General features: G+C 36.4%; 5 protein-coding genes and 1 long non-coding RNA gene across 7 annotated transcripts in view; 4 read left to right on the plus strand and 2 right to left on the minus strand.

The window, feature by feature from the left end:
- Window positions 1-7,693: 7,693 nt before the first annotated feature.
- On the plus strand, window positions 7,694-8,916 carry LOC141631218 (uncharacterized). The gene is made up of 4 exons (XR_012537604.1): window positions 7,694-7,867; window positions 8,005-8,060; window positions 8,163-8,436; window positions 8,668-8,916. It is a non-coding gene; the product is annotated as an uncharacterized LOC141631218 (long non-coding RNA).
- Window positions 8,917-18,707: 9,791 nt separating this feature from the next.
- On the plus strand, window positions 18,708-26,107 carry LOC141631221 (uncharacterized). Its single transcript, XM_074443925.1, has 4 exons — window positions 18,708-18,839; window positions 19,591-19,677; window positions 25,412-25,531; window positions 25,624-26,107. Exons 2-4 carry the CDS (start codon window positions 19,612-19,614, stop codon window positions 25,744-25,746), a joined length of 309 nt encoding a protein of 102 aa, XP_074300026.1. The 5' UTR covers window positions 18,708-18,839; window positions 19,591-19,611; the 3' UTR covers window positions 25,747-26,107.
- A 1,383-nt stretch (window positions 26,108-27,490) lies between these two features.
- Window positions 27,491-30,493, minus strand: LOC141643392 (iron-sulfur assembly protein IscA, chloroplastic-like). The gene is made up of 3 exons (XM_074452545.1): window positions 30,251-30,493; window positions 28,821-29,042; window positions 27,491-27,961 (listed from the first exon to the last, which is right to left on the minus strand). Exons 1-3 carry the CDS (start codon window positions 30,405-30,407, stop codon window positions 27,825-27,827), a joined length of 516 nt encoding a protein of 171 aa, XP_074308646.1. The 5' UTR covers window positions 30,408-30,493; the 3' UTR covers window positions 27,491-27,824.
- Window positions 30,494-31,576: 1,083 nt separating this feature from the next.
- Window positions 31,577-35,528, plus strand: LOC141641653 (uncharacterized). Its single transcript, XM_074450308.1, has 4 exons — window positions 31,577-31,586; window positions 32,933-34,082; window positions 34,304-34,730; window positions 34,791-35,528. The coding sequence occupies exons 1-4, from the start codon at window positions 31,577-31,579 to the stop codon at window positions 35,526-35,528; spliced, it is 2,325 nt and encodes a 774-aa protein (XP_074306409.1).
- A 12,754-nt stretch (window positions 35,529-48,282) lies between these two features.
- On the minus strand, window positions 48,283-50,113 carry LOC141631228 (ras-related protein Rab7-like). Its single transcript, XM_074443928.1, has 7 exons — window positions 49,895-50,113; window positions 49,763-49,789; window positions 49,460-49,559; window positions 49,209-49,355; window positions 48,910-48,990; window positions 48,674-48,831; window positions 48,283-48,453 (listed from the first exon to the last, which is right to left on the minus strand). The coding sequence occupies exons 1-7, from the start codon at window positions 49,951-49,953 to the stop codon at window positions 48,384-48,386; spliced, it is 642 nt and encodes a 213-aa protein (XP_074300029.1). The 5' UTR covers window positions 49,954-50,113; the 3' UTR covers window positions 48,283-48,383.
- Window positions 50,114-70,375: 20,262 nt separating this feature from the next.
- LOC141643393 (small GTPase LIP1) overlaps window positions 70,376-72,089 on the plus strand; it is a 5,240-nt gene continuing 3,526 nt past the window's right edge. The window contains exon 1 of one of the 2 annotated variants that reach the window (XM_074452546.1): window positions 70,376-71,016. In XM_074452546.1, the coding sequence (XP_074308647.1) occupies window positions 70,917-71,016 (100 nt within the window). In that variant the 5' untranslated portion in view covers window positions 70,376-70,916. Of the gene's footprint in view, window positions 71,017-71,081; window positions 71,171-72,089 lie in introns of those variants that run through there. The other variant, XM_074452547.1, reaches the window with a different exon arrangement.

Here is a 72,089-nt window from a genome sequence, read left to right on the forward strand (position 1 = left end):
GAAAAACATAAAACTTACGAAGGAGATAGATAAATCCAAGAAGTAGGATCGATCTAAGCACGAAAGATGATGGAAGGAGGAGGAAGAGGCGCGGCACGAAACCCTAGGAATGGTGGAGGCACACGGCACAAAGGACGAAGGAGGAGGAGAGAAATTAGGTTTAGGGTTTTGTGAGAAAAGAGAAGCAAGGGTTTGATTTCCCTTCTTATTTATAGAGAAGCTCATGGGTTTATTCTAGGTTTAGGCCCAAAACTTACCCATCTACACCAAAATCACGTGAAACCCAAGGGAGGAGCGGGTCTTCATCGTTTTTCGAGCCCAACGAGCCCAAAAGATAAAAGACGGATATTTTCCCGGAAAAATAAAATATAAAATATGGGAAAATAAAATTATAAAATTATATTATGGAAATTAGGGGTTATACAAGTCCCCCTCCTCTTTCCTTGATCTTTGTGCCAAAACTAAAAGATAACAATTGATCGGCATGGTGAGAGTATAAAATACAAACAACGGAATACATTTTTTCATAATATGATTTTTATATAGTTATATTTATTATGAAAGTATAAATTTCACAAAGAGTTATTTTAAATCGTGTTATACTCCCTTCCATCCACTCCAAAGGTAACATGGACCCACTTTTTGTGAGAGAAAAAGTGGGACCCACTTTTTGTGAGAGAAAAAGTGGGTCCATGTTACCTTTGGAGTGGATGGGAGGGAGTAATATATAAGCTGAAAAAACGATAATCAAAATAAGTCTAAAAAACTATGTATAAAAGTACTCCGTAAAGGAAATATGTAAAAAGGAAGGAGTAGTAAGACCATGTCCAAACAAGGTCACCAACCGGGTTGTGACCTTGTTGACTCATGCTAATAACGTAATTAGCGAGTAAATTGATGTTACTGGTGACCTTGAGTTAGTAAGGCCAATTGGTGTCCTTGAATTGAGAAGACGTTGAAGGTTGGTGACCTTCCACATGTCGCATTTCTACTGGCTTACAACAAATGAAAGGACAACCCATAAAAGAGATATAATAATATCGTATATTTAGTATATCGTCAAATATGTAATAATATTACAAATACGTTCGTTAATAGAATCAATATATCGTAACATTTAGACTTAATATTTTAAATAAAACCGTCAATTTTAATTCGATTTTTTTTTTTAAAAATGTACACTTTCCAAAATTAATTTAATTAACATATTTGAGTAGTTTTTATTTTATTAAAATGACAAAAATAACTTAATTATAGTACTTCCTCCGTTCTAAAATAATTTACGTTTTCAATTTACGAGGTGAGCCTTTGAATTCAATTTATACAAAAATATATTGGTCGAAAAATTATAAAAATTACACCATAAAATTCCTTATGAATAGAGCTTTAATATGAGTATACATTTCAACATATTTAGTCATATATTTTGAGAGATATTGAAGAGAGAAGTGAATGTCTCGAAAAGTGAGAATGACAATTAAAAAAAACAGAGGGAGTAAATAATAATTGTAAAATTAAGGGGAAAAATGATTGTAAAAATAAGAGAGAGGTTTTGGTCGGTAATGAATGTGGTAAATGATTGTAAATGTTGGAAAGTGGAAAAATGATTGGGTTAGTGATCTAAGTCGTGACCTTCTGCTTGAGAGGGTGAAAATAGATCGAAATTAATAAGGTGTGGTTAAGAGAAAAATTTTTAATGACCCAATTAATGTCACCTTTTATTTGGGGATGGTCCAAGAATACAATTGGTCTCCCTTGTGACGGGTCACCATTTGTGGCGGATATTTTGTGAGTACAAATGGTAACATAATGGGTTAGTGGAGAAAGAGGACCACATGAATAGTGTTGCAGAGAGAGAAAAAGTGGGTACTTTGTGAGGTAAAATGGTATCCGTCACTCTAGAGTGACGGATATGTCATGTCTTCAATGAGAATTTGTGCCAAGAATAACTTGCTATTTTGATATAAGTTGTGGATTTTGGTTATGACCTTTGAGAGTCCAAACTCCAAACTCCCCCTTTCCCAAAAAATATTTGTTTTGATACTATATAATATTGCTATCAGCCTATCATAGTCGTAGTAGACATTTACTGTGTGTGTGGTGTGGGGATGTCAATTGTGAGCCCTCAAGTTTGCTAGTAAGTTTGAGTGAAGACGGTGTATCCGTCTTAAATTTTAATACGGGTTAAATATTATTATATAAGGCTAATATAACAAAACTTTTGGTATTTTTTATACACAAAATCTTATTGAAGACGGCGATATCCGTCATAAGCTTGTGACGGATACCGTTCCCTCTCACAAAATACCCATGAAAGGTGAGTGGGGAAGCACATGGAGGTGCCCCACCTTATCCTCTCTCCCTTTTTGTGAGATATTTTCAGCTAGCAAGATGCTTTGTTTTTTATATAACTTAACATGGAATTTGGTATATAATGATCGGTCTTAAATTTGAGACGGATATTTTAAATGAGTACTAGTTTTAAACCCGTGTAAAATTACACGGGTTTGTATTAAGGACGGTATGAATGTTTTGTAATTATCCAACAAGCGTTTTTGGATAAGGTTGGAAGTAGCGATATTTGGTCGGATTGCGAGGAGAAAGATATTGATGCAACGTGGGATAAATTGGAGCATGTTGTAAAGGATTTGGCGAGGGAGGTATTAGGGGAATCTAAAGGGAATAGACCGTCAAGTAAGGACACATCTTGGTGGAACGATGTGGTGAGACAAGCGATAAAGACTAAACGTGAATGCTATAAGGTTCTGGGGAAATGCATGAGTGATGAGAACTTTGAAAAGTACAAGGAGGCTAGACGAGCCGCTAAAAAGGCCGTACGGGATGCGAGGGCAAAAGTTAACCAAGAAGTGTATGCCAGGTTGGACACGAGGGAAGGAGAGAAGGATATCTATAAACTGGCTCGCATAAGAGACCGAAAGACGAGAGATATTGGGAGAGTTAGGTGTGTGAAAGATATGGTCGACAAGGTTCTGGTTCAGGATAACGAGATAAAGGCTAGATGGAGTTCTTACTTTGATAATTTATTCAATGGACATCAGGAACAAGGTTTTGGGGATGTAGAGGTAACACCAAGCATGGTTAATCGGGAATTTGTGCGTAGAATACAAAAGAGTGAAGTTAGAAAGGCGTTAAGGAAGATGGGGTCAAAGAAAGCAGAGGGACCGGATGGTATACCCATAGAAGTTTGGAGGTGCTTCGGGGAGAAAGGGATTGAATGGGTAACCATGCTCTTCAACAAGATTTGGAGGAGCAACAAGATGCCATCGGCTTGGAGGAAAAGCACTCTTGTCCCTTTGTACAAGAACAAAGGTGATGTCCAAGAGTGTTCCAATTATCGGGGAATTAAACTCATGAGCCATACAATGAAGTTATGGGAGCGGGTCATCGAGCAAAGGCTTAGGAGATATGTAGACATCTCGGAAAACCAATTTGGATTTATGCCCGGGAGATCGACTATGGATGCGATTTTTATCATGAGACAGTTGATGGAATACCATCGAGACAAGAAGAAGGATTTGCATATGGTTTTTATTGACTTGGAAAAGGCATATGATAGGGTACCAAGAGAAGTATTTCGGTGGGCTTTGGCGAGAAAGGGTGTGTCACGAAAATATATTGACCTCATAAAGGACATGTATGAGGGGGCTAGTGCAAGTGTTCGCACTAATGTTGGGAGAACGGAAGAATTTTCTATTACCATCGGGGTGCATCAAGGTTCCGCACTTAGTCCTTTTCTCTTTGCTATAGTTATGGATGAGTTGACAAGGGATATTCAGGATGACATCCCTTGGTGTATGATGTTTGCTGATGATATTGTGTTGATTGATGAGACAAAAGAGGGGGTGGAGAGAAAGTTGGAATTGTGGAGGCGGACTTTAGAGACTCGTGGGTTCAGGTGAGAGGGGAGTAAGACCGAGTATTTGAGGTGTCAGTTCACTAAGGTGGCGGGGTTGAGATCGACAGAGGCGGGGAGTATAATTTTCGATGGGAATGTTGTTGAGGGTTCGGATTTCTTCAGATATCTAGGATCTATGGTTGAAATGGAAGAGTGCTTCAGGGTTTCTATGCGATAAAAATATGCCCCAAAGATTAAAGGGAAAATTCTATCGCACGGCAATTAGGCCTGCCCTACTTTACGGCTCCGAGTGTTGGGCCGTGAAACATTGTCACATTCAAAAGATGAGTGTGGCGGAGATGCGCATGTTGAGGTGGATGTGCGGACATACAAGGAAAGATCGGTTAAGGAATGAGGTGATTAGGGAAAAGGTAAAAGTGGCGCCAATAGAGGACAAGATGATGGAAAACCGACTAAGATGGTTTGGCCATGTGAGAAGGAGACCTATGGACGCCTTTGATTAGGAGGCCGGAGACTTGGAGAACAGAAAAGGTCCCTAGAGGCAGAGGAAGACCGAGACAGACATGGTTGAGGGTGATAGAGCATGATATGAGAGTTCTGTGGCTTGAGGAGAGTATGGTGACGGAGAGGGCACAATGGAGGGAAAGGATACATGTGGATTTTTAGTATTTGATGTTTTTTTGACAGATTTAGTGTTTTTTATTTATTTAATTTAAAGAACTTAATTTATTTGTTTTTCTCTCCTTTATTACACACTTTTTCGACAACCACTTTCTTATAGATTTTACCTGATTCATTCCGGATCCTTAACTCTATTTCGCTTTTTAAAAATCGTTTTAACCCTTTCTCTCGATTTAAATTTTAAGTTTTTATAAAAGAAAGACGGAATTCGATTTTAAAACCCCTAAGTTCAGCTTAACTTTACATTACATTTTCGTTCTCCCTTTTGTTTTTTATCTTCCCTTTTTTATTCGCTTTTTGAGGCGTGCGTTCACCCATGGTCGGTTCGAAAGGATGATTCATGTCAGCCGACCCCAAATCATTTTGGGATTAAGGCTCTGATGTTGTTGTATTGTAATTATCTAATAGTTTTATATCAGTGATCTACATGTTTAATGTAGATCGGTGATCTAACTCGAAATGAACATTCTCCACGTAAATAGAATGCGTTAAAACCACAACTACCGGGTGAATATTCATTTCCAGCTACAGACGGATTAACATCAGTAAGAGTTTCACCATATTCGGCACATAGATCTCTCACTAAGCGCTCAACAACATCGTACTATCTAGTTTTAAAAATTATTTAAGTTATTTAATTTATTCGCATTGTTTGTAATAATTAATTTCTGTAATATATTCCCATTATATGTAATTTATTCCCGTAATTAAATGTAATTTATTCTCGTAATTATGTAATTTTATTATTAATTATGTAATTCATTCCGATTATATGTAATTTATTTCATTTATTCCGATTTGTAATTCATTATGATTATATGCAATTAATTTCATTTATTCCGATTATATGTAATTATTTCATAAATTTTTTCAAGACATAAATTGTCGCATGGTTGTATTGGCAGACGATTTGAAGAAATAAATTCTTTGCACACTAACGGGACCCACCATAACCTGAATTTAAAAAAAAGGTTGTGCAAATGACGTGGTACATTCTCCATTCAGCATTGTCTTCTGAATTAATAAAGATAAGATTTGGGCTCTGCGTGAGTGTACAACTGACAAAAAAGGTCGGATTTCCAAATTTCAATGTTTGGATGAAAAAGGAAAGTTGAATTTTGTTATTTTAGCAGAAGACACGATTCATTTGGTGGAGCTTTCAATCGTTATTTTGGGCCCATCTACATTAATAATAGTACAAGTACTTCGTATTTCCTCAACTTTGTCCATTTCTAAGCTAGGGTTTTTTTAGCAATTTGAGACGTTCTCGTTAATTCGGAGAGTTAAGACACAAGGATATTTGATACTCCATTTATCCCGGCTAATTATTATCTATTGTTCTTGACACAAAGATTAAGAAAAGATATAAATAAATTTGGACCATATAAATCTCATAGCCCTACATGTGAAATGTGATCCACAAAAAGTTGTCAAAAATAAAAACAAATAACAATTCAATAATCGGGACGGAGAGAATATTAGGTTCGAGTTTGAATTCCCTCGTCGCCTTATACATAGGTGTAAAGAGTATTAGCAATGACACAAATTCTTGTTTTGTACCGTCTTAGGTTAAGATAACACTCATAATCGATTTAAATAATGTTAAATGGAAAAGGAGTTGTGAGATCCTAAGATGTCTTAAATTAAGACAGTCTAAGTAAGACTAATTGTAATCATGTTCCGTTGTATGCAATAATAATAATATTATTATATTATTATTATTATAATACTATTTTTTATATATATAATTTTAGTTGTTTTTTATCCGAGTTGACTATGACAAGTGTGTTATTTTTTGAATTAGTCATGTACGTTTTTCGTTTATACAAGTGATTGGCAATATGTGTTAAACTTAAAATAAAGGAAATTTCTTACTTGTATTTCTCTAGTATGAATTAATCCCACTTATATTCTTGTCTTTTAGAAAATCCCAATTGTATCCTTCAATTTACTTATAGTTCTTCTCATTTATTCCCTTCAAGTATTCAACCAAATACAGAGTGTCGTTTAAGCTGAGTTTTATTGGATCTTATACAAAGCAAATCAACCCAAGATGACTCAAAGTCTCAAATCAATTGAAATGTGATCAAAATCATCGTAAATCGAATTATATTCAAATCAAATTAAATATCTTCAAGTAGAACTGATTTGATTTTAACCCAATCAAAAATCCAACTGAATAACATGCTTATTATGTTGACGACATATTTCGTTTTTTGAATACAATACTTACCATGATAGAAGATGTGTTAATATATGGGCCTACAGAGTCTCGCCATCTCAAGGACACACAAGTTTTTTGTTATATTCACCAAGTATGAAATTCATACGTTACAAATTTACGGCATCATTCAAAGTGGTATAAAATCCAAAAAAATTATGTAAATCTTCCTTGACCACTTTGGTTCCTATGGTATACTTGTTGATTACATCTATAAAATACTATTAAAAGGCATCCTAAAAATGCCAACTAGACAAAGCCACGTAGGATGTGGAAAAGCCACATTAACATTCACATTGCCACATTGGTTAAGATTAACACACGCCTACCCAACCATTCTCCACGCAGACATCTATACTATATAGTTAAAATGCTACTTATACCATTTAATTTTATTCCACATGTCATTTTAGATTGGTTAATATTAATTAATTTTACTTTATATTGCTTGATTAATGACAATTGACAACATAACATTAACTTATAAAATTAACATTTTAATTGAATGTTTTGTAATAAAACATGTTAATGGATTTATTAAAGTTTTTCATAGTTTTTTTTTTAAATTTATTTTCATATGATGAAATATTGGTTGAAAATGTTGTAAATTTTTTTTTGGTAAAAAGTTAAACTTAACTTTCCTGAAATTGTACCACTTAAAATTTACACCTACATCTATTTATTTAAGATCGTTATACAATTCCTTTTAAGTTTTAATTAAAACTAAAATCATCTATACAATAATATTAAAAGGGTAAATTGAGTAGATCTTGCAATGCCACGAGGAGACATATATACCTACTTTAACAAGTGTTTAGGAGTATTATTAGTTGTTTAGCCGCGGAAAAAAAGAATAAAAAAATAATAGTCCGTATTAACTAACCCTTCGTATTATTATCGTCATAATGTCAGATGTTGTTGAACAACAGAAACTCAAGAGTCAGCTCTCTTCATCTCCCTATTGACATTAGATACTCAATTAATATTTTGTCAGTTACATAAAATAAGTGAGTATTTATGCAGATTATGACCACTCTTCGTTTTGATCTCCAATCTCCATTTAGTTTCTAAAACAAGCCCTCATTCAGGTAAAATTTTGTACACCAATTTCATTGCTACTGTAATTTTACGGAGTAGTTTTGGTAATTATAAGTTAAAGTAATACCGTATATTTCTCTATTAAGAGGCTTCTCTTGATTTTTATACTGTTTGAATTGTTGTTTAGAGGTTGATGTATGGAAGGTGCTCGATGAAATTCCCCAAAGGAAACTAAAGTACAAGGTGATTTCTAATTTTCTAATATCTATATGAAATTATGCTTCGTATATTTTTGTGACTTGGTTGTAGTTTCTTTTTATTGATATGTTTGTTGGATTTTCTCAGTATTTATGGAGAGGCAGAAAAATGAGCAAGGCGGCAACAACAACAACAAAGGACGAAGGAAATAATTTCAGAGATTGAAGTTGCTACTCATCACTACATGAGACAACCAGAATTCGATGATGAAAATTAAAAGCGGAAATATTTCAAGAGGCCTGATCTTCCATCAAATCTATTCTTCCGTCTTCACGTTACACTCAATCGTTAAAGTCTGCCTTCTCTTTAGTACCTGACTTCTTATCTCTAGCGGCTATCAAAACATTCTTCGGAGATACAGGTATACTAATTCATAAACCCTCTACTCTATAATGTGCAACTTTTAAGTCTTTAATTTTCGTTCCATCAATTTCTATGATTTTTAGTACTCCTGTTTGACTTCTGTTCTACAGTATTACTTTTCAATATTAGCTTTTTCAGTCAGACATTCTGATCACTCATAGTCTCATAGATTAATTCCATCTTTGTAATTCTGCATGTTTGTATAAATTGTTTTATGTGCTTATTTAAGGTACAAAGGGAAGGACAAATGCAAAGGGGTAGCATAGGAGAAGAATAAAAGGGACAAGAGATGAACACGAAATGGAAAAGAAGTAATGAGTCATCGGGCTCGATCCTAGAGTCACTAAATCTTCAACAAAGACATAGGCAGAGTTGTCCAAGTTCATGATACCGCCATCAAAATATGAAACGGTCATAATGTATAGGTGTTCAGTCTCCCTTTATGAACGACTGTCCTCTATTTAGTCTTGAATCAATTAAATTGATACGCCTCATTATGATTAATTCGATCTGAGAGTTTGTGGACTTCGTACAATTGTGTAAATTGTACAATGCCTTGAATCTTTTATCATCCGTACCTGTCTTCATGGTTTAAAAACATGATGACTCATTACGATTTGGTAACTCTTTTAAACCTTTTAAATCGTAGAAGTTTTACCTTCATAGGTTAGTAACACGATAGACATATTGTGTTTGTGGGAATGAAGTAACACTCGAGAGATAAACGGAGGAAGTCTTATACCCAATAAACCTATTTTTTTTTTGTGCTAGACTACTGCTTAAGTTTGTTTAGGATATGATTATGCAGACGGAAAAACTATCTAAAACTTACATAACTTTGACGCCAAACTGATAGGGTAACGATGGCCATGCACAATGCAAGTCGTCAACTAGAAAAGTTTTCATTTCTTCGTCTTTTGTCATTTGCCAATAGCTACTCTAGATGTAAATAAATCTCAATTATACGCGTAATAAACTGAAATTCTCCTCCTTTGGTTTATGGAGTCATTTTGCACATAGAATTGTTTGCTTAGAGTAAATTTTCTAGACTCATCAACTTAAAATAAGTTGTAGTTTGCTTAATTTTTGGTACTCCCTAAAAGTTATAGTAGTCATATTTGCATTTTCTAATATTTGCCCTTAAGGTAACATTAAGAAGCTAATTAGAGAAATATTTACAAGGAAAAATACACGATTATTTTCTTAATTATGGTAAATATTAGTTTGAACATCGATTTCTAATGATATATTCTCTAATTAATTTCTTATCGTGTGCCCTTCGTTAGAAAAACCATTTCCTTATATGATATTACGATTTAGGAAGGCTAATTTTTGTCCAAATTGTTAGAGCTCGGAGACTATCATTTTCTTGCGGAAAGCTGGTTTTAACTTTTTACCATTGTCCTTTTCACATTTAGTACTTCATATATCTTACGACTTATTTTATTCTTATGAGAAATATTTTATTTAAAGGTAAACAAATAATTAAGACGAACAATGCCTTATTTCTTAATATTTTATTTTTAATTTCTTTCATGGCAACACTATCAAAGCGCAAAGGAAAATGAGATAAAGCTTAAAGTGGAGCGTCAACATGACTTGAGATTCTGAAAGAATTTGGGATGGGATTATATCCCTTGGGGTGTAAGGGACAACCCTGAATCAAATTAATGAGACATTAGGCAGATTTCGTTGTACTCACCATACAAGGTAATTAGTGTACTATATGAGAGATTCTTGGGTCCTTCGAAAGAACTGTACTAATTCTAAATGAATACAATTCCTTTATATAATTAACAACATTACCAAATAATTATTTTAGATAAATAAAAAATGATGATTAGAAAAGCCCCGTGATTTTCACGGGTTACAGAACTAGTTGCGAAGTTTAATAATATTCTTAAAAGTAAAGGTATGACATTTTATTTCAACCACTATTTAAGATCAGTAATAATAATAGTAATTTTCATTAACATTTTTTCCTATTTGTTTTACCTCTTGAGCTTCTCACTAATGAATTATCTTATTTAATAATACTCATAACTCAAAAATAAATGAAAAGGCAAATTAAAAGATGGGAAGCAATAGTTTATAATGGCTATAAAACATACAATAGTTTTCATTCACTAATTCTCCATTTAATAACTATTACTCATGAACTTCCAAATTACAAACTATATTTCATGGTTGAATTAAAAAATTCCAAAAAAAAATATGTAACTTACCAAAATTCACATCAAAATTTCTTAATTTACAACTAAAATTCCCATTTTACAATAAAAAGAAATGTTAGTGAATTGATTAAAATTTTTCAATGTAATATAGCTCATAAAAGTTATACATTTATTTATTTATTTAAAATTACACAAACTTGAAAAGAAAAAGAAATAAGTAGTTTAATAATATTCTTAAACGTAAAATTATGGCATTTTATATTCAACCATTATTTAAGTTCAACCCACGATAATTTTCACATAAGTCCAATGATTTTCTTAAAGGCATCGTCGAATTTTCTCACAAGTCTCTTCTAATTCCCTACCCTAGCCTAACCGTTACTCCATTTAACTCTCATACTAATTTTGCAATAATTCCTACCACCATAAAGATTGTATAAAGCAACCCACTATATACAACCCTTTGAATGCTTTTGTATTTTTCCTAATTAATATTTATGTCGTTTAAAGGTTGTGAACACTAATTTTAGTGTACATTATTTAACTTCCAAATTAGCATTATTTAGCCTCTTCTATTTAAGAACGTCTCATTTGTTTTCCTCAAAAACAATCATTTGTGGGTGGTAAAAATTTGCAGTATTTTCTTTAACTTGAATTTGGAATGACGAAATACTAATTTGTGTATTATTTTTTGTTGTACTTTTGTTTTGTAGGCAATACGAAAGGAAGTCCTTGTGGTGAAGTCGTATGGTTAGCGGCTAACTCTTGTTGTCATGCTCATGCATACTCCACAGGTATATTTACTTTTTATACAACTAACAATTTCAATATTTCAATTTGGTTTTAAAGTTTCTAATTCGTAAATAATCAAATTCTAAAATTTATGAATCTTTATTAGTTGATGATCAAAATTAAAGAATGGGCATATGATCAATAATGAAATAAATTTCGATTTCATTTGATATTCACCAAAAAATCAACTATCTAAATTTTTAATTTTTCTAGAGATAACCCGTGATTTTCACGGGTAACAAAATTAGTTTTACCTAAAAAAGATAATAAAAAAAGTAAAAGAAAAAACATGAAAAGACAAAGTAGCAATTAATATACTCCCTCCATTATTTTATATATGACGTTTTCGTTTTACGAGGTAAGCCTTTGACTTTTTTTATGAAAAAATACTCTAGAAAAAATTATAAAAATCATATCGTTAGATTCGTCATGAAATTTGCTTTCATAAAAGTATACATTTCATATTATTAGCTCATATATTTTGAGAGATATTGAAGAGACAAGTGACTGTCTCGAAATATGAGAATGACATATACTCCCTCTTATTCCAGATAACCGTCCCATTGTGAATATGGCACGAGAATTAAGAAAGTGAGTTTAGACTACACAAAATGGATAATGGGACAGTTATGTGAATAGACGAAAATGAAATTGAATTTGGACCACACAACATTTACCAAAAATGAACAATGGGACATTATTGTGAATAGACGGAAATGAACAATGGGACGGTTATCTGGAATAGGAGGGAGTATAAAATAATGGAGGGAGTACTAATTATCCACATTATGTAAACCATCATCTTCCACGCATTACTTCACTTCATAACCACAATATCTCTACTTAATGCCAAACTTTTCATATTCTATAATTATGAGATCAATTCAATAAAATTTTGCCTAAAAAGATGATCAATTGATAAGAACTCTAACACATTCCTAGAAAAAAAAATGACATAAAAGGTTGTCTATTTTCACCTATATATTTTATTTTGGTTTGATTTTTCAAAAAAAAAATCATATTTTTGCTTTGTGGTGAGTTGGAATCAAATTAATGGATGAGAAATTAAGAGATAAAAGGGAATTAGAATAAGAAAAAGAACAACATGACACGTATTTGTATTATATAATTCCCTATTGCCGTTATCGAATGTTGTTGAAGATACTTGAGATCGTCGATAATCAAATATAATCATCCATTATGCCGAATGGAGGTCCAACTTTGTTGAATAAAACTCTAACTTGATCAAATTGTATAATTTTTTTTAGTCTCACATTTTTAATAGTAATGGAATGTTTTGGGATATTTTTAATATATTCGTAACTGTAAATGTGTATTTAATTTATTGAGAATGATATTAACAACATATTACAAATGTATCAACCAAAGCAAATTTAGTGTAAATATAGTATTCTTTATGTTTTTTATCAAGTGACTTAAAAATAAATTTATACTTTCTTTGTAGAAATAGTATACCTTTTAATTTTAATGTAAGAAGGTTGCATGAGTATTGATGTTGCTTTGTCTATTACACCCTTCTCATTTAAATTGTTTTTACTTGATTAAACATTACAACGGTTAATAGAAAATGAGGGAAAATAATAATTTACTTTATAAAATATCATTGTTATTTCCAAACGTACAGAAAAAAATAAAAATAAGTATATACCTATGATTAACACTTCTTATTATCATTTTGATAGAGTTTGACTAAGAAAAATATAATTCAGTCATCGAGCAAAATTTATATAATTTCGTAACAAAAGCAAAAATAAGAATAAAAGAATAATAGGTTACAATAACACACACAAAAAAATTCAACATAATTATGTGAATATCAAGCCATTACAAAAGTAGTAAAAAATAATTTACGTGAAAATCACGAGAAATTAAACTAATACTCCCTTTTTTTTTAATTGTCATTCTCACTTTTCGAGACACTGATTTCTCTCTTCAATATCTCTCAAAATATATGACTAAATATGTTGAAATGTATACTTATATTAAAGCTCTATTCATAAGGAATTTTATAGTGTAATTTTTATAATTTTTCGACCAATATATTTTTGTATAAATTGAATTCAAAGGCTCACCTCGTAAATTGAAAACGTCAATTATTTTATAAAGGAGGAAGTATATACTAAAAAAAAAGGCATGATAAAGCATCACATTCCCTTGGACAGAATTTTTGCAAACCACATCGTTATGCATTTATTTTATTTTATTTTAGCAAAAAAAAGATAAATTGTTGTAAGAGTTTGTAGGATTAAACACAATCATTAAAATTGGCTTTTCATTTTCAAAGTAAATTAAACAATCGTTAAACATCAAAATAAATACTAAATAAATTTTGAAATTTTATTGTTAGAATAAATTTTACGGATAAAATAATATTTATTCTTTCAACGTTTATAATCCGCACCATATTCTTTCAACACAATGTTGACCGATTAATCTACCTTGAATTATACTCTCTCCTATTCACTATGATGTTTCACATTGTTTTTTAACTAGTTTTTAAGATAATTGAGATTTGTGGTGGAAAATGGAGGAAATGGAAAGTAATAGAGAAAATATGGAGTCACAACTCACAAGTCTTAAGAATCACAAATTATAGACTAATAAGGAAAGTGGAAGATCTTAGTAAATTGGTCGTTGTAGAAAATATGAAAGATGTTAGAGAATATGAGAGAGTAGTTCGCAAATAAAAATATAAAACTTTCTATTTTGAAAAATTATTTTTGGTTGAATTAATTACGTAGCTCAACTGTTTTTAATGAAAGAACAATAAAATAAAACAAATGACTGGAATGGAGGGAGTTTAATAAAAAAAAAGACTTAAAAAAAATCAAAGACAACAACAACAATAATAACAATAATCGTGACAAAACACTAATAAATGTAGCAATATTAGTGGCATTATACAAATATACGTATTAATTAATAGACTTTTTTTTCTTACAATGCCTTTTTGTCCTCAGTATTCAGTGCGATCGCAAACATGACTTGCATAACACATTAACAATCTAACGCCCCAACATAGCTAGACCCGTGAATTTCACGGGGTAATAAAACTAGTTATTTTTGATAAAGTAAGTAAAAATTAAAGGGTATAACTGGAAATAATTAGGAAACTGGAGGGTATAAGTGGACTTTTCTAAAGAACAAGGGTACAAATGGAATTGGAATTAGGGAAAATTTCCATAAAATGAATTTTCATTTCGCCCTTGTACACAAATGGAATTAGCATAGAAGGGTACAAATGTAATTAACATTACAAGGAAATTGGTTGGAACAAAAGAAGTAGGGCCCGCGTTGTCCTATTTAATCAAACCACCATCTTCTTCTTCCCAACTCAATTTTCATCTAAAGCTTTTCACTGTTGCTCCTGTCTGTCTCTTTTTTTTTTAGTCTCCATTTTACGACCGGAGCAAGCTGTTCTCCTTACCTTCCATTCACTCAGTTTTTTAACTCGTTAATCTTACACTATTGCCAAAATATGTCTAAAAACAAAATTATTACTAGTATTTTAGGTTGTCTTCGGCCTGTTTGTTCCGCCACTTCCTTCGTCCCTTTTCTACTATTAACACCATCACTACTACTACTTCTTCTAATACTCTTCCTTCTCATACTCTATCCTCTTCTTTTTTTTCATTTCGCCTTTCGTGTTCGACTTTTTGTACGCCCTAGTCCTTACTACCCTTCTCGTATCGTGCTTTATGCGAAAGTGAATGGAAAGCTAAACGTGGAGGTGGAGGCGGAGGTGAAGGGAAAGCTAAACGTGGAGGCGGAGGCGGAGGTGAAGGAAAAGATAAACGTGGAGGTGGAGGCGGAGGCGGAGGTGAAGGGAAAGATAAACGTGGAGTTGGAGGTGGAGGAAAAGGTAAACGTGGAGGTGGAGGTGGAGGTGAAGAAAAAGGTAAACATGGAGGTGAAAGTGGTCGTGGAGGTGGAGGTGGAGGTGGAGGTGGAAAAGGGGATGGGGATGGGGATTGGGATGGGGATGACGATGGAGATGAGAGTGTAGAAAAAGGTAATTATACTTATTCATTTAAATTTTGATCACGTTACTCATTCGTCATGTTATTCTAACTAATTTATTTCATTAATTGTTGTAGTATTGTACTATAATGTAGATACTCTTGGGGGGACGAGTGGTCAGAAATACATTGCCTTTATAGAAAACCTTGCAGATGCAGTTATTGGTAGTGAAAATAGTGTTTATGGCATTAGGATACTCCCAGAAAATCCCCAAAAGAAATGGGTAGAACTAGTGTTACAAACAAAGATGGGAGATGACATAAAATGGGTGAAGTTGAGGATTAGGAGGAGGGATTGTTACTGTAATGACATTAAACGAGAGGAAGATAAGAGTTGGATTTCATTTAAAGATAAAAAAGGGAATGATGCGGCTTCATATGGGCCTGAACTTAATGATATTAAGTTAGTAGGTGGGGTTATTCTACGAGAGTGTGTGAGAAATTTACATGACAAAGGGGATAAGAGATCGCTGATGAGGATTGTTGTTTATATTATTGAGTGAAGAAACCCAATTTGATTAAGCTAGTGTTGATGATGCCTTAAGACAAATTAATCTCATTTGTTATTTAATTGTGTGCCTCTTAAGTTTAACCATGTAGCATGAAGCTCCAATTGTCAATTCAAGGTTATCAAGAATGTCATCATGAAGATCAAAGATGAAGATTGTCATTAGTGCTAAAGTCATGTGTTGTAAGGTGATCGTTTAACACGAATTTACGTTTAGGCGCAAAAGCAACAATTGAGTCAACAGTTAATTAAGGCTCGTCTTTGAAAGAAATATTTCGAAAATATTTGAATCTTTGTTAAAATGCTTTCATGTTCACAAATGTTTTCTGAAAATATTTTGAAGTCTTTTAAAGAATATAGAGCTTTCAATGACTTGCTAAGGAGTTTGTTTGCACAATAAGACACTTACTATAAATGGGTTGTTTGCTTTTACATTTATGAAAATGTTTATGGTTCCCATAAACACAACCATATATGCTTGTTTCTTGCTGAAAAACCCAACCCTTATTTGTGTGTGTGCACAATCTGATTTCTTGCAATCTTAGGCACCGATTTCTTGAGGAAGAATACTCGGTTGCTTGTAGAGAAATTCGGATGGCTTGTGCATGTTGCCCAAGCAAACTACTTACATTATTTTAATCACTTGTGCTTATGAGTGTAAGATATTTTAATGTAAAGTATACTACTTGAACATTATAAATAGCTTGCTTAATTCATTTTTACAAGTGCGCAACAAACGAGTTTTAAACTGAAAAAGACTTAAGCTTTCAATCGAGTAAATTAACTTTGCAAAACCGTTTTTTATTTCAAAATCTTTGAATCTTTTGCAAGTTTGTTTATTTATCTTTTGAGTCTTTTACTTGAGTTTGTTGTTGCACCCAGTCGTTTTAGCCGTGTTCAAGGATCCTGTGTTTTGTACTTAAACTTTATCTCCTTCGTTCAATTGAGTGAACAACATTGAGATAAGTGGTCTTGTAACAAACGGGTAGAACCAAAAAGTCTTAGGATAGAGTTATCCTTAAGCATGAAGTCTTCGATCGTTTTAGCCGTGTTCAAGGATCCTGTGTTTTGTACTTAAACTTTATCTCCTTCGTTCAATTGAGTGAACAACATTGAGATAAGTGGTCTTGTAACAAACGGGTAGAACCAAAAAGTCTTAGGATAGAGTTATCCTTAAGCATGAAGTCTTCGAATCGGAGTAGCTTTTGAGCATGAAGTCTTTCGGCGGAGTAGCCCAAAGCAAAAGTCTTATTGCGGAGTAGCTTTAAGCAAGGAGTCTTTCGGCGGAGTAGCCCAAAGCAAAAGTCTTGGAAGCGGAGTAGCTTTTAAGCATTAGCAACCGGAGTAGGTTGGGGAGTTGTTTTATTATTCGGGGTGGTCTTAGTTTGTATGAGTTTACTTCTGAGACGTTTAATAAAATAGCGCTGGACGTAGGTCGCGGAGTAGTGACCGAACCAGTTTTTAAAAACATCGTTAGTCGTGTCTATTTCCGCTGCACACTCTACTCACGTTTTTATCTACAGAATCAACTGTTGAGTACACTGTAACTTCTGCTTGTTGAATCGTTGTTGAATACTTCTAACTCTCTAGTTCTAAGTATCGACTTCTCCTTTCATCTAAGCATTGTTAATTGTTAAAAGTGTTTAAGAGTTTTAAAAGAAGCTTTCATTAAGTTTAAATTTTTAAATAGACACCTAATTCACCTCATCCCCTCTTAGGTGCCCTCGTCCGTGACTCTTCAATTGAGGCAGTGCGATTTGTTGAGATTAGAGAAAAGATTGCCAGTACCATGGATGACAAGTGTGAGCCTATTCCCCTATCACCTGAAGACAAAAATTTGATTTTAAGTTGGGGAAAACTGTCTAAGGCTCTATGTGATGCTTATAATCTAAAAACACAGCAGCTTGAGAAGGAAGAGTATAAAGGGGCGGGTTATGGGTCCCCATAAATTCACGGGGTAAAGGTACTGAGACACGCAATTTATTTGCATTTGGACTAAACAAGTGGGCCCCACAATATCAGATTAAAGCTGGCAAAAGGGCTCTTTGAGGGTATCTTTGTCATGTACACCAAAATTTCGTATCCCCGTAGTTTTACCCAGTGTATTTAGGGCTACCCTGGGTTATTCCTTACAAGAGGCGATAAGGAAGTTAGGAATTACTCCATCCCATCCAGACCAAAGGTTACAGTTGCTTTTTGGCACTATTCATGGTCGTAGGGAATCTTTGATATTATTCTTAATCTATAAGATAAAATATAGTCATGTAAGATCTTGTTTGATTTATCGTCATGAATGCTACTCTCTCCGTACCACACTAAAGGTAACACTTACTATAAACGGGCGTACCACACCAAAGGTAACATTCCTTATTTGTCCCACAACATTACCAAATTATCCTTATACCCATTTGATATTTACACAAAATGTCATTACATACCCCACTTACCAACCCACAATTAAACACACAATTACATACCCCACCTATTTTTTCCCTCTTTACCCTTACTTTTTCCACCTTTTCTTAAATACTCCATTTTTCCCTACGTTACCTTTGGTGTGGTACGGAGGGAGTATAAGAATATCAAATTTTTATAATTTTTAATAATGTGTAACTAAAGATATGCACGTTACAAAATGTGCCTAGACAAGTATGATAAAGCAACTGTAACCTTTGGTCTGGATGGGAGGGAGTATTAACAGTCAACCTGCTTAACCTGAAAAAAAAAAAAAAAAAAAAAAAAAAAGATGAGGGTGGATTAAGAATTTGGAGATGAATAAAGTGGGGAAGTTGGTTCACTTAAAAGCGAAGCTGAGAAGTTCATCAATGGGATAAATGCAAGGCTTGATGGAGTCTTTGATGCTAGCTACTGCTTCTGATTAATCAAGGTTAGTTGTCTTATTTGAGTTATTGAATCCTTATCAAGACGAGGAACATGAACTGATGACTCGTCTGACTGAAATAGATAACTCAAAGTTGAGAAATACTATCATTAGGTATCCAACTCAATAAGTTTACAAAATTGAAACCATTTACTGCGGCAGATGAAAGTAGTGTCAAGGAGGCAAGCTTGTAGCTCACAGATGTTGTGCTGCCAACATTTATACAGGATCTATGCAAACTTACTTGCAAACTTACTTGAAGTATCACCAATAGATGGTCAGACATTAACTGATGAACAACTTCATACTAATGGGATTAATGTCAGATATATTGGAAAAGTAAGCGCATTTGCTGACATGATACTAGTTAAGTTTAAAATTTCTAGGTGTTAAAACTAAGTAACTGATAAGTTTTGCTGAATGCTTTGAGAAATGCATTACATTCAGCAGAGAGTTCTTGTGTTTGTAAATTTTTAAGGGTAGCTGAGGAATTGTGTTTTACTGTGCCGATGTTGCTCCTTTATTTAATGGTGTAATAAAAGAGTTGATATGATAGGTTTAAGTTCACTTGAAGCTTTAGTGGAAATACACTACTACGTATTTCCCTAGTGAACTATGAATCAGTAGTTGTTCTTCTATTTTTGTTCAAGATCCCCCGTCTAGAAATTTTTTGAGGTTTTCCTGGTCCTTGTATTACTGTAACATCAGTTAAAGAGTTAAGTAATTTACTTTTATCATTTTGTGATTCTTTGATCAGGTAGCTCAAGGGACAAAACATATGCCTCATCTTTGGTTACTCTTTGTTAACGAGATTGCAGTTAGGTCTGCAAAGCACTTGCTGAAGGTAATATTTCTTGCTTATGTTTTATGCTACCTTTGTCTTGAAGCGCAAATTTAAGTCATGAGGTTACTGATTCACAATTCGATATTTCCATAAAAGGGCAAGTGCTATGGAAAAACATATGAAATGGAAATTTATTATCTCAGATTTTCATGGTCTATTTTGTACTCTTTACAATTTTGGAATTACCAAGTTACGTAGAACATCTTCTGCAATGAAACAAATATAAATGTCAACCACTTCATATACCATGAATGATAGGGAGTATGTTTCTAGTGTTAATTCTATGGTATTTTAGGATGTCCTGAGAGATACAGAGGAACATGAAGTTGGTCCTGCTATATCACAAATCTCCAATTGTTTCTTTGGAGATGTTCAAACTGTTCCCGAAAAAACCAACAGCAACGTGTTGCAGCACCGATCTCACAAGAAGGTGTGTTGAATATAACGTATAAGAGTGATTGAGAGAATGAAGTTGTATCTTATTGATTTAGTAGTAGGATATATATAAGAATACAATGACATAATTCTAGGAATAAGATCAAGTCAAATCATATCCTTAGCTAATTTGTTACTATAACAGACGGAGCATAATATGCTCCTATAATCATGCCTAATACCCCCCTCAAACTGGAGCATGGAGATCAAGAATGCCCAGTTTGCGGAGAAGATAGTGAAACTGACGAGCTCCTAAGGGCTTTGTAAAAATATCAGCTAGTTGTTCATCCGTAGAAACATGAACTGGTGTAATCAGGCCCTCCATAATAGCGTCACGAACAAAGTGGCAATCAATCTCGATATGTTTTGTGCGTTCGTGAAAGACGGGATTTTGAGACAAGTGAATAGCCGATTGACTATCACAAAACAGACGCATAGGCAGAGGAGAAGCCACGTCCAAACTTGTAAGAAGACCTTTTAACCATTTCATCTCACACACAATCGCAACCATGGACCTATATTCAGCTTCGGTAGATGATAGCGACACGGTGGGTTGTTTTTTCGTCTTCCACGAAATGGGAGAATCGCCTAAGAAAACAAACCAGCCCGTCACGGACCGTCGAGACAAAGGGCACTTTCCCCAATCTGAATCACACCAACCAGAAATCGTAAGACGGCTATCAGAGCGAAGTAAAATGCCTTGCCCCGGGCTGCCTTTGAGATAACGAACAACACGCAAAGCTGCTGACATATGAGCTTCACGCGGTTGTTGAAGAAATTGAGACAAGGTATGCACGGCAAAGGACAAATCTGGTCGAGTGACGGCAAGGTATGCCAGGCGCCCAACTAAGCGCCGATATCGTTCTGGGTCGGCTAAGAAAGAGCTTTGATCAAGACCCAGCTGTTGATTAGACTCCATGGGCGTAGTAGAAGGTTTAGCACCTAAGAGGCCGGTTTCAGTGATAATGTCAAGAGTATACTTACGTTGATTAAGATAAATGCCTTCCTTGCTTCGGGCCACTTCAAGACCCAGGAAATATTTCAAGGTACCCAAGTCCTTCATTTTAAAGCATCGATGCAAGTAATCTTTGAAAACAGAAATGGCCGAGGAGTTATTACCTGCTATAACAAGATCATCGACGTAAATCAAGACAAATAGGCGGACATCATGATCCGAGTAAGTGAAGAGGGAGTAATCAGAATAAGATTGACAAAACCCATATTCACGGAGAGCACCAGCCAGCTTAGAGAACCAACAACGAGGAGCTTGACGTAACCCATAAAGAGACTTCTTAAGACGACAAACTTTCCCATCATGACCATGACTAAAACCGGGAGGAAGCTTCCTATATACTTCTTCATCCAAATCCCCATGAAGAAAGGCGTTATGGACATCCATCTGATGCAATGCCCACCCTTTGACAGCGGCAACAGCAAGAAATGTTCGGATGGTGACCATTTTGACAACTGGGGCAAATGTCTCACCATAGTCGATTCCCTCAACCTGATGGTTACCAAAAACAACTAGACGGGCCTTTAACCGTTCAATAGATCCATCGGATTTGTATTTAATTTTATAGACCCAACGACAACCAAGAGCTTTCTTATCAGGAGGAAGATCGGAAAGCTCCCAAGTGCCATTTGATTCAAGCGCAGAAATTTCGTCTTGCATAGCACGACACCATCCTTCATCTTGAATGGCAACTTTGAAAGACGGAGGCTCAACCCCTGTAGTTATAGCTGCTAAAAAAACATTGTGTCTATTTGAAAATTTATGACAATTAATGTAATTTGCTAGAGCGTAAGAAGTACCTGAAGGCGATGAAGGAGAAGTCGGTGAGCTCGGTGAGGATGGACTGTTAGTAGTATCAAGGACATACCCCCGTAATCGAGTATTTGGAATTTTTATACGATGTCCTCTACCCATATCATGTGACTCGGAAACTTGGGCATCGGTATGATTGGGTTGGGCTGGCTCGTCAATGGGGGGCTCGGTATTGGGCACGGGTTCCTCCTCCGGGTTCGACTCACAAGACTCGGTAGTATCCGACCTGGGACCATTGGGTACGGGCTCAGAAGTGGAGGGTTCAAAGTTTGGGTCATCATTTGACGGGAATATTAAAGGAGGTGCATCAGGAGTGGAGGAATTAGAAGTATGGAATGGGAATATATCCTCATAAAAAGAGACATCCCGAGACGCACTAATAATTTTGGTTTCCAAATCATAAATTTTCCACCCCTTTTTATTATGAGGGTACCCGACAAAAATACATTTGCGACTCCGTGGTTCGAATTTGTCACCTTGTGTTTTTTGATTATGAGCAAAGCAAAGACACCCAAAGACCCGGAGATTGGTATAAGACGGAGGAATACCGAACAAAATTTCATATGGAGATTTTTTGCCTAGGAGGGAGGAGGGTGTTCTATTGATCAAATATGCCGCAGTAAGAACGCACTCACCCCAAAACCGCTTAGGTAAATTACCTTGAAATAACAAAGCACGCGCCACATTGAGAATATGACGATGCTTTCTCTCTACCCTCCCATTTTGTTGGGGCGTACCGACACAAGAAGTTTGGAATTGGATGCCTTGCTGCAAAAAATATGCAGCCATGGCATTAAACTCGTTACCATTATCACTCCGAACGACTTTGACTGTTTTGGAGAATTGGGTTTGAACCATGGCTAAGAAATTCATGAACATGGATGTGACTTCAGTTTTATCGAGAAGTAAATAAACCCACACAGCCCTGGATTTATCATCCACAATGGTTAGGAAATATTTAGCCCCACAAGTAGAAGGGGTACGGTACGGACCCCAAAGGTCACAATGTATTAATTGAAAAATGTCTGCAGCAATATTATCACTTAAATCAAAACTAGTACGAGTTTGTTTGGCAAGGTGACACACATCACACACCGAGCTATTATTAAAATTAATAGGACGAGCTAAAGAAATAAATTTAACTGCTTTATCACCCGGATGACCAAGCCGACGGTGCCACAGGTCGTATGACTCCCCTATTCCCACCGAATTGACCGAGCAAGAGTTGGCCTCCGGATCAAGCAAATACGGTCCATCCCGTAGCTCACCTACTCCAATCATCGTCCTCGAGGAACGGTCCTGAATAACGCAAGAAGTATTAGCAAATTGCAAAATATAATCATTATTTGTTAATTGAGACACGGAAATTAAATTGCATTGGAAACGAGGGACAAGCAAAACCCGACGAAGCGTGATCATGCCATTTATACATACAGTGCCCATTTGAGATGCTATAAGACGTTGACCATTAAGCAACCCCACGGCCCGAGGAGGGATGTCAACCGTTTCGACAAACAATGAAATATCGCCTGTGACATGGTTAGACGCTTTTGATATCGATTATCCAGAAATATGCGTACTGCAGAGCCGGTCCGAGGAAGCAAGAGAAGCGGTGGTATGAGCTATGTTGGCATGAACCACTGGTGGAGTGTCGGAAGTAGTAGCAGTAGGACCCTTGCGACGCCGTAATTCAGCCAAGGTACGGGGCCTACTTCCCCACCAATGAGGAAATTTATTTAGCTTTATAAAACAAGACTTGACATCATGACCAAAAATTTCACAGTGAGTACAATAGTGAGTACGGCGTTGAATTTTTTGGCAAATTGGTGTTTATAAGCAAAATAATTAGAGAATTGGGGTTGGTTTGAAACTATTTAGACTTATGGTGTCCACGTCATCAGTTTCATTTTTTTTCCAATTTTTAGGCAAAGCCGCTAAGTTTCTTAGCGGCTTTGTCTCTTTGTCATTTTTTAGATAATAAATGTCATAAGCTTATGAAAAATAGGGAAATAGGGAAGCCGCTAACTTTCTTAGCGGCTTTGGTGGTTATTCATTTCTAGAATAGGCTGTCATCAGTGTTAGAAGGTGACGGTTTTTGAAAAAAAAAAATGAATAGTAAAGCCGCTAGGGTTCTTAGCGGCTTTACTATTCACTTTTTTTTTTTTTTTTCAAAAAAAAAAAAAAAAAAAAAAAATTAAAAAAAAAAAAAAAATAGTAAGCCGCTAAGAAACTTAGCGGCTTACCATAAAAACTGGAAAAAAAAAAACTGATGACGTGGACACCATAAATCAAAATAGTTTCAAACCAACTCCAACTCCCTAATTATTTTGCTAATAAACACCAATTTGCCAAAAAATTCTACGGCGTTCGGCTTTTTTGCGTCGAGATTTGAGAGACATCCGCATCGAACGACTCCGGTCTTCATAATTGGAACTAATTACCATAACGTTCGAGATTTTGATGCCAGGGACATCATTCGATCCAAGGTAATATGGAGATAAAGGGTCAATTTTGAATGTTGGTTGAGGAGAATCACTGGCGTCGTCACCCGCCATGGAAGACGATTAGGGTTAAAGAGAAAGAAAAAAATTAGGTTTTTTGTGTTTTCTGGCTCGATACCATGTTGAATATAACGTATAAGAGTGATTGAGAGAATGAAGTTGTATCTTATTGATTTAGTAGTAGGATATATATAAGAATACAATGACATAATTCTAGGAATAAGATCAAGTCAAATCATATCCTTAGCTAATTTGTTACTATAACAGACGGAGCATAATATGCTCCTATAATCATGCCTAATAAGGTGAGCCACTTTGGAGGTTTTGGTTTCACTTTTATTAGTCTTTTAGTTTCAGTTTGATTTGCGAGAGGATTTTAGGACTCGGGTCAGGAAAGTTTCAGTGATTCGCAATCTCTGCCAGAAGGTAACTAGGATAAATCCAAGCTTAGCATTAATCTGGTGTATTAAATACGTAATGTTTAATTTGGGTAAAAATTGTGTATCATCATCCTTTGTCATAATGAATGGATGTCAGGTTATTGATGTGAAATAGAGATGTGGGCATCTTAAGTTATAGAGGGATCTGGTGCAAATTGAAGAAGAGTGACATCATTTATGATAAGATATTACAAGCATGGAGTTGTGACCTGATTTTGAATCTGAAAGATGCCCCTATTAATATCTTATAGTGCTAACCATTGTTCTACGACTATAATGATATATCCTACCATGTAGCTACATATATTATCTTTTTACTCCCCTAACAATCTAATAAGTGACTCAGGACGTTGTCTAGACATATCACATAGGGTGGTACACATGGTCCTATTTTGGTTTTGCAAATCTTCTCCTTGAATGATAGAGTACATCTGTAATAATACCAAACTGTTAGGACCGGATGTGCGGATTGTTTGTTCATTTGGAATTGAGTGATTGAGTCTGACTTATTCACTTTTTGGTCTTATTGTCAGATTGGCATCACCATTTCAAACATCAGATGTAGTGGATCTGCAACCTGTGGTGAAGCATTCACCACATGCTCTGTAATGATCATCATTTCGCCCCCTCCCCCCCTTCTTCGTCAACTGCTGGTATGATATTGCTTGTATCAGGCATATTGAAAACTCCAACATTGCTTGTAATGAAGACTACACTTAACAATTGACTCTTCTGTTATCTCTAGGGAAGACTGAGTGAAGTATATACATACATACATGCTCAAGATTTGGGTAGAGCCATCATGCAGCAGCAACACAAAGAGCTTGTCCTCGAGGCCTCATCATCATGTTGCTGCAACTTTCATTAATATTGCAATAATGTATCAAGATGCTGAGAATATGGATGGGTACATCACTGAGATAAGTGCAAGAAGCTTTAGCCAACAAGTAGAGGCTTCTCCGTGAGGAGCATTTAGTTCAGACTGCCGTCGTCTCTTATCATGCCTTGGCTATTGCTTTTCTTTTAATACTATGGAAAACTACAAACTTTTGATATTTTTAGGCACTACTCTTTGATTCCTTTCCTTGTTTTTTTCTTTTTTTTTTGTATTGATCTAGTAAAATTATTTCCAATAAGATGTCTTGACGATGCTGCTGCTTCTTTTTTTTGTATTGATCTAGTAAAATTATTTGTTGTAAAACCCATCCATTTTGACGATGCTGCTTCTGTTATTTTCTTCTTCATTCGAATGTATGGTGCGATTTGGTTGGTTTAGTGACATTAACCTATCTTACATGACTTTGTTAACATCAAATAACAATGATCAACTCTGTCCAAACAACAATTTAACTTCAGATAAGCAAAATTTATGGATTTCACATTTCAATAATAACTACAAACATCTATTAAAGTTAAGTGTAAGTACATCATGACTTCCCAAAATCGGGCCTAAATAAGATTACAACATAAAAGAGTCATGTGAGATAGGTTAAAGCCGAAAAACAGACCAAATATGTCTAGACTCTTACCGTAGGTAGTTATTGACCAAAAATAAAGAAAACAAGGTAGTTGAACACAAAAAAAAATAATATAAGGTAGTATTTTTACAAATGCCCTAAATATAAGGTAGTTTTTGACAAAAAACCCATCTCTTGTATTGAAAAACAAAGTATCTCCATAATACTGTAGACACTTAACTGACCATGACACATAGTTTAGTATCTAGTATGTGGACTTTTTTTTTCAAAATGGATGGGTTTTACAACAAATAATTTAATGAAATGAGGTGACTTTGAAACTAATTACCCAAAATGGATTCACGTAGGCTCGATTTTGGCGATGCTAGGTTCCGGATTAAGGTCGCTCTGTCGGAGAGCGACTTGGGACAAACCGAGCTTAGCTGGTCAGCGATTTGGGTCTTTGCCAAAAATAAATAAATAAAAGAAAACGTAGCATAAGGGTTTCAAACCAACGATTTTCTCTCTACTATATGTACTAGAACCAATAACAAACACACCAAAATAACGTTGATGACTTTTATAAGCGATTAGAATTAATATGTACAACAACGAATAATAAATGTGTATTGGGACATGGAACAATAATTACGGAGTATTAGATTTAAACACTTTAGTTTATAACATAAAAATTTTCTTGTGCTGATGGTTAAGTTCTATAGAGTAAGTGGTAGTTTTGTGGAAGGTCTTGTGTTCTATTCCGTTTAATCACATTCTTTTTTCCCTGCATTTTTTCCCTACAAAGACCCAAGTCATTGACCCCCTAAGCGACTTTGTCCCATGTCGCTTTCCCGGTGAGCGACCTTAATCCTGAACCTTGCATTAAAAAAAACCGAGCCTACGTGGACCCATTTTGGGTAATGATGGCGGCTCCTTTCGTGCTGGTGTGAAGATCTCTTTACCAATTAAATTGCGGGTTAATCTTATGGGAATTGATTTCAATCGAGTGAGTTCTTATTGGCAGCTTCATTGACCGACGACGAAACCTTAATATTGATCGAGTGCAATCACCCCTGGTTGTTGCTTCACAAGGGCTTATTAGTTGTTTGAATTTGCTAATATAGCTGATCTTGACTACATGGAAAAAAATGCATGTTGAACATTAAAGGAAATTTATTACTTGTCCTACGAAGAATTACATGGGATACGCTGCCGGAAGACATGATATTTTCATGTTCTCCTTTATGGATAAAATCGGTTTGGCAATCTAACGGGAAGTGATAACGAATGGTTCTGAATCGAGAATAACGTGATTTCCACATTCGCTTGGCATGCACTCTACAAGATAATGTAACGCAACAAAGCATAACCATGAGCAAACCTAACACTATTCGTGCATATCATGATATTTGAAAAACATCATATAATACACGAGTCAGGATCCACTTCCGTTACTAGACATTTTATACATTAAATGGATCTTTTCGAGCTATGCAGCAAACGATTTCCCACAGCTACAGGTTTTTGAAGCGTTTGGGTTTTGGAAAGAGAAGCCTCCACCAATAAGGGCATCACTGTAATCTAACTCCATTCCATACAGGAATAGCAAGCTCTTCGGATCACATACTGCAGTACAGTTGAAATGCCACGGGTTAGTATTATGCCATGTTTTGCTTACAAGGTTGGGTAAAGACACTACAAATCTGAAATTTCACACAAAGAAGATTATTAATAGGTGCAGGACACAACTTTGTGAAGCACTAGTCTAAACTCTAAAGTACAAGATCTCCCAACGCAAATCTCACCTTGAAGGTATGTTACCCTGGTTCGGCTGCAAGGGTTGGACATGAAATGGTGTTCAAGTGCCAGATACTGTTGTTTTCGGGGAAGTTTTCAGTTTTTTAGTGTCAAATGAAGTGTTGAAATGCCGTGTCGTGTCGGGCATTTCAAGTACGCGACCAAAGTGAAGTGTCGGAGTATCATAGCCTTCAAGTGTTCAAAAACCAAGTTTCGATCTCTCTGACCTCACAAATAAATGATAATAAGGGATGGTCGTGGATCCTAAAATCTTATTCGAACGTGATACTCAATAGTCAGATATGGGAGCTTAAAATTTAGCACCCTACGGCCTACGGATCTGTAATTCTGTCTATCAATTGGCAAAATCAAGACCTTGATTAGCACACATGAAACTAACTAGACCAATAGTTTTTTGTTTGATTGTTTTTGGACTTCTTCGGTTTCTGCTTTTGCATTAAAGGTTACCCTAGTGCACTTTTGGTGCGGTTGTTTGGCATCTCCTTTAGCTCAAGTCCTATATAATTTTACCTATTGAAACAAAAAAAAAGACACATGAAAGAGATTATCACAAGGTGCCAGTCACCAACACACAACACACATTGTATGCCCTGGCCTTATGTTGCCCGTTCGATGCCACGACAAAACACCACTCCAGAAATATAGAATAAGACAAAGAAAAACTCACCAATGGTAAACCCATTAAGCTCAATCACAGAGTCATCTGGCTTTGTATTCTCTCGACTCTCAAAATCCATAATGTAGGACATGCCCGAACATCCACCTTGCTTAACTCCAACTCTTAAGGTCACATCGTCACCCCGATCAGATCGGATCCTTCTCAAATGCTTCAAAGCATTGTCAGTGAGGGAAATTGCCGGTGCCAATCCTCCAGCAGGTGTTGCTGACACTTAACATACAATAGCATATATAATATAATAAGTGATCTTGCTGAACAGAACTAATTCCATAGTTCAATCATAATATCAAATAACTTGCACATTGAGCAGGTCCCTTGTACTTTATCGATCACTAAAGAATCCATCAAAAGTGAAAAAACGGATGGTTATGCAAGCTGGGTGTATAAATCTTATCATACAAACATAGAACTTCATTCAAATTAAATGATTCGCTTCACACTTGTGAGTTTATAAGGCGTGAAAAAGCCTATGCGCATCCCATTTACTCTACACATCCCAAAACTATACTTGAATAACATTATCAATTGACTCCAGGAAGTCACATGGCTAGAAAAGGGAATGGCTGAAACGTGATCAATGATCAATCAGAGAAATTCCATAAGTAGTTCGACATCTAATCCACAAGTGATAATCTATAATTGACACACTAAGTCAAGCCTTTCTCAATGAATTAATTTCGTCCCTATCTCATTCATATATTCGTGGGTTGCGATAATTTTTTTTCCTCTTTTAACACTTGCCCGTCCATTCAAGAATGTCCGCCAAAATCCAAGTTAAAATTGTGTTCGAGTTACAGATGCAAGAATACGCTGATCCAACAGCTTACAATTATCCAAAATTCTCAAAAAATTTATTCCAGAGACCTCTGACTTGACTCTTGAGAAAAGCACTTCGCATCAGATCCAAAAAAAAAAAAAAAAACTCACATCATATGGAAGTTATACTGCAGCAAAGCTGTAACAGCTTATTTCACCAAATTAATATACCCCTTCCGTCCTAATTGTTTGTTTATCTTTGATTAAAATAGCTATTACTAAGAATAAACATGTATTCAAGTAACTAAGAGGGTGGGACTATCAGTTCACTGATCAATCACAAGGTATGGCTTAGGCCGTATTCTTTTGAACTGAAGCTACCCTACCTTGGACTAAAGTGAAAACAAAATTGAACGCAACTGAACTGAAATTAAGTCCAAAAGAACCGGTCCTAATCAAAGCAAAAAATAAACAACCCTCGTATACTGTGCTTCAATCTTGTTTTTAATCATTAAAATTAAGCAGTGCTTGAAAGAGCAATAAATTAAAACCCATCTCCAAAACACAATTTCAAACATACCCAGCAAATATATATGCAATTAAAATCAAGATCAAACAATTTAAACTACAAAAAATGGAGAAAAAATTGGGTAGAGAGATACCAGAAGTGGCAGCTGAAGAACGTATAGAGAGACGATTGAAGCGATTAGAATTCGATGAAAAGGAGATGGAGAAGGGTTTGCAATTAAAGGGCACTGAATTTGTTATGGATAATTTGCAAATTGGTGAACAACATCGCAGTGCTGCAGAAGAAGCCATCTTTTTTGTCGCAAGTAGAGGATTTTTGAGTTTATCACGGAATATTAACGATTGCAATTTGCAAACAAGGTGAGTTTTACTATTTCCACCTTTTTTGTTTCTAAGTAGGTATGTATATTTTTTTAGCTTATTACCTTAAATTTTATTTATTTTTTAGCATATTTATATTTTTTTTGAGATTATATAAAATTTATAAGTTAAATTTTAATTTTTTTTTATCAAAACTCAAATTTTACTAAATTTATATGTAATGTTTTGAGTTTTATTATATTTTTTTAGAGCTTAATGTTTAAGTAAATAAAATCAGAAATTTTATAGTAAACTCATAATTTTTAAAATAAAACTCAAAAATTTCATTGTAATGTTTAAAAACTATAGAATTTGTGGTAATACATCAGATGTATAAGCCACCTACTGCAAATTCTTGTTTCAGAAAGATCATTTTTCTCTTTTTAAAAAGTCGGGATTTTGTGATCAGTTTATGGTTAAATACTTATTGTAATCACAATTGTCCAGCTAGTTGTTTTCCGAAAGGAGTTACATTTGGTTGTTAATTAAATGGTCTCAAAACCCCGTCTTTTTGGAAAAGAACAAAATGACACGTCTGAAAGGAGACCAACTGGTTGTTATAAGATCCATAACGTTCTTAGGGTCGAGTAAACTTGGTAAATGGATTAATTAAATTGTTTTCAAACCGGATTAGTTCGGGTTTACGTACGAGCATTTAGGTCAAAGCAAGCCGGGTTGGGTATTTTTTGCTTTTATTATTATCAAATAATTTAGAAATTATCAACTTGCAACAATATACATTTGGGTTGGTTTTGTAAGATATTTCCATAAAATAAATAAGTATTATACTAATATTTAATTAAGTTATTTAATGGAATTTAAGTTGGTCCATTGTATGGTGGAATTTACCTAGGATTTTGTTTCCACTATTGTCTCCCATAACTTACCACTCACAATTTAGGAAACTGTTCAGTTCAGTTGACTCTTTGATGGCAAGAGTCTATATATGGGAACATATTTATTCTGATTAAGGTTCACCAAGTCTACCTCATTAAGAAAATACACCATCTAAATTGTGAGGCTGAGGGTTTGGAAGCCAAGTCAAATTTGGGGCATACGGAATTGAGTTATTTATTAAGACGGATCTAATATTTCAAGCAATGGCTGGAGGTAAGTAATTGATCTCTTTTATCGCTTCCGCATTCAGTTTATACATGTTCATTATGAGATTAGAACATATTATTTTAGACTATAAAACTTACAGTTGGTATCAGAGCGAGCAATCGCCTCTGTCTTGCTGATTAATTCTTGTCTTAGTCACCCTATGCCCCGGTTTTTCTTACTGGTGTATCCGTATGAATTATTGTCTAATTGAAAGTTTGAAACCCAATGTTTATTTCTATGCAATTTTGGTGGGTACCCAAGATGTGTGAGTCTAGTGGAATTCCAGGGTAACCTCAAAGCCTCCTAAGGAGGAATTGCGAGGTCCTGGGGACCTGACGCCCGGAGAGGGAATAATCCCCACGGGAAAGAACTCACATGGTACAGGCGCCTAGCAGGGTGGGGTCCTGTATCCGGGGAGGATCCAACCTCCTCGTCATCAAAAAAAAAAATAAAAAAAAAAAAATAAAAAAAAAATTGGTGGGTTTTATATTGGATTGGAGGAGACTTTCGGTTTTACTATTGAATATTGTTATTTAGCTTTACAGGGGTTTTTGTTAATCCATGTGATTATTGTTTTCATGGCGGCAGAGAGATAGTACGTGTTCCAATTGTGTATGAGTACATCTTTTACTTTTCTGAAAAGTTTTATAGCATAGGGTATTAGGATCTGATCAATTTGTGTAAAGGATTGTGTTTGTTAGCCATTTACATATTTGGTCCTTTGGCATGAAACCTTGGTTGCTTCATTACACATTAATGCTATTGTCTCATTTACATATAGGACTCATGTTTACTTTGATCTTATATATTGTTTGGTTTTTGTCATGTACGGAATTATTGTCCGTGTGAGTTCCTGGACTTGGGAGTATCTTGGTCATTATTTGTATTATGATCATATAATTTTTCCTATATACATAAAGTTGAGTATATAGACTAAAGTTTAATGTTGAGTGATTCAAAATTTTATTAGTTAGAGAGTAGCCACAGCACCTCTAGTTAATTGAAATTTTATTTTGGAATCACATGTGAAAACTAGACATTATTTGTGATTAGTCGTATGTAATATAATGAGACTTACCCACAGGAATCTTGTTGTATGTATTTTGTATGACTAATTAGGATGATATATTGAATCTTGTTTCTTAATTTACCCACAGGAGTTAAGAGATGTATATGATTTGATAGTATTGTCATAAAGTTAAAATTTTATGTATCTAATTGAGTAAAACTTTAGCCCACGGACAAATTTTATGTCTCTAGATTCATATTTGACCATGATTTACATTGGTAAAGCATGATTAAGTTTAAAGTCTCAACTACGGTAATAAGCATGTTATTTATTAAATTTGCAGCAATTTTACCTTGGAGTTCTACTGATGTTAAATTTGACATTCCTGAATTAAATGGTGATAACTATAAGGTCTGGAAAGAGAGAATGCTACTGCAGTTGGGATGGTTAGATATTGATTATGCTATTCGGAAAGACGAACCACCTAAAGTAACTAAAGAAAGCACTAAAGAAGCAATTGATCTTTATGAAAAGTGGGAGAAATCTAATCGTCTCTCCATTATGTTCATAAAGACCAAAATGTGTGCTAGTATTCGTGGTTCTGTCGATCAGCATAATAAAGTTAAAGATCTAATTAAGGCCATCGATGAGCAGTTTGCAACTTCTGATAAAGCTCTTGCTAGTACCTTAATAATGCAGTTTTCATCTTTGAGGCCCACCGTGCGTGATTATATCATGCGCATGAGGGATATTGCAGCCCAACTTAAGATTTTGGAAGTTACCATGTCTGACTCTTTCCTTTTGCACTTCATTTTATGCACTCTTCCTCCAAAATATGCTCCTTTTAAGATCTCTTACAACACACATAAGGATAAATGGTCAATTAATGAACTTATGGCTATGTGTGTTCAAGAGGAGGGCAGACTGTTAATGGAGGAACGTGAAAAGGTGAACCTTATTGTTGCTTCTTCTTCAAAGAGGCAAAAGGATCACACTAAAAATAAGGGAAAGGGAAAGATTTCAGCTGAGCCAGCCATTAAGAAGGAGTCTACGTGTTTCTTCTGTAAAAAGAAGGGACACGTGAAGATAGACTGCATTAAATTTAAGGCTTGGCTAAAGAAGAAAGGTAATTTTCATGCGTTTGTTTGTTATGAATCTAATATGGTTAATGTTAATCATAATACTTTGTGGATTGATTCTGGAACTACAATCCATGTTTCGAATACCTTGCGGGGTATGACAAACCTAAGGAAATCAGTGGGCAGTGAACTTTCAATCTATTCAGGAAACCAGATTAGTTCACATGTGGAGGCCATTGGGACATGCAGTTTAATATTAAGTAGTGGTTTTATTTTGCATTTGGAAAAGACATTTTATGTTCCGAATTTCTCTAGAAATTTGATTTCAGTATCAAGACTTGTACCTTTGGGTTTTACCTTTAATTTTTCGGACTACGGATTCGGTATTCTCGAAATTCGAAATTATTGGTTATGGTATTTTGTCCGATAATTTATATCGTCTTGAAGCGCAAAATAATATTACTCATAATTCTATGCATGTCAATCTTTGGTTTAAAACGTTGTATTATGAATGAGAATTCCTCTATTTTGTGGCACCGGAGATTGGGACATATCTCCATTGAGAGGGTAAAAAGATTAGTAAAGGATGGAGTACTTGATACTTTAGACTTTACTGATTTTGATACTTGTGTTAGTTGCATTAAGGGTGAGCAAACTAACATGTCTAAGAAAGGTGCAAAGAGAAGTTTTAGCCTATTAGAAATCATACATACGGATATTTGTTGTCCGGACATGAACGCTAATGATCCAAAATATTTTATCACCTTTATTGATGATTACTCACGTTATATGTATCTTTACTTATTTCGTTCTAAGGATGAAACTTTTGATGCCTTTAAATTGTTTAAGGCTGAAGTAGAGAACCTATGCGGTAAGCGCATTAAGATTGTGAGATCTGATAGAGGTGGTGAATACTATGGTAAATACACTGAAAACGGACAAGCACCTAATCCATTTGCTAAATTTCTTCAAAAGTATGGGATTGTTGCCCAATACACTATGCCTGATTCTCCAGATCAGAATGGTGTAGCAGAAAGAAGAAATAGGACATTAATTGAGATGGTGCGTTGTATGAGAAGTAATGTTAAACTTCCTTCATTTTTGTGGGTTGATGCTCTTTAGACGGCAACGTATATATTAAATCGGGTTCCTTCCAAGGCTGTGTCTAAGACACCTTTTGAGTTATTTAAAGGATGGAAACCGAGTTTGAGACATATACGCATTTGGGGATGCCCTTCAGAGGTGAGAGTGTATAATCCACAAGAAAAGAAACTTGATCCAAGGACTATTAGTGGGTATTTCATTGGATATGCCGAAAAGTCTAAGGGTTATAGGTTTTATTGTCCATCTCATAGTACAAGGTTTGTGGAATCAAGAAATGCTAAATTTTTTGAGAATAACTTGATCAGTGGGAGTGACCTAATTCAGGACTCTGTCCTGGAGAGGGATCATCATGAAGTTCCACCCTTTGATTCAAGTGACAGATTGGTTGTCATTCACACTCCTCAAGTTCAATCGAGTGTTACACAACCAGTGATAGAAATTCCACAAAATGTCGATCAAAATATGGTAGATCATAATGAGGAAGAGGTTCACCATGAGGGTGAACAACTTCCATTAAGAATATCTATTCGTGAAAGGAGATCGGCTATTCCTGATGACTATGAAGTATATCTACAAGAATTGGATTATAATGTTGGAGCTGATAATGATCCTATGTCGTTTTCACAAGCCGTAAGTTCTACAGATTCAAACTTATGGATGAATGCTATGAAAGAAGAGATGAATTCTATGGCATCTAATGGAGTTTGGGATCTCGCTGTATTATCTGATGGTGTAAAACATATTGGGTGCAAGTAGGTCTATAAGACTAAAAGAGATTCACCTGGCAACATCGAGAGACATAGGCAAGACTAGTTGCTAAAGGATTCACTCAAAGGGAAGGAATTGACTACACAGAGACTTTTTCTCCTGTATCAAAGAAAGATTCTTTTCAAATTGTCATGGCGTTAGTAGCTCCTTTTGATTACGAGTTACATCAGATGGATGTGAAATCAACATTTCTCAATGGTGATTTAGAGGAAGAGGTTTATATGAAACAACCTGAAGGATTCTTCTCTAAAGATGGTGAGCATTTGGTTTGTAAGCTAAATAAATCCATATACGGTTTAAAACAAGCTTCCCGCCAATGGTATAAGAAATTCCATGAAGTTATTTCTTCATTCGGTTTCGAAGAAAATATAATGGATCAATGTATATATCTTAAGGTCAGTGGGAGTAAAGTTTGTTTTCTAGTGTTGTATGTGGATGATATTTTGCTAGCAACCAATGATAAAGGGTTGCTACATGAGGTGAAACAATTCCTTTCAAGTAATTTTGATATGAAGGATATGGGTGAGACATCTTATGTCATTGGCATTAAGATCCATAGAGATAGATCTCGAGGCATTTTGGGGTTGTCTCAAGAGGCCTATATCAATAAAGTACTTGAAAGATTCATGATTAAAGATTGTTCACCAAGTGTAGTACCAATTGTGAAAGGTGACCGGTTCTGCTTGGACCAGTACCCTAGGAATGACATTGAAAAGGAACAAATGAAGAATATTCCATATGCTTCAGCTGTGGGTAGCATTATGTATGCTCAGGTCTGTACTAGACCCGACATTGCATATGCGGTTGGAGTGTTAGGAAGATATCAGAGTAACCCAGGACTTGATCACCGGAAGGCTGCAAAAAAAGTGTTGAGATACCTTCAAGGTACTAAGGATTACATGTTTATGTTTAGACGGACTGAGAATCTTGAAGTAGTAGGTTATTCCGACTCCGACTACGCTGGTTGCATAAATTCACGTAAATCCACGTCAGGATATGTGTTTATGCTAGCTGATGGAGCTGTGTCATGGAGGAGTGTTAAGCAAACCTTGTCGGCTACTTCTATTATGGAGGCTGAGTTCATATCTTGTTTTGAGGCTACCTCACATGATGTTTGGTTGAAAAGTTTCATATCTGGGCTTAGAGTTATTGACTTTATTTGTAGGCCGCTGAGAATGTATTGTGATAATTCAGCTGCTGTGTTTATGGCTAAGAATAATAAAAGTGGAAGTCGAAGTAAACTCATCGACATAAAGTATCTAGCCATAAAGGAGCGTGTTCAGGAAAAGAAAATGATCATTGAACACATTAGCACAGAGTTGATGATTGCAGATCCCTTGACTAAAGGCATGCCAATTAAGACTTTCAAGGATCATGTAGTGAGAATGGGACTTGGTTCCATTATGTAGTACATTCATTAAGTTTTTGTAAGAAACTTTTGTTAAGTTGGATATTTCCTCTTTTGGATTTATATGCGCATATTTATAAAGTAATGTTGAGAAATATCATTTTGTTTGAACCTCGAGTAAACATGGGGTTTACTCATTAAGTTAAATGTGTGTGGTGTGAGTGACTTGATATATTGTGATACATGGAAGATTAATTCTTGCTCTAAGAGAATTCGTCGACATGATCCATATGTTATGTCTCTTGTTAAATGGACCAAGTGGGAGAATGTAAGATATTTCCATAAAATAAATAAGTATTATACTAATATTTAATTAAGTTATTTTGTGGAAATTAAGTTGGTCCATTGTATGGTGGAATTTACCTAGGATTCTGTTTCCACTATTGTCTCCCATAACTTACCACTCACAATTTAGGAAACTGTTCAGTTGACTCTTTGATGGCAAGAGTCTATATAAGGGGAACATATTTATTTTGATTAAGGTTCACCAAGTCTACCTCATTAAGAAAATACACCATCTAAATTGTGAGGCTGAGGGTTTGGAAGCCAAGTCAGATTTGGGCATACGGAATTGAGTTATTTATTAAGACGGATCTAATATTTCAAGCAATGGCTGGAGGTAAGTAATCGATCTCTTTTATCGCTTCCGCATTCAGTTTATACATGTTCATTATGAGATTAGAACATGTTATTTTAGACTATAAAACTTACAGGTTTATACTGGTTCGAGTTCTTTCAGGTTATAGGTCAAACTCAGGTACTCAGTCCAAAGGGTGTCCGGCCGGGTTACTTAAGCCCGGTTAATTTCACCAAGTCTAGGTGAGGGTGAGTGTAACACTACGGATCTTCTTTGGAGCCTACTCGACCGAGTAGAGCCTACTCGGCCGAGTAGTGCTCTTAGTGTGTGTTATTTCGGTTCTGCCGAGGAATACTCGGCCGAGTATAGTGAATACTCGACCGAGTATTGGACACTCGGCCGAGTGTTGTTGCACTCGACCGAGTGTCCGGTTTGGCGAAGTTATATTTCGACGGTTTGATTAAGGAGTGATTAGGGTATTTTATATTTCCGCGTCAGTTTCTAATATCACTTTTCACAGCGTTATCAATTCTACGTTACCCTAATCATACCCAAATCATTCCCTAATCATTCCTTTGAGCATTTCGTAGCATCTTTGTGTGGATAATTGCGGTGATTCTTGCGTATAAGTTCTTGTTGACCTTTGTTGGTAAGTACATCTTTGTAATTATTGCATCGTTTCGGGTTGCTATACATTTATATGGAAGGGGATGTTGGGAATTGTACAAAGTGTAATTGTGTTGTATGATCATTGTATAGGAGAAGACTTCGTAGAGGAGCCTTTTTGATTGTCCGTGTTGTTGCTTCTCTTTGTGATTGCTAAGGTAGGGTTTCCTACTCGCCATCGTGCTTTACATGACATGTTGTTGTATTTATCGTTGTCTGTTGATCATCGTAATATGGAGATTGTTGTGACAGTGTTGGTGTGAGGGGGTTGAGATGACAGTAATGTCATGTGATTGTGATTATGGTGGAGTCACTTGCGGGAGTGGCTTCACACCCTAGTTCGCCCTCCGTGGAACCCGCCACGGGGGGGGATGTGCACATTAAGGGACAGGGATCGTTGTCGCTCGTGAGGAGCCGGACTAGGTGGGATCGGCTGCGGTCACCCACCGGCGGCGAGGATTACCTGTTGCGATGGGTAATCAGCGGGGCTACACACTTTAGTGTGTAGTCGGATACTATGTGAGACTGGGTGATTGGGAGTTGATGATGATCAGACGAGTATAGCATTTGTTTGTCTTGTTTGTTGCATAATCGACCCCGTTGTTGTTTGTGGAAATGCGGTGATCCATTCGGGGATGGTGAGCGAGCTTGACGAGGTTTTGCTAGTGAGAGCTTGGGGATTATCTTGGGAGATTTGCCACCACGAGTCATAGCATCACCGTCGGAGTCTTAGCGAGTTTCTTTTATTATTAAGACTTCGAAGTTGTATTTCATTAGACGGTATTTGGTTTTGGATGTTGTAAACTTTGTTAATTACACTACTTTAATAAATGTGCTCAGTTCAGACGCTTTTGATATGTACTAACCTCGGGCAACCGAGATGGTAACGCATTCTCATGGTAGGGTGGTCTGGTAAGGCACCTTGGTATGAGGGGGTGTTACAAAGTGGTATCAGAGCCGAAGATTCCGGCACCTAAACAAATGAATTTAATGAACCTAGGGAGTCTAAATAAAATGAACCCGGGGAGAGTTGTTTGGAGCTACCGCAAAGACTCGGGAGACGTCCCGGAGTCGCACATTGGCCCTTACTAACTCGAGCCGGTAACATGGGGGAAAGTGTGATGAGGACTAGGCTTTGTATGTGCACTTATGTGAAGATACATGTTGGTAAAAGTCGATAGTTGCATATATGTGTGATGAAGTTCTTAACTGATGTGATGGGATAAGTAATTGATGAAACGGGTTGTGATTTCGGTGTTGGATTTAGCATATGTGCAAATTGGAGGTTGATATGATTACAATATGATGTTAAAGTTTAATATATGCAATACATGCTGACGTGATTTTAACGTGGTTTTAAAATCCTTAAGTATTTGCTGCGGGAACAGTGAGCATGATAGGGGAATCGTAAATCTTTTTATGGCGTAACTCGGCCGAAAGCGGGGAAGGCACTCGACCGAGTATGGGGTACGGCCGAGTAGCCAAAACTCGACCGAGTGTTGTTTGATAAGAAGTAATGTGATTCTCTTTGTTTGTGATTACTCGACCGAGTATGAGAGTATACTCGACCGAGTATAGGCCACTCGGCCGAGTGTTGTTACACTCGACCGAGTGTTCTTTTTGGTGTTTTGGCGTTTGTCTCTGGAGTCGATACTCGACCGAGTATCTGCAAAGGTACTAGACCGAGTTATCAGTACTCGACCGAGTATGATGTACACTCGGCCGAGTGTTCTTATGGCGGAGGGATGTTAAATTTTGAGCAGGTGTTTACGTTTCTTTCTTTCTTATCAGCTCAAAATGCCGCCCAAAAGAACTCCCGCACAGATCCAAGCTTCGGAGATGTCTATTGATGAGGTTGCTCGCATGATTGAGCAACAAGAGGCTCTCCTTGAAGCTCTCAAAAATGTGGGAAAAGGAAACGAGAAGACGATGGATGCAACCCAGCTTAGCATCAACATTGCTCGTTTCCACCCTCCCACATATGACGGGGTAGGCGAACCAAAGCTGCTAGAGAAGTGGCACCGTGAGATTAAAGCTCTCATGGAAATGGTTAAGTGCCCCGAGGATATGATTGTTGAACAGGTTGTGTATTACCTAAGGGGAGAAGCTGCAGTTTGGTGGCAGAACGTCAAGGAGGATGCTAGAGCTTACTACCAGGAGGAAGGGGCTATTCCGTGGTCTGGGTTGAAGAGTGCTATGAGAGAGCGTTTGTCTTGCCGGAGCATATCCGACACAAGATGAGATCCGACTTTGAATCTTTCACTATGTCTGAGGAGATGACGGTCACTGATTACTATCATCGATTTATGGAGCTATCTCGTTATGTGGAAGATTTACAGCTCGGGCAAAGAGGTTTGGCTCTCCGTTTTGAGAGGGGTTTGTCTGCTAAGATCGTGAGTCGTATCTACTGGGGTTGCTACCGACCTCAAGGAAGTGTATCCGAGAGCGGGTCAAGCCGAGAGAATGGTGGATCTCTCAAGGGAGATCGAGGAGAGGATCACGAGAAAAGAGGAAGGCCGATAGTGGGAACAATAATCGCCCAACCAACAAGAAAGGAAATTTCAACCATGCTAAAGCTTTCTCTAGTGGAGCTGGTTTCTCTGGGAGGTTCTCGTGGTCGGGGAAAGAATGGGGGTCGGGTGGTAAGTGACAACACCAACCTTACGTGCTTCAATTTGTGGTGGTATAGGCCCAAAGGCGGGAATGCACGAGCTACAAGCCCGCAATGGTTCGGGAGCTCGATCGGGAAATTTCTCTGGGGGCCGACTCGAGTTTTGCTAGTAGCCGACCGGGAGGTTCATGGGGCAAAGAGGTGGACGGGGGTAACCGGGCGGTTACAACCGCGGTAGTGGTGGATCTTACCGGCGCTGAATAACGGTGTCACCCAGATTCGGCGGCTAAGCCTAGTACCTCCAATGCTTGATTCGGGGTGGAGGACGGAAGAATAGTGGAAAGCTCTTCATGATGGATAAGCGGGAAGCACGGGATGATGCTCATGTAGTTACAGGGTACCTTTCTTGTTAATAATGTACCGTCCTTTGTTTTGTTTGATTGGGGCTACACATTCTTTTGTGTCTAAAAGTCATGCTGTGTCTATGGGTTTGGGCAATTTTGAGGTTGTAAAAGATGATGTGTTCATACCTTCGGGGGGAGTCTGTGTCGTGTCTCAAGTTATATAAGGGTATATCTATGATGATTGGAGGGGTAGATTTACCAAAGAAACCCGTTAGAGTTTCCTAAGGATGGGTTTGAGGTGATTGTCGGGATGGATTGGCTAGGTAGGTATGATGCCAGGATAGATTGTAGACAGAAGAGAGTGTCTTTAAAGAGTCCCAAGGGTGTTAAAGTGTCCTATAGAGGGTTTGTGGTAAAGCCTAAGTGTAGGTTTATAGCGGTTATGACTTTAAAGTCATGTTTAAGGAAGAAGTGTCCCTTAATCCTTTGTCATGTGAGAGATCACCGAGTAGAGCCGCCGACAACTTCCGAGATTTCCGTGGTGAAAGAATTTGAAGTTGTATTTCGAGGAAATACCGAGTTTGCCTCCCGGGAGGGATGTCGATTTCGGCGTGGAGCTTAAGCGGGAACGGGTCCTATATCTAAAGCACCTTATCGTATGGCACCTAAAGAGTTGGTTGAGTTGAAGAAGCGATTACATGAGTTGTTAGACAAGGGTTATATCGGGCCTAGCGTGTCACCGTGGGGAGTTCAGTTCTTTTTGTAAAGAAGAAAGATGGGAGTATGAGATTGTGCATTGACTACAGAGAGCTCAATCGGGTTACTGTGAAGAACAAGTATCCGTTGCCGAGGATTGATGATTTGTTCGATCGATTAAGTGGAGCGGTGTATTCTCTAAGATTGATCTCGGTCGGGGTATCATCACCGAGGATAGCAGACGAAGATATTCCTAAAACAGCGTTCCGATCTCGTTATGGTCACTACGAGTATGTAGTGATGCCTTTTGGGTTGACCAATGCACCAACAGCTTTTATGGATTTGATGAACCGGATCTTCACACCGTTTTTGGATAGGTTTGTGGTTGTTTTCATCGACGATATCCTAGTTTATTCCAAGACCAAGGAAGAGCACGAAGAGCATTTGAGGATAGTCTTGCAGACTTTGAGAGAAAATCAGCTCTATGCCAAGTTATCCAAGTGTGAGTTCTGGTTAGAGGAAGTGGCTTTTCTAGGCCATGTCATATCCAAGAAGGGGGTATCTGTGGACCCTAGTAAGATTGAGGCCGTTACCAAGTGGGAATCGCCGAAGAATGTTTCTTGAGATCCGGAGTTTCTTAGGCCTTGCCGGCTACTACACGGAGATTTGTGAAGGATTTCTCTACCATAGCACGGCCTATGACGTCCTTGATGAGGAAAGAAGTCAGATTTGTTTGGGATGAGAGTTGTGAAACGGCGTTTGGACCTTAAAAGAACGCTTGACCACGCTCCTATCCTAGCCTTGCCAGAGGGTTGTGAGAACTTTGAGGTCTATACCGACGCTTCAAAGAACGGTTTGGGTTGTGTCTTGATGCAGGGAGGGAAAGTGATAGCTTATGCTTCGAGGCAGTTGAAGCAATATGAGGAGAACTACCCTACTCATGATTTGGAGCTGGGTGCAGTTGTGTTCGCTCTTAAAATCTGGAGGCACTACCTTTATGGCGCAACTTTTAAGGTGTTCTCTGATCATAAGAGTCTAAAGTATATCCACACTCAGAAGGAGCTTAACATGCGACAGAGGCGGTGGATGGAGCGGATTGGAGATTATGATATGGAGATCATCTATCACGAGGGTAAAGCTAATGTTGTCGCAGATGCTTTGAGTAGGAAGAGCGTTCATTCGCTATGTACGGCTATGTCCTTCTTGAAGTTGAGAGATGAGATGTCCGGAATGGGGATCTTTATGATTCGAGAGGGGAATACCATCGGGGATTTGACGATCGAGCCAGAGTTGTATGAAAACATCAAAAGTAAGCAAGAGCTTGATCCTAATATCCAGGAGTGGAAGTCAAAGGTAGAGAGTGGAGCGACTTCCGGTTCTCTATACATCCGGATGGGAGTGTTCGTTTTGATGGGAGATGGTGTGTTCCGACGATGCGAGTTGAGGAGAATGATCTTGTCGAGGCTCATTGCACTCCCTATTCAGTTCACCCGGGTGGTGATAAGCTTTATAGAGACCTTAAGAAGACTTTTTGGTGGCCGAACATGAAGAGAGACGTAGCTGAGTTTGTGGCTAGATGTTTGACTTGTCAAAGGGTCAAAGGTGAACAAAGGAGACCTCAAGGTAAGATTCGAGTCTCTCGAGTGCTCGAGTGGAAGTGGGAGTCGATCTCCATGGACTTTATTGTGGGGTTACCTAGGTCACAAGAAGGTAACAACATGATTTGGGTGATTGTGGATCGGCTAACCAAATCAGCCCATTTCGTCCCCATGAAGGATACTTGGTCTAAGATGCGCTTGCATTGGGTTTGGGTTACCGAAAGCATGTGGTTCGGTTGCATGGTATTCCGAAAGATATTGTTTCCGATCGTGATGCGAGGTTCATATCAAAGTTTTGGCAAGAACTGCAAGAGTTGATGGGTACAACTTTGAAGATGAGTACTGACTTTTCATCCGCAACCGATGGTCGGCTGTAACGGACCATCAAGACCTTAGAAGACATGCTAAGGGCATGTGTTATGGACTTTGGAGGCGATTGGGAAGACAGACTTGATTTGATCGAGTTTTCATACAATAATAGTTATCATACAAGCATTGGGATGGCACCTTTTGAAGCTTTGTATGGCCGGAAATGCCGAAGTCCGGTTTGTTGGGATGATAGTTCCGAGACGGTGGTTTTAGGGCCACAGTTGGTTCAAGATATGGTTGAGCAAATCCAGTTGATTCGCTAAAAGATGAGAGCAACTCAAGATCGTCAGAAGAGCTACGCCGACTTACACCGCAGGGACATTGAGTTCGCGGTAGGTGACAAGGTGCTTTTGAAAGTGTCACCTATGCGAGGTGTTATGAGGTTTGGGAAGAAGGGTAAGTTAAGCCAAAAGTTTATAGGCCCTTATGAAATTATGGACCGTGTTGGCGAGGTAGCCTACAGGTTAACTTTACCACCAGCTTTGGATAGAGTGCACAATGTTTTTCATGTGTCTCAACTCCGGAAATATGTGAGTGATCCGTCGCACATCCTCGAGGTGGAGAACATCGAACTTGATGAATCCTTGTCCTATGCTGAGATTCCTAAGGAGATTCTTGATCGCAAGGTTCGTAAGACCCGGAATGGTGAGACGGTCTTACTCAAGGTCCTTTGGTCTAATCATAATGTGGAGGAAGCCACATGGGAACCCGAGGAAGCTATGCGAGACCGCTTTCCTAACCTTTTTGATCAGGTATGTTTGGTTACGGGGACGTAACCGTTGTCTTTTAAGGGGGTAGGAGATGGTCGCGATAGTGTTTTGTGTTTTCTTTGCTTTGTTTGATTCGTGTCGGGAGATGCGTTTTGGGTAACTTGTTGTGATGCTTGTGTAGTTCCTTGGAGTTGTCTCATGTGATTGTTAGAGTCTTGTGTCGTGGTGTTGTGCTTGTGTGTAGTAGAGTGTGAACTTCGGGACGAAGTTCTTTTTAGGGGGAAAGATTGTAACACTACGGATCTTCTTTGGAGCCTACTCGGCCGAGTAGAGCCTACTCGGCCGAGTAGTGCTCTTAGTGTGTGTTATTTCGGTTTCTGCGAGGAATACTCGCCGAGTATAGTGAATACTCGATCGAGTATTGGACACTCGGCCGAGTGTTGTTGCACTCGACCGAGTGTCCGGTTTGGCGAAGTTATATTTCGACGGTTTGATTAAGGAGTGATTAGGGTATTTTATATTTCCGCGTCAGTTTCTAATATCACTTTTCACAGCGTTATCAATTCTACGTTACCCTAATCATACCCAAATCATTCCCTAATCATTCCTTTGAGCATTTCGTAGCATCTTTGTGTGGATAATTGCGGTGATTCTTGCGTATAAGTTCTTGTTGCACTGTTGGTAAGTACATCTTTGTAATTATTGCATCGTTTCGGGTTGTTATACATTTATATGGAAGGGGATGTTGGGAATTGTACAAAGTGTAATTGTGTTGTATGATCATTGTATAGGAGAAGACTTCGTAGAGGAGCCTTTTTGATTGTCCGTGTTGCTTTATCTTTGTGATTGCTAAGGTAGGGTTTCCCTACTCAGTTTACTGTGCTTTACATGACATGTTGTTGTATTTATCGTTGTCTGTTGATCATCGTAATATGGAGATTGTTGTGACAGTGTTGGTGTGAGGGGGTTGAGATGACAGTAATGTCATGTGATTGTGATTATGGTGGAGTCACTTGCGGGAGTGGCTTCACACCCTAGTTCGCCCTCCGTGGAACCCGCCACGGGAGGGGATGTGCACATTAAGGGACAGGGATAGTTGTCGCTCGTGAGGAGCTGGACTAGGTGGGATCGGCTGCGGTCACCCACTGGCGGCGAGGATTACCTGTTGCGATGGGTAATCTGGCAGGGCTACACACTTTAGTGTGTAGTCGGATACTATGTGAGACAGGGTGATTGGGAGTTGATGATGATCAGACGAGTATAGCATTTGTTTGTCTTGTTTGTTGCATAATACTGACCCCGTTGTTGTTTGTGGAATCTGCGGTGATCCATTCGGGGATGGTGAGCAGGCTTGACAGGTTTTGCTAGTGAGAGCTTGGGGATTATCTTGGGAGATTTGCCACCACGAGTCATAGCATCACCGTCGGAGTCTTAGCGAGTTTCTTTTATTATTAAGACTTCGAAGTTGTATTTCATTAGACGGTATTTGGTTTTGGATGTTGTAAACTTTGTTAATTACACTACTTTAATAAATGTGCTCAGTTCAGACGCTTTTGATATGTACTAACCTCGGGCAACCGAGATGGTAACGCATTCTCATGGTAGGGTGGTCCTGGTAAGGCACCTTGGTATGAGGGGGTGTTACAGTGAGTGAGGCACATCATTCTCTCGAGAAGGGGACTAGGGTCGGGGTATGACCTAGCCATGACCAGTTCTAATCTCGAGTTAGACACTACTATTGAGAATATTACGTAGTATCTTCTAATTATCTTATTAGTATATAGTTAACATATATATTAGTGTATAATATATTAGCTTGATCTTGTTTCCTATTCTTTGGCCTTGTATTACGGCAACTATAATGTTCTAGGTTAGCCTTTCATTCTCATTGTAATAGTATATATACCTAGGCTTGTACACTTTGTTAATTATGCAATTCTAATGATATTCAAACCTTTCTCATAATTTTCACATGGTATCAGAGCCTCGTGCTCTTGATAAAGGTTAACGCCTTAAGAGTTGATCCTCTTCCGCTACCCACCACTCTTACCCCAAGAATTGCATCAAACGTACACCCGTCGCTTTCGAAACTCCGCAACCACCTTCTACGTATCACAACAATTCACCACCGTGACCACCAAAACCGACCGTCTCACCACCACCATCGTCATTCGAACTCAAAAACGACAGCCACCGCTGTTAGTCACGCCACCACGAGTCTCTCCTGCATCACACTTATAAATATCGACACCCACCATAATTTGCATCTCCACAAAAAAACAAAACAAAAAAAAACAAAAAAAAAAAAAACCGACCCGTCATCAATCATCACCATTCATAACCACCGTGATACCCTCATTCGACCACCTTGATACAAACCAGTTCGACACCTCCCATTCTCGCCTGCAAACCTAGTTTAAACCTCTCGGAAACCGATCCTAAGTCTCACGCAAATACACCACCAAACAGACCCCTGGTTTTACAAAAAACAGAGGTTCTGACCAGCAGCCTTTTCGACCCTTTTTCACACCACTTAGGGCTATTAACGACCCCGACTCTTCCAATATTCACAAAATTTGTAATCTCACGATTCCAAAACGTCCAAAAACTCGTATTTTCGTTACCGTTTGACCCTCCAACGACCTTAGCAAAGACCGTCTCAAAACACACTTTATTTTTCGAAAAATCGGCTAAGTTAAGATTATTTCAACACCTCCTTCTCCGACTGTCTACACGATCAACACGACACCTCCGAATACCTGGCATCACCGTTTGACCACCCCTCAAAAACTTTGTCGCCAATTTGGCCACCCCTTATAATTTTGGTCACTACTCACAAGTCTGCCCTTTTACTACAAACTTAGTCATTCACACGACCACCTTTTTAACTTTATCGTCCTCTTAGACACTCCAAAAAAAAAAAAAAAAAAAACACCAAATTCTCGTACCAACCAAAACCTCCCTTGCATTTTCTTAATATTAAAAAAAAAAAAAAAAAAAAAAAATAGTCAATCTCTTTTCAACCCAACTCCACGTTTCCTGATTTCTTTATCTCATAATCTCATATACACCTTCACCTTCTTGGCAATTTCAAACCAATCCTCTTCCGCTGCATCACCCGAGAATTGCATCAAACCTAACCTTTCGGTCACTACCAAATTTTCCGCCACCACCCACTTGGCTACAAGAGTCAAAACCCCTACTTTGGTATCCCATGGTCAACCCTATCAAAATTGGTCACCCATGACCACCCCTCTCAAACTTTGTGCCTTTGTGGCTACCTCACTTCATCGGTCTCGCAACACTCACTGCCTCCTACTGCTATACTCGCCCTCGTCTTCTTGTCTTACTATCCAAGATTGTACTTTCCGTTCCGCCGTCCGTCTTGCGGGGGCATATTGAGAATATTACATAGTATCTTCTAATTATCTTATTAGTATATAGTTAACATATATATTAGTGTATAATATATTAGCTTGATCTTGTTTCCTATTCTTTGGCCTTGTATTACGGCAACTATAATGTTCTAGGTTAGCCTTTCATTCTCATTGTAATAGTATATATACCTAGGCTTGTACACTTTGTTAATTATGCAATTCTAATGATATTCAAACCTTTCTCATAATTCTCACAACTACTTCCAAATAATGATCAACTGGATGATACGTCTTTGTTACTCTTGTATTTATATTACCAACTCATTTTTGCTATAATAGTAAGTGCAAAATGTTGAGTATATTATTCGACTGAGTAATAGTATATATACAATCTCTTGACATAATTTTTGCAATAACGAATTGATAAAAGAATTAAAACAATATCCAAAATGATTTGTTAGGTTGAAGATGCTTGAAAACATCTTGATTAGCATGCACATCCTCTATTTTGTGGCTCTACAATCTCTGTAAGAGAACCGGCCATACTTTCATAATAGCTGCATAATAGATAAGAAAGAAGAATTAAAACTTGAAAGTTTTGTGTATATATGCATAAATTTGTTCAATTATTTGAAGGCGTAAACAAAATGAACAAACTATGTAAGGCGGGAAAGGGCTTGTATAAACTCTGGAAGATCTTAACACGGCTTTATAACAAGAATCATTTATGTGGACTATGAAAATAAATTCCGTTCCTTTATCCATTATAGGACTTACATGTCTTGTGGACAACCAAGGAAAAGAGCAGCTTCAGCAATATCAAAAAAAGCTTCATCTACATTTTGATTTTCTTTAGCTGAAGTTTCAAAGTATGGAACTACGCCTAATGGTCCTTTTATAGAGCTGCACCACTCTTTTGCTTTTTTGCTTTCCACCTTCATTTCATCATTTCCAAACTTCAATTATTATTGTTTTATTAATATACTGGTAACACTATTTTTAAATAGACTCACCTCGCGACTAGCTCCACCGTCTAGATCGATCTTGTTTCCAATTACCACAAATGGGAATTTATCTGGGTATGGAATATCCGTCTGCCAAAACGAAAGGCAATGGGAAAGAAAAAAAAATCAAACTTCAACATATGGCTTACGGGGTATTTTAAATGCCAGAGTGACCTTACACGGTTAAAGTCGTGAAGAAGATATTCATTGATCATCACCAAAAATATTATTGCAACTTTCTCAACAACAAAAAAAAGTCATAACTACGATGGTATGACGTGGATTTATTCATTTCATTGGTAATTTACCTGCTTGATGAATTCATCACGCCACATTTGAAGAGAATTGAAAGATTTCTTGTCATTAACATCATAAACTAATACACAAGAATCTGCTCCCCTGAAAAATGCTGGCCCTAGGCTTTGAAACCTTTCTTGTCCGGCCGTATCCCATATCTGTCGATATTCATATATTCGTATCAAATTAAATGAATATACATACGTAGTTTTTATTTAATTTGTATATCAACAATTTCTTTTAGGAAATGGAGAGGTTTTACCTGAAGAGTGACTAGTTTGCCTTCAATTTGTATCTCCCTAGTAATAAAGTCAGCGCCAATTGTTGGTTTGAATTTTTGATTGAACTTTTTATGCACATACCTATATCATGTTGTTATTAGCAGAGAAACAATTACATAGCCACGCCTAAGGAAATTAAAATGACACTACTGGGTGGTAGCTAGTCTGGATATCACCTTTTACGTTGTAATAAATAATGAAAGCATATAAAAGGATGGTACTGAGTCTCAATACCATGCAGTGACGTTCTATCATTGTCACAAATACTAATACAATAAAATTACCTTTGAACTAACGAGGTCTTGCCCACCCTAAAAAAAAACCGAAAGTCATAGTAGTAATTAGTAACAACATTGTGATGACAAATTCAAAACTAAACAAGATCATGAAACAAAAAAGAAAGGGTATGGTATTACCCAGAATCGCCAAGGATTATAACCTTGAGCAATGTTCTTTGTATAGGCGACAACGACATTAGATTATGATTATAATTGATTAAAGGGGTAATTAAGACAAATGAAGAAGAAGTTATTGTTGCAAAGTTTGCTTTGGATATATTTGATTGATGAGTTTTTTTCTTGGTTTATGATGTTAGTTTTTGAGCTTTAGAATATTCAATGGCAAGCACAGTTTTCTTTTGGTGGGTTGGCAAAAGCAGAAATGAGCTTCTTCATGTGAACAGATTATATGTCTTGGCTTATGACTTAGCCTGGCACAATCAGAATTGTTTTGGTTTAGGAAATTGTTAAATTTTTTAATTGGTTTTGTTTAGGGAAGTAAGTTTTTTAATAGTATTTGTTTCCTAATTAGTTTAGATTATATAAATGTCAGTCTAGATTAATAAAGGAGTGAGAGATAATTGGTAAATACAATCTTATAAAAATCGATTTGTAAAGTTTTCTCCGGGAAGAAAGCTTTAGTTCGTCCCAGACTCAAATTGATTGTTGTTCTTCTAAATTTAAAGATCGAAGAAGTTTATTCAGATCTTGGTTCTCAAGATCATTTGTCCTCCATCTCGTCAGTGAGTTCTTTCCAAATTGAACTCTATTTGGTGTATAACGAGGTATTACTTTTGACCCCCAGTAGCGCGTGTATACTGATCAATAGTTGTACTATGATCTCAACAATAGTGATATTTGGTCTTCTTCATGGTGGACGTAGCCAGTTATTTTACTAGTGAACCACATATATTTGTGTCAACTATATTTGTTATTCGCTGGTATTATTTTGTTCTCTTCACCACTATCAACGAACAATCGGGTAACAGGATGTCTCCGTTACATGGTACAGCCTGAATTACCCGATCCACACCCGAAGTGACAGGAACTATTCAACCCGACCCGAATGATTATTATCGCATATTGACCGAACCCGAAATGACCTGACCTAGATTCTTGTAAACCCAAACAACCCAGCCCTGAATTAACCCGACCCAATTGACCGAAAGAACATAATAGAATTACTATAATAAAAATATTAATTAAGTACAATTAGTCACCAAAATAAATATTTTAAGGACACCAAAGTAATGGAGAGAGTGAGGTTAATAGGAATTCTTTTTTTTTAGAATGAAAATTTAAATTTTTGTAAAGTTATTACTCTATTCTCCATTAGTAATCTGATTTTCTAATTTCTTTTTACTCATGTTTGACCACCATTTTACACCCCTGACTTCGTTGATATAGACCAATATACTGGAATAAAGGGAAATCATAAGATATCGTGCGTCCCTCTCCTTTTGTTAGTTGGTGAGCACAATTGAGATCTGATGGTTGTTCCAAACTTCCAATACACTATACTCAACATGACTAGTTGGACGTCCCAGCTATCTACATTACTTCTAGGGGTGAACAAAATCGTATACATGATACGGTCTTATCGCAAAAATCACTATACGGATCCGATACAGCTTAACTGTATATATGGTTGTACTCGGAAAAACCGTGTATACGAATACGGTTTGGTGACAAATGTCCAATTAAATATTGTAATTATTTAAGAGCTAATAATTACCTCTAACATGACCACATCTGACGAAGGGCTAGTTATGGTAAATATGAGTTTCAACTCTAATTTATCATGTTATATTCTCAACAAAATTTCCTTAATTAGATTATTATTATGTGCCCTAAGGGCACATTTTAGAAAAACCCAATTTTTATTTAGTGAGATAAGTTAGTAAAATAAGTCGTAAAAAACACTAGAAGAGTGGGAGTTGAAAGAGGAACTTCAGATTTTTTAAACTTTTTTTATACAAAAACTTCAAACCATATCAGAAACCGTATATACAGTTTTGTTTTTGCCCGACCTGTACGGTTTTTATAAAACCGTGTCGTATATACGAATTTCTGTATCGTATATACGGAAATCCGTATAACTCAAACCGCATATCGTATCGTATCCGTATTATAAAAACCGTATCGTATATTTTTGCTCACCCCTAATTACTTCTTCTCCGTTAGAGCTTAGAGGTGACTAAACGGGTTAAGTTCATCAATCTTGGCCTAAAATATGGGTTAAGAATTTTTTTTTGTCCGGATTGGACCAGTAAAAAAAAAAGGTGTTACTTTTTCACATACGGACTTTACTCTTTCACATACACTTTTTAATAAAGTTTCCATACTATGCCCTTTTCCTAAATCTAAACAAATTAGTTTCCCTTCAAAAAAAAATCTAAACAAATTAAAACTAAACTAGGTTTGGTGCCCGGCTTCGCCCGGGCTACCTCTATTTACCGTTAAATTTTATTTTCAATGAAATAAATTATGTTGGAATTGTCTAACTCACACGTTTACTATTTGTAATATATTTTTCTATGACATATCTTGTAATTATGATCAAATATAAAATTTATTTTCAAATTATAAGACACGTTCACTACCACGCTATTAATATTATTACTTTCACGACATTCTTTCTTAATATCATTACGTTCACTACTCCCGTGGTTACTATTGTTTCTTTTACTAATTCCTCTATTTTTTTCTGTTAAATTCATTATTCCCGTTAATTTTATTCCGCCTATATTTAAATAAATAAAATATTTCCTTGAGTCGATTGGTTATTTAGTTGTTCATACTTTTTCTCATTTTTACCACTGTTACTTTCACTACATTTGTAGTTACTTTAATTTCACTACTCCCAAGTCCCACTATCATTATTATAACTGTAACACCCCCTCATACCAAGGTACCTTACCAGGACTACCCCAGCATGAAAGGTTGTTACCATCTCGGTTGCCCGAGGTTAGTATATATCAAAAGCAACAGTCCAAACACGTTTATTAATGTACGGTAATTATAAAGGTTACATAGTCTCCAAAATCTAATAAACGAATTATCCAAATGGCAACAACTACCAAAACAATAACTAAAGCTCGTGATGGTGTCATCTAATCCAGCGTGGTGACTCTCCCATGATCGCCCCCAAGCTCAATAAATGTATCACTCTGTCACAACCGCTCACCATCCCGAATGGATCACCGCAGTTTTACAAAACAACAACACGGGGTCGTACTACTCAATCAATATAAGACAACAACATTACCACTAGCTGATCATCGATCTCACGACAAGAACCGACTACACACCGAAGTGTGTAGCCCCGCGCATTACCCATCGCAACAGGTAATCCTCGCCGCCGATGGGTGACCGCACCCATCCCCACCTAGTCCGGCTCATCAACGAGCGACTAACAATCCCTGTCCCTTAATGTGCACATCCCCTCCCATGGCGGGTTCCACGGAGGGCGAATTAGGGTGTGAAGCCACTCCCGCAAGTGACTCCACCACAATCACACAAACCACAGCATCACAGCTGTCACAACACAATCACCTCACCACCGTCACCACAACACCCATACTCCGATGATCAGCAGATAACAACAATTACAATACAATAGTAATCTCAATCAATTAACAGTACTGAGTATGGGAAAACCCTACCTTTTCGCAATCCGCTATGCTGTAATCAACCATACAAATGCATAACAAATATCACGTCGTCACCTACAACAATAATCACATACTACAATTACACATTGCACAATTCCACTTTCCCCAATTCCATATATACAGTAACCCCAAAAGAATACAAATGACAAGGGAATGAAACTTACCAACAGTAGAATAAGAGACTACACGCAAGGATCACGACGATTTGCACACACAACGAGATATGAGGATGATTAGGGAGAGATTAGGGAGAGATCGTAGAATGATAAAGCTTTCAAATGATATTAGAAACTGACGCGGAAATATAAAATACCCTAAACATTCCCTAATCAAACCGTCGAAATAACACTCCGCCAAACCGGACACTCGGTCGAGTAAGTGTATACTCGGCCGAGTGTCCCATACTCGGTCGAGTGTTAACTATACTCGGCCGAGTGTTCCTCGGCAGAACCAAAACAACACACAACCTCAGCACTACTCGGCCGAGTAGGCGCTACTCGGTCGAGTAGTCACCAAGGAAAATCCGTAGTGTTACAATCTTCCCCCCTTAAAAAGAACTTCGTCCCGAAGTTCACACTCTACTATAAAACAAAGCACAACACTACGCCACAAGACTATACCAACCACATATAACAACACCAAGGAACTACACAAATCACCTCAAAAATCATTACTCCGACTCAAAGCAAAACAACAAACAAAACAAAACACGACCGCGAAGTTCCAACCCAACCTATAAAACATGGACACTTAACACCAACTCCACAAATCACTCTTCCTTCCACAACATGGCTCACGATATCGTCTCAACTATAGCATAGGCTCCCAATACTGACTCCATAACATTACCCAATAACCACAATATAATGTTGCCAACCTTGTATTACTTCCATAACACTCAATAGCACTCAATTCACAAAAGAAAAACAACCATCAAAACGGAATGTTACATTCTACCATCCTTAAAACGAACTTCGTCCTCGAAGTTTACTCAAACACATAAACATCATCTTCCAACTGTCAAAACTATCGGACTCATAATCATCATCATTCAACTGTCAACACTATTGAAATATTCTCTCATTCCTTAACATCGGACTACTACAAGCACGATCATGACCTTTAATAAAATCAACACAAATATCCGTCCTTTATGCTACACCAACACTCTACTTCCAATTATACTACCATATGCACAACCATAAAAATCTCTTTTATCGCATTCTACTCCTCTTAAGATAAATGTTACGTCCTCGTAACTCGCGAATACTAAATCCTAGCTATATATTCTCCTTATCCCCATCACCACCGCATGTCAAAGATAACCACTTATAATACGAAAGTCGCCATGCATATGACTTAGGCTCTCTTACTTAAACAACTCTCGTCCTTCAATTCACTCGTCACACCCCTAACCTATACCTCAAAATCTTTAACCTAACCCAAAACTTCAACTCTTCCACATTACCGCAACACGACATACCTCTCTATATAAACTATATAAAACTCTTATCGCCAAAAGCATAATTCACGATCCACACTTGTTACGTACACTCATACTAGATCCTCAAGTTCCTTTCTTTCATTACCGCAAGACTCATACATAACTTAACACGACACTAAATACCCAACACTCTATACTCACTGTCTCAACAAAGGATTATGAACCATCTGCATATATCAGATCATTACCATTTCTACTAAAGCCTCATCTAGAACAAGATCAAAATTACTGTAACAACCTATCACAACTGTGTCCCATCAACAGAATATCACTATACCATGATAACAACGAAAACATATACAACTCTCTTTCATATCATCCTCTACCCTCATTCCCAAACCGAAACTGGTAAGAAACATCAACAAACAAAACAATAGTCTACATGTCTAATCGAAACTCACAAGAAACAACAACAACAAAAACAACAACAACTGTGCATAATCGGGTCTCAGTACTTTCGAAACTCAAATCGTAACCACCCCGTATACTCCACCACAACCGGTGACGGCATCGCAACACCGCCACCAACACCACCGCAGCCGCGAAAATGCCCGCATCACAACATGAAGTACCATGCCCGGATCACCACTCGGGGCACAACAACCACATCGATAAACATCTCAATCGCATATAATTTCCATAAACACTGACTCAGTATGACATTTCGAGCAAGAAAACTCATTCAAAACAGTTTTACTAGATTATAACACAACATATTATACGAGAATAAATCGACAAGAATCTCATGAACATCATCCTTACCATTTCACTAATAAACATGTATCATCAATACACATACAATTTTAACTATCCATGCCGGATCAATCAAATTATTACCTTTTGAACCTCATTCCATTAGTAGACCGTACCCAACATAAATTACAAAACATTCATATAACAACTTTATAATTATCACACCATACCACTTCTTGTGAGGTCAGAACCTCACACAAACATTTACACATATCATAGACCCGTAATCACATCCAACTAGTCAATCCTGATCACGTAAGTTACCACTTGACAAAGAATATCTCTTATCCAGACTTAACTCAAGTGCCCTTCATAACATATCTTCTTTTACACACAATTATCACCACCCGGCGAACGTAGCCATATCCTCTGTACCCAACTACCAACGAATACCTCATATATCCATACCTTAAAATCCCTCATAACCAAACATTAACCACCTTCACAAAATCATCCTCATTAGAACAACTAACTTCCCCAAAATAACATCATCCTCAACCACTAGTGACAATACTATGACACCAACATTTTTCATGTGACTACTCTCTTACTATCACTTCTTAATATAACAGTCCCTTTCCTCCCTTTGGTTCTCATCCCAACAACAAACATCAAATATATCAACAAAAATCACCTCAACACTATTTCCAATTTCATCCGTAATTGTATCGTCACCCGACTCACCACCAAAATCTCATATCGTGCAAATTCTTTACCCAACTTTTGCTTTCTTTAATTCCTCGAAACTCATGATTATCATGTTGTCCTGGAACTTCTACATAACTGTAACTCAAATCCTCATGATAGTATCATACATCTCTACGATTCCTTACTTTTATATCACATATCCTCAGTGAACATGTTCCTAGTTTTACTCCCCTTATTCTTTTCTTTTACCCTCAACAAACTCTCTTAATGATTCAACTCTTCATTATTTCTATCTAACTCTCTAGTGCTCCGGTTACCTTCACATTGCTCCAAACTCAATTCCCATTATTTTATGTCGATATCATCTCACTCTTTCTTACCATGAGTCTTCTCTCATTATACTATAACTCCCAATTGTCACTAATCTATCCATAAAGTCAACGTTTAAAGTTCAAACAATTGCATCTCCCTTTTTACATCACTAGGAAACCAAAATTCATCTCATACCGTTAGCTGCCCAAAGAATTACTCACTAGGCTCACATCGTGAAAATTCCAAATTCCCAAACTTGGTCACATCTTCAATTCCACGTCGCGACATATCTCTATCTAGGTTCACTATATACCCCTCTTCTCCATCCATCTAAAGCAAACTTTCATTACATATATCCTTAAGCAACACAATGCTAACCGTCTCCCTCTATAAGTCCTTACACATCCCGAAATGTCACTATTCGTATCTCTCATCTCAATCTTTCATTCTCATGCTTCTTTACACTTACATCACCCTTGCCCATATACACTTACTTTTATACTACTCAATACACGACTATATCACTCATCATATCTCACAAAACATGCTCTTTATCTCGATTAGCTCATCATTCTTCCCTTTTCTTTTTCCACTATCCTTCACAACCACATTAACACATGTCTTCCTTACCCAACACATGTCCCTCATAAGCCGTCATTCTCCATGTCATAACTTAGGTAACTTACGTATCAAGACCGTCTCACATATAAAAGAATGCGTTAAGACTCAAAACATACATGTGTATATACCCTACGACTCAAAACAATGTAAAAACATAGCCACCAGCTCAAAACAAAAGTAAGGACATAGCCACCCACTCAAAGTGGCCGCCCAATGAGGTACTCGATCGACTACATAACATACTAGGTCGAGTACAAGGTACTCGGTCGAGTAATTATATTACTCGGTCGAGTTTTCGACTCCAGAAGCAAAATCAATTATCGCAGAAGGATTACTCGGTCGAGTATTGGGAATACTCGGCCGAGTAGACCTTACTCGGTCGAGTATGAGACCACTCGGCCGAGTTCACGACTCCGACGCTAAACAAGTATTATCACGGAGAGATTACTCGGCCGAATATGGAATACTCGGTCGAGTATAAAAGACACTCGGCCGAGTAGGGACTACTCGGTCGAGTATAGGCGATTCTCAAAGACCGTCCAGTTTTTGTAAAACAGTCGTATCTCACTCGTTACTTGGTCATTCTGGGCGTGTGACCTATCGTTAGAATCGTAAGAGGACAAGCTATCACCTCAACTTGGAATCACAGCAATATCATTTATCGAACTTGACTTATAACAGTTTTAAGACAACCCTTCCGTAATCGGTATTGGATAAATCAAGCTTTCTAATGCCAAAACAACTTGAACATGCATAAGGCAACAAAAACAACTTAATACTTCTAAATACCAGTACATGGATGAACTTTTATCATTCTCACATGAAAATTAAACACGACATTCATATGCATAGACACATGAGCTTAATCACATGCTACTACTAACAACCAAACATTAACATCATCATGATCATATAAATACATCCTACCTCACATTACATATACTCCAATTATTTCACCTTTCGTTAACACAATTAAACAAGATTTTCCATCTATATATGACACTCCACACCCCGTTTCAAAAGCCAAGCAGTAACCACATAACATGCTCCAGGTTCTGTCACACGCAACTACGCACTTCCTTTATCATATACCATCATGGTCAGATCCTTTCATTTCATCCAACAACAATACAAGGCTCAAGTTACAAGTATTACACACACATGACTCAACATACAAAATTTTCCCCCATGTGACCGGCTTGAGATTGTAAGGGCCTTAGTGCGACTCCGGGACGTCTCCCAAGTCTTTGCGGTAGCTCCAAACAACTCTCCCCGGTTCATTTTATTTAGACTCCCTAAGTTCATTGGGTTCATTTGTTTTAGGTGCCGGAATCGTCGGCTCTGATACCACTTTGTAACACCCCCTCATACCAAGGTACCTTACCAGGACTACCCTGAAGATGAAAGGTTGTTACCATCTCGGTTGCCCGAGGTTAGTATATATCAAAAGCAACGGTCAAACACGTTTATTAATGTACGGTAATTATAAAGGTTATATAGTCTCCAAAATCTAATAAACGAATTATCCAAATGGCAACAACTACCAAAACAATAACTAAAGCTCGTGATGGTGTCATCTAATCCAGCGTGGTGACTCTCCCATGATCGCCCCCAAGCTCAATAAATGTATCATCTGTCACAATCCGCTCACCATCCCCGAGTGGATCACCGCAGTTTTACAAAACAACAACACGGGGTCAATGATTACTCAATCAATATAAGACAACAACATTACCACTAGCGATCATCGATCTCACGCACAAGAACCGACTACACACCGAAGTGTGTAGCCCGCCATTACCCATCGCAACGGGTAATCCTCGCCGCGATGGGTGACCGCATGACCCATCCCCACCTAGTCCGGCTCATCAACGAGCGACTAACAATCCCTGTCCCTTAATGTGCACATCCCCTCCCATGGCGGGTTCCACGGAGGGCGAACTAGGGTGTGAAGCCACTCCCGCAAGTGACTCCACCACAATCACACAAACCACAGCATCACAACTGTCACAACACAATCACCTCACCACCGTCACCACAACACCCATACTCCGATGATCAGCAGATAACAACAATTACAATACAATAGTAATCTCAATCAATTAAAGATCGAGTAGGGGAAAACCCTACCTTTTCGCAATCCGCTATCTTTGTAATCAACCATACAAATGCATAACAAATATCACGTCGTCACCTACAACAATAATCACATACTACAATTACACATTGCACAATTCCACTTTCCCCAATTCCATATATACAGTAACCCCAAAAGAATACAAATGACAAGGAATGAAACTTACCAACAGTAGAATAAGAGACTACACGCAAGGATCACGACGATTTGCACACACAACGAGATATGAGGATGATTAGGGAGTGATTAGGGAGAGATCGTAGAATGATAAAGCTTTCAAATGATATTAGAAACTGACGCGGAAATATAAAATACCCTAAACATTCCCTAATCAAACCGTCGAAATAACACTCCGCCAAACCGGACACTCGGTCGAGTAAGTGTATACTCGGCCGAGTGTCCCATACTCGGTCGAGTGTTAACTATACTCGGCCGAGTGTTCCTCGGCAGAACCAAAACAACACACAACCTCAGCACTACTCGGCCGAGTAGGCGCTACTCGGTCGAGTAGTCACCAAGGAAAATCCGTAGTGTTACAATAACTGTCACTACTCCCACATTAATACCGTTAATTTTATTAATCTCGTTGCTGCTAGTCTGCTACTATTATTTTTACTATATTTAATTTAATGTATAATTCTATGATGATACTAATTAATTCCATAAGTGGGCATGTTAATTTTAAGGAAAATTACTATATTCTTGTGTTTTCTAAATTTAATTACTTTAATTTAATGTAATTTCCATAAATATTCTTTATCAAGGCATCTTTATATTACACTTTTAACCAAAACTATATAATATTTACATTGAGATCCCTTTATTAAGTCCATCACACGGTGCTATCGATTTAAAACTATATAGTATAATTAATTTGTATAGATTTCTTTAATTACATTGAAGTCCCTTGCTTTCTGGAATTAATATATAGTATTGATTGCATAATCTTTCGATTTAATTTAATGCATATATGTAATATATTTATATAAATATATAATCCTCTTAAAATTGCATGCATGCCTAAATAGTAAAAGTAATAATTTCGTCAGTAAAAAAAATAATTGTAGTAACATTGGATATAGTTATATGATGGTAATCACTCATTTGAATAGTAAAAGTCACAATATTATCAACGAGATTAGTGAAAGCGGTAGAAACAACAACGGGAGTAGTGAAATAATCAATATTAATGCGGCAATAGTGAAAATAACAATAATTACGGTGGGAGTAGTGAAATTACCAATATTAATGTGGCAGTAGTGACAGTAACAATAATTACAGCGAGAGTAGTGAAAGTAACAATGATTACGGGCAAGTGAAATCTTATTACTATTATTTCATTAATAAGAGTAAAATATTAATAGCGGGAGTAGTGAATTTGTCTCAAAATTTATTTCACCGTAATGTTAGGATATGTCATAGAAAAATATATTAATAATAAATTTATGGGTTGTGCAACTTTAACTAATTTTATTTAATGAAAAAAAAAATTTAGTGTTAAGTAGAAGTAGCCCGGGCGAAGCCGGGCACCAATACTAGTACTTTATACTTTATGACAATAATATGGTTGTTTTTAATCTAATAGCAAACATAGTATGTAAAATGAAATTTATACGTACATTTATACCGAGTACTCTATATAATTTACGAAAGGTATATTTTTAGTTATAGATAAATCGGGCGCTCATAAGTCATACTAGTTGGAAAGCCCGTGCGATGCACGGGGCTCCAATTAGGATTATCTTTAACAATGTGCATGTTGAATGTTCCAAGAATTTGTTGAACAACATATTGTAAACGTTGGTTTACATTGTCATGTTTGGTAGCAAAAGTCAACTAAACTACATATAAAAAAAAGTCCAAATATGTTAAAAATTGGAACGCACAAAACTTCTGGTTGATTTAGTTGATTACTGTTGGATCTTCAGTCCCTGTAATGTAAAAGTTACTCTCTTTGGTATTAATTATATCAGTTGTATAACATCCAAAGAGACAATTGTATTATTCAATTATGTAGTTACCTATATTTATTGTTGTAGGCACCATCAGTTTTTAGTTAACATAAAACGGTATTGCCAAATGTTTAATTCTATCAAAATAAACATGTGATAATTGAAGCTAACCTTTATGTGCTTCGCAAATTAGATTAACCTACAATATCTACCCATATATTCGACTATGTAAGCATAAGATGGTGTAAAAGCTGAATGAGGGTACGCAAAACAACAGGTATCTCGATCATATATGTAGCATGTTTGGAGAATTTGTTATATCTTTAACCAATAGAATTTGTTTTCATAATTTACAATTAAGGCTGATTATTTCCTATGAACTTCATGTAAACAATATCTTTCGTGTGGCATTGGTATACTTGTTCCCTATCATCAATGTAGAGCATTCATCCCTTGGTGATGTTGTTTTTTTTTACGTTGTTACTTAAAACTAACCATGACTAAAATATGAGTTCATATAAATTTCAACATGATTAAGTGACTGCCCCTTGCCTCTATTTATCGTCATGGCGTAGCATGACCTCAATGGATATTGTCTCCGCTTAAACACGAAATATATTTTTGTATCTGAGAACCCATCATTATCCCCGTGTACATCTATGAAGATATGAGTCATTAAAGTTGCATGTCTATTATATTGATGTATCTTTATATCTTAGAGAATAACTAACTACTCCAATAACTAAATACTCCATCTGTCTCAATAAAATGTTTACATATGCTCTATATACTCTCTTCGTCCCGGTCAATAGTTATCTATTTCCATTTTTGGGTGTATCATTGAATAGTTATCTATTTTCATTTTTTGGCAACCTTTTGTGGCTCATGTGCATGGGGTCCAAATTCACTCATATTTATTTCTTTAATCTTTGTGCCAAAAGTAATAGATAGCTATTGATCGGGACGGAGGAAATATATACATAAAGACCAAGGTACAAAGAGAGGGAAATTGATTTTATTTTACATTTTTAAAAGATAAAGTAGAGAGTATAAAACATACCCAAACAGAAACGTAAACTATTGACTGAAACACTCAAAAAGGGATAGTGTAAACTATTGACCAGGGAGGGAGTAAATGTTTAATTTTTTAGAGTTTAGGATAGATAGTAGGTATTACTTGTAAATCCGATTAGATCTATATTAGTTTTATTAAAAAATTTGATTATAGGATTAGTTAACTGACAATATGATTTATATTAACTTCATTGTGTATGCACTTTATTGTGAAATTTTCAAGAGCAAATTTCGTCTTGCCGATCCAACTCAAATACCTAGTCAAAGTCGCGCATAATGAAAGTAAAAAATGACTCATTTAAAAGCAAGGATGTCATATGGAGAAGGGGCATGAACAATGGTGGAAACCATAATTGCCTCAAGAGTTATGAAGATGTAAATATTAGCTTTATGTATGTCTTAACGCCCATAGTTTGACATGATGTACAATTTAATACTGGCCTAATAAATCGTCATTTACATTCACTCCAACCAAAACAAATGCACTGATATAAACTGAACACTTTTAATAGAGTTTGCTTTCTAATAAAAGTGATTTTCTTATTGTAGTGCTAACTATTCTTACATTTACGATAAATGTTTGAACATTTATTATGAACCAGTCTTAACATAAAACAACGTAGAGTAGTCAAATAAACGTTTTAGAAACTCAAAATTTAAAGATGTTTTCAATATTGTTAATCATACAAATCCTCTCCATATATTATTTTCTCCTACAAAAGAAATCCACTGAAAAAGCACTATGCCAATATCACAAAATACTCGTGGAATATAAAGTACTAAACTGCCGCCTATAACACTTTAGTTCATTTTCAACTTAACATAGAAAAAGAAGTTAAAGTTACCATTACTTATAACTTTATACTCACTAAACTCTATATATATACGTGCGATTTAATAAATTTAATCTACTTATATAAGGATAAAATTAAATGAAATTTATTTTCTACTTATATTAGGATAAAATTAAATAAAATTTGCTTTGTTCTTAAGAAATTTACTTTTATAAGGATAATTTTTTTTTTTAATCTACTTTTATTAGGATACATTGAATGACATTTTAGTTCATTCAACTTAAGATAAAATGATAAGTTGTTACTCACAATTACATATAAATTTATAATCACTAAAATCTACATATATGTGTGTGATTTAATAAATTCAATCTACTTATATTAGGATATATAAAATTAAATAAAATTTGTTCTTTTTAAGAAATCTAGTCTTATTTGGATAATTTTATAAATTTAATACTTTTTTTTAGAAATCTACTCTTATTAGAATAATTTATTAAATTTTTCTTTAAATTATAGGATTTCTAAAAAAATTGGACTCTCTAAGATCGCTCGAAAAGTTTCTGCTTTATATATATGTACTAGTTGGAAAGCCCGTGCGATGCACGGAGCTCCTATTAGGATTATCTATAAAAATATATTCTTAAGTTAACAAAAAAGTCCAACTATTTTGAATCATTGATGAAAAAAAAAATTCATGGTTGGTAGTTGATTGATGAATTATTAGTGTTTTTACCGTAAAAATTTGACATTCAATAGTACTTATAACATCAAGTAGACCTGTCAAAACTCGACCCGACCCAAAAACCCGACCCGCCCGACCCGTTTTTAGGGTTACAGACCCGGTATTTTCGACTCGCGACCCATTTGACCCGAACCCGAAATGACCCGTTATTTTAGGGTCGAGACCCGACCCGAACGGGTCGACCCGTTGGGTCAAAGGTAAATCAAGAATTTTATTAAAATATTAATATTTATATATTATATTTGAAAAAATAGTTAAAAAAATATTTTTATTATTATTTAAAATTACAAAAACAACTAAAAAGTTAATTTTATATAACTTTTATAATATTTAGTAATAAAATAATTATTAAAAAAACTTTATTTTAATAATTATGTCAATATAATTAATGTAAACGTTGAATATGATTAAAATATTAATTTTAAATATGTTTTACATTTTTAAAAAAATCATTTAAAAAAGACGTTAGAAATTATTTCTTGACCTGTATTCCGACCCTAACCCGACCCGTTACCCGTATAACCCGACCCGTATCTGACCCGACCCGTATGACCCGCCCCGGGACCCGACCCCCCCGACCCGTTTGACGGGTCTAACATCAAGTAATTTAGTTATAATATGTACTTTGCTTTTTCATTTTCGCAAGCACAACTGTTTTTAATTTAATAAAAAACGCTCTCTCGGTAAACATGGTGCAGCTAACCAAAATGAATCCTCAATAACGGAAACAGACCTTTATGAGTCTTGTAAATTATTTTAACCTACAACAACTACGTAAAACTGAATGATGTTACGTAAAACAACAATTATCATAATTATATATAGTGTGTTAAAAGAAAATTTTAGATCTCTTAAACATAATTTTACCTTCATTATATATTTACAATTAAGAGTATTTGCTCCTTATAAACTTCTCGCAACATCAAATCCAAGCTGAATTCCAATGAAATTATTAGTCTCTAAACAACAATAAAAAATATCAGTGATTCTATTGCATAGAATGCACGGGGCAACATCATTTATTAGTTTTATGACATCGTTTAAAATCGTTGATTTGAAAAAAAATATCAAAAAGAAATTAATTTGATAGTATGAAGGTCAAGAGATCATGAAATTAAAAATCTCATATTTAGGCTCTGTTTCGAAAAAAAAAAGCTTAAATTTATTTTACCAAAATTTCATTTATCTTTTTTTGTTGTAAGTTTTTGGTGGATAAATTATTTACCAAAATAATCAAAGCATATGAGAAATAAACTACCTGTTTTTTTTCTTTAATACTTCAATTTATAATATTAAATATGGAGTACTTACTATGTCCTGCCATATTATAAAAAAAAAAAAAAGCTATCTTTCGGTTAGTTTAAAACACAGTTTTTATTTAATCGGTTAACTGATAGGTTTCGAATTTTCAGTTAACTTTTAATCTCGTTTTTTAGGTTTCAGTTAATTTTTATAATGAAATCTGAGATATAGTATATGAATAATGTGTATGACATTAATATACCATATAATTAGTTACTATTTCATTAGTGTATTTTGAGTATGTAGCACCTACTATTTCGTAATGGTTAGATTACTTGGATATATGCTGGTGGTATATATGAAATTTTGTAGTAGATGAAATTAGGTGATAGTACTAATGCGTGAGTCTAGAACCGATCATCAATTCATCATATGAATAACACTATGAGTTGTTCCATTGTTACACAAAAGCTTTGAGTTGTTTAAACATCCAAATTCTACTTCAGTTTTTCTCGGTTTTATTCCTCCATCTAATTATCTCCACATCCTTATACAAAGTAAATTAGTTAAACAAAAATAGTACTCCCTCCAAATTTTTAATGTTCTTCCCATTTTATTAAAATACTAATTACATATAATAGAGATATAGGAAGAACATATATGAAGGGAGTAACATATATAGATTAGTGAAATGTTTTATGTATTGATAACTTAAATGTATATAGAGGCATTTATGTTTATGATTTCTATACACACATTCAAATGATTATTTAGTGATTACAATTTGATGAAATTGTAATTTATACTTCGTGTAACTACGTAAGATTACACTACATCATCTTAATATAACACTTTTGTTTGGGAATGAATGTGACTAGCTTCTAGTGTCTCTCCCCACAGACGGCGCCAATTGTTCCGGGTGTAATTCCAGAGCAAGTATTGTTACCATCCGTGCTTGTAGAATGATGTCTTAACTCGTATCCTCCTTTCGGTCTCCTGAAACAGTGAACAAACTGAGGGCTCGGCTTTGGACCGAGCGAACTCACTCCGACGCTCAAGTCAGTAAACTTAAGAGAATTAAGTTATGTGTTACTTGGCTAAGTATATATTGTAGAGAGATAAGGGAGATTTTACCAGATGAATAGTGATTATTAGGTTAAGTTGTGGATTATTTTCATCCCATCCTCAATGAGAGTTGAAGAGTATTTATAGACTTTCACCTTTTGTCACGTAGTGGCCAAGTGGCCAAGTGGCTAGCAGGTGGAAAGACTGATCTACCCTCGGCCGAGGGACCCATGGCAGGCCGGCGGGCCCTGTTGACTCGCCGCCGAGGGGTCTTGGATATGAGTTTGCGGATGTGTGCCCCGGCTGCTAGTTGCCCCGGCCGGCACCAAGAGACAAAGCCGGCGGGTGCGTCGGTTAAATTTGTCTCGAGTCGTTGACTTGCTTGTGGATATCTTTGACCTTGCTCAATATGTTGACTTGGTCAGCGGGTGCAGAATATGCCCCATCAACTTTAATAAAATAAATTCATCTTTTATCCGCCAGCTTCTTGAATTTTGATGCGAGAATACAAATTAAAAATATATATGAGACCATAAGTGGGGGAAAATAAATACGATAACTTGAACTATTATGAATTTCTATTATGTATTTTATAATTTTAATCTACTTATATTAGGATAATTTTATTAAAATATATTTGATCTACTTATATTAGGATAATTTTAGTAAAATTTGTTTTAAATACTAAGAAATCTACTTTTATTAGGATAATTTTATTTATTTAATTTTTTTTCGAAATCTACTCTTGTTAGGATTTCTAAAAAATTGGACTCTCTAATATCGCTCGAAAAGTTTCTGCTTTATATATATGTATTGATTGATTGCTCTACAAACTTAACAATGGATTACAATTCTTCAATTCTCAACTAGTGAAGTAATTAATTTGTGTAGCAATTACTAAAAGTTGTTTATTAATTATTTTGAATCATAATTAGGGTTTATCTTCTAGTTTTCCATTTGGGTTACAAGAGGAAGGTATGGTGATTTGGTTGTTGGATGGTGGTAGTCGGAGCAGGGAGGGGGAGTCCAAGGAGGGAGCGATTATAGGAGGCGTCGATAATCCACAGGTGGTCGGTTGGTGGTGGCCCAGTGCGAAGGGAGGTTGCGGCAGAAAGCAGGAGGGGAGTGCATGAAGATGGGGAGTGCGGGGCAGAGGGAGGGTGGTCGAGGTCGGCCGGCGAGCGTGAGGTCTGCCGGAGTGAGGGATGTCGGTGATTGGACTGACCTTAGACGGGTGTCGGTGATTAAAGGTGGAGGGAGATTAGGGGAGGGATAAAAAAATTGGTTAAGGGAAGAAAAAATGACAAGGGTAATATTGTAAATAGCGTATGTGAAAAAGTAAATTCCGTATGTGAAAAAGCAATACCGAAAAAAGAACATTGATTCAATTAAATTGATAATCCAACAATTATTAAGCTTAATATTAATCAAAATGAAAGTGATTAAATATTAATTTGATACGTTTGACTTAATAATGGAATAGTTAAACCAATGGTTGAAAGAAGGGTAAAAAGTTGAAGTACATCGATAACGTAACTTGACCCTACCCCAATCCCAACGCGAACTCGGCCTAACACATCATTTGACCTGAAATGATCCGACCTTACCGGAACCCCGCTCGACTTGAAAGGATAAGCTGAACCTGATATGACCCGAACCTGAGATGACTTGGCCCGACCCAAACCCGATATAAATCTAGCCCCATTGACTCGATTTTTTTTTTTTTTTTTTGATAAGGTAAGAAAATTAGGTTGGTCCTTTAGAGTAGGACTAATCTATCTCATACTTTCGAATGAGTGAGGTAAGTTGAAGCCACCGGCTTTCAAACCACCTCGAAAGAGTTGGATATGAATGTCCAATAGAAGCCATGAAGTCAGCAACCTTGTTGGCTTCACGAAATTAATGTTTAATTATCACTTCATCGAACAAATGAATGTCCAATTTCACATCCTTGATAATATTAGAGAGGAATTTGTCAAGTACTATGAGGTGAGTTAATAACACATAAATTATCACCTCCACAATTAACTTTGAGATTCCTAACTGTTTAGCGGCTAAAACACCTTCTTTTAAGGCGAGAGCTTCCGCAACAAGAATACTATTAGATCCGCACTTTTTTGCTCCTAACACAAGGACTTTACCATTATGATCTCGTATACAATATCCTAAAGCAGCTTTATTGTCTTCTATTCTCGAACCGTCAAAATTTGGCTTTAGGAAATCGTTTCTAAGTTTCTCCCACCAGATTTCTTCCAGACTAGAATTGATTCTAGTTGACTTGTTTTTTTTAGGATTGTTGAGATCCTTATGTCTAGTCTCATTCCAGATCTTAATGCTATTATTACATAAAATAATAATTTTGCTGATATTGAAATGAACATTGTTAAAGATAATGTCATTTATATAAAACCATGCATTCAACCGAATAAAGATAATTTTAATGAAATCATCTTTTGGAATTAAATCTTTGAGATAATTGAGTTTTATAAGAAAACTTTGATTTTTAATATTATCATAATTTGACAATAAATTGTTAAAGCTAATAATATTCATGTCTTGGATAACCGAACCAATCAAGGGACATTCGTAAAAGAAATGATATTTGTTTTCAATATGATGGTTGCATAAAACACAATTAGGTGGGATATAAATATGACTTTTAAGAAGTATGCTTTTCGTTGGGAAGCCATCAACACAGGCTTTCCAAAGGAAAAAATTGAACTGTGGAGGAATATTCAATTTCTAAATCCAGTGAAATTCACATTTTTCAAGACTTTGATCGAACAAACCTTGTACTAACCATGTTGTTGTTTTGGTAGAAAAATTTCCATCTAAGGACAACCCCCAAAGGCGGGTATCCGGAATATCATTATGAGGTAGTGGAATGTTAGTAATCTGATTAACAATATAATTGTTTACTAAATTGGATAATTTACAAACATCCCATTGTTTATCAGAGGTTATGAAATCTTTAACCAAAAGATTAAGATCACGTCACTATCATCATCAACCATACTGCTTGTAAGTAGTTGTGAAAAAACTCAATTATCAGACCAAAACTTAATGTTGCTACCATTACCTACCTGCCATCTCAGCGCCCTTTTCTAAATAGAGTCCGAAGACTCCTAAGTTTATGTCATTGTCAAGAAGAGACTGAATAAGACTTATGATCAAAGAGAATAATTTCTCAAGTATTTTTTAACGTTATTGCTCTTTCAAGTACGATGTTTACTCTTTCACAAACTTTTTGTCATAATTTTTCCATGCTTTGCCCTTCTTCTAACCCAAAACACAACTTTTGCTCCTCCTCTTTGTCAAAATTAATCAGGTAAATCAAATCTAAACTATATTACAATAGTATGAATTTAATTCCATATTATCCAAGAAATGATTCAAACTCAATTAATCCTCCGATTAATGACGTCTCAGAAGATTCGGTAAACCTTAATTCATGCAATTTGGGGAATAATCAGACATTCAATGATGTAGTCATGTAGGTAGGGTTTATGGTTCATTGAATCTGGATCCGAATTCTTCCGCGGGTTCGAATTTGGGTTGTTCGAAGAGTATTAATTCCGGTGTTGATTCAGGTAATTCTTGTGGTCGTGATGTTGCTTCGTCGCATTTGTTGATTAATAATAATATTAATGATAGTGCGATTAATTCGGATTTAAGTCGGCAAATTACGGAGATTGAAGAGGCGAAAACTAGTAATTAGAGGTATGAGAATGACTATAGCAATGATAATAGTAGTAAATGTGTGTCGAAGTCGAAACGGAAGAAAGAAATTGAGAAAGATCATGTTGCCGAAACTAGGAGTAGTAAGGTGGGTGGCGGATATAAAGAGCGGGTCTGACCGACGGTGTGCGGAGGATGGAATGGTGGGACAGGGGAGGACGGTGGTTGTTGGGTGGTGGTGAATGGTGATTGGTGGTGGTTAATTGGAGGGATGAAATTGAAAGAGTAATTGAGTAAATTGTAATTGTTGTTGAAATAGAAGAGTATAATGGTCATTGATGTCCATGATTAAGTAAATCATGTTCATGAATGAACATAACCTTTTTTAATTACCACTTTAACCCATGTACTTTCCTTATCCATAAAAATTTCATTTGAAAAACTTTATTAGGTTTCAAGACAATTTAATTCCTAAACCACCAAACGACCCCACCGACTCGATTAACACCTCTAATTGTGAGTTGTGACCTTGGTAGTGAACATTGCGCGTGAAATGCACACCGAAATTGCTTACAATTTAGCAAGCAATCCATCCCTTCCCCGCTCTTACGAGATCTGGTTAATGCTGTTGCAAGGAGTTACACATTCATTCATTACACAACTTAAGCTTACCATTTTTTGTATACACCCCTCTGATCCATACTCAATTCATCCAATTTCATTCAAACATTCAAATCCAATCACACAATTCAAATCAAATACCCATTTCCCAGATCTTCTCTGGGTATTCCATAATTTTATTGATTCAATTTTCTGGGTAACTAACTTATAGTACTATTAACTCAGATCTTTCACTAATCTTGTTCTTAGATATTTAACCGTTTTCAGCTTTTGGGCATCTCTTTTTTTGAGCTAATTTCGATGCTTAGTCAACAATTTGGTGGGTAAAAAAGGGGGGTAAATGATGTTTTGGAGGGAAAGAGAAAGAGAGAATAATAATAAGGAGCAAAATGGTGGACCTCTTTGTGGTCAAGTTCGTGTTCTTGTTGTTGGTGATTCAGGTTCTTCCTTTTTTTGTTCTTATTTTAGGAATAATTAACTTCTTTAATTATGTTGTTTAATTGTTTGTTATCTTTGTATAATGTTGCGTTGATTGGATGGTGGGTGGAATTTCGAACTCGGGTTTTTGTTAAGTTGCACTGGCCTTAGCTGTCGGTAAGGAATACTCCTGATCAACACGAAAAATATATTGTTGGTTGTGATTGAGTTTTGAGTTGTTCTAGGGTGTTTCAGTGAAGTTGTTATGGTTGGATTTGTTGGTGGCACATAAATGAGCAGTTTCGTTTAGACGATACTATGATAAAATGCTGTCTGGAGTAGATTTGGCTTGGTGTATCCAACAATGTCGATTTGGTTAAGTGTTTCTCTTGGATATGCTTACCCCCTTTGGTGGATTTGAAATTTTGAATTGCGAAGGGGATTCATTACGGGGAGAGAATAACCTGTGTTACCGGCTTCAACCTAACCCAAGCGAATTGGCAGTCTGTTGGAGTGTATTGTATCTATCATCGTGCTTACGTTAAATCTACTTCTATATAATAGATACTCTATAGGAGAGTATCATGTATGAGATGTGGCGTATTTGTAACAAATTAGGTAACCTTGAGATTGCTCTATATAATGTTCATTTTATTAGTTCTACATGATTAACCTTAGTAGTAAATGACAGATGTTCCACGGTTTTAATAAGAGACTAACTGAAAAATGATACTATGACCCTTTCTGAAATATGGCATGCTGGATGTTGCAAGCTGATATTAACTTTCATGATTTCCACTGGTTAATATTGACCCTCATGCTTTTTATCAATGATCATTGTTTCTGCCGTATGTAACTTTAAGTGTTAAGCCTGTTCTATTGCCTCAGTAACTTGATGCATGTAGTAAACTAAGATACTTGAATATTGTGTGGTTACTGGTTAGTGATGTAAGCTTGTTCAAGTGTTCTCCATACTTTGATATCAAGGAACAAGGATTTCAGTGATATTGGTCGCTTATAAGATTAATAGTTATGTTTATTCTTTGATAGCTTGTGGGTTTCATGATTGTAAGCGTCATGCCTGAATGTCAAGTGT

This window comes from Silene latifolia, chromosome 2, assembly GCF_048544455.1.
Source record: "Silene latifolia isolate original U9 population chromosome 2, ASM4854445v1, whole genome shotgun sequence".
Taxonomy (NCBI): domain Eukaryota; kingdom Viridiplantae; phylum Streptophyta; class Magnoliopsida; order Caryophyllales; family Caryophyllaceae; genus Silene; species Silene latifolia.

Bases quoted from the DNA above. Each gene is read 5' to 3' on its own strand.
- LOC141631221 (XM_074443925.1), top strand. From the start codon at position 19,612: ATGCCTCATCTTTGGTTACTCTTTGTTAACGAGATTGCAGTTAGGTCT. The intron at 19,678-25,411 runs GTAATATTTCTT...TCTTATTGTCAG, and splicing joins CTGCAAAGCACTTGCTGAAG to ATTGGCATCACCATTTCAAA. The intron at 25,532-25,623 runs GTATGATATTGC...TGTTATCTCTAG, and splicing joins CCCTTCTTCGTCAACTGCTG to GGAAGACTGAGTGAAGTATA.
- LOC141643392 (XM_074452545.1), bottom strand. From the start codon at position 30,407: ATGGCTTCTTCTGCAGCACTGCGATGTTGTTCACCAATTTGCAAATTA. The intron at 29,043-30,250 runs GTATCTCTCTAC...TTGTATGTTAAG, and splicing joins TTCTTCAGCTGCCACTTCTG to TGTCAGCAACACCTGCTGGA. The intron at 27,962-28,820 runs GTGAGTTTTTCT...ACTGTACTGCAG, and splicing joins GCTTAATGGGTTTACCATTG to TATGTGATCCGAAGAGCTTG.
- LOC141641653 (XM_074450308.1), top strand. The intron at 34,083-34,303 runs GTATTTTGTCCG...TACTTGTGTTAG, and splicing joins ATTCGAAATTATTGGTTATG to TTGCATTAAGGGTGAGCAAA. The intron at 34,731-34,790 runs GTGCGTTGTATG...GATGCTCTTTAG, and splicing joins ATAGGACATTAATTGAGATG to ACGGCAACGTATATATTAAA.
- LOC141631228 (XM_074443928.1), bottom strand. From the start codon at position 49,953: ATGTCGTTGTCGCCTATACAAAGAACATTGCTCAAGGTTATAATCCTT. The intron at 49,356-49,459 runs GTAAAACCTCTC...GAATATCGACAG, and splicing joins GCAAACTAGTCACTCTTCAG to ATATGGGATACGGCCGGACA. The intron at 48,991-49,208 runs GTAAATTACCAA...TCGTTTTGGCAG, and splicing joins GTGATGAATTCATCAAGCAG to ACGGATATTCCATACCCAGA.